The sequence below is a fragment of the Chionomys nivalis genome, chromosome 4 (genome assembly GCF_950005125.1).
Source record: "Chionomys nivalis chromosome 4, mChiNiv1.1, whole genome shotgun sequence".
In the NCBI taxonomy this organism is placed as follows: domain Eukaryota; kingdom Metazoa; phylum Chordata; class Mammalia; order Rodentia; family Cricetidae; genus Chionomys; species Chionomys nivalis.
Window position 1 is genome coordinate 8,580,991 of NC_080089.1, and position 72,089 is coordinate 8,653,079.

At 44.4% G+C, this 72,089-nt stretch overlaps 3 protein-coding genes across 3 annotated transcripts in view; 2 read left to right on the forward strand and 1 right to left on the reverse strand.

Moving 5' to 3' along the window:
• The first annotated feature begins 8,662 nt into the window (after positions 1 to 8,662).
• On the forward strand, positions 8,663 to 47,986 carry Mmp20 (matrix metallopeptidase 20). The gene is made up of 10 exons (XM_057768574.1): positions 8,663 to 8,785; positions 15,987 to 16,234; positions 20,023 to 20,171; positions 22,173 to 22,298; positions 23,473 to 23,634; positions 24,626 to 24,767; positions 31,078 to 31,214; positions 32,724 to 32,880; positions 46,466 to 46,569; positions 47,886 to 47,986. Exons 1-10 carry the CDS (start codon positions 8,663 to 8,665, stop codon positions 47,984 to 47,986), a joined length of 1,449 nt encoding a protein of 482 aa, XP_057624557.1.
• Positions 47,987 to 49,074: 1,088 nt separating this feature from the next.
• LOC130873615 (histone deacetylase complex subunit SAP18) lies at positions 49,075 to 49,665 on the reverse strand. The gene has a single exon (XM_057768464.1). The coding sequence runs from the start codon at positions 49,663 to 49,665 to the stop codon at positions 49,150 to 49,152; it is 516 nt and encodes a 171-aa protein (XP_057624447.1). The 3' UTR covers positions 49,075 to 49,149.
• Positions 49,666 to 65,915: 16,250 nt separating this feature from the next.
• Mmp7 (matrix metallopeptidase 7) overlaps positions 65,916 to 72,089 on the forward strand; it is a 12,056-nt gene continuing 5,882 nt past the window's right edge. Inside the window, exon 1 of the mRNA XM_057768299.1 lies at positions 65,916 to 66,055. Coding sequence (XP_057624282.1) covers positions 65,939 to 66,055 — 117 coding nt within the window. The 5' untranslated portion in view covers positions 65,916 to 65,938. The remainder of the gene's footprint in view (positions 66,056 to 72,089) is intronic.

Sequence of the window (72,089 nt, forward strand, 5' to 3'; positions counted from 1 at the left end):
AGAAAGGGAGCTGGGCAATGTGCTGACAGCTGATGACCACTTAGTCCAGTCCCTGGGGTCTCCTCTCTCTGAAGATTCTGCTTCTGCTGCTTCCCTTCCCTTCTGAGCTCTGGGCAATCACATGTGCAGCCTCATGTGTACTAGGCATGCGCATTACTCCTGAGCTGCCCCTGGTCCAGAGATGTCCTTCTGCTTGCTGGCCTGCCCTCTTCTTCCTCTTCCTATTCCTAGTGATGGTAAAGAAACTGCCTCCTAGACACCTTGCCAGGCTACCTCTGAGCTTCTCATCCTCACAGGACAGGTAAGGTCATTTGCTGACTTTCCATGTTGATTTTGATGTTGGTTGTGGGTCTTGAATACAGTTTAGAACTTTGATTTCTAATCTATCTAATTCTACAACATGTGTTTACCTAGAAATTCAGGTTCTTGGGTGATATTATTCTTCATTTTAAAGACAGGGTCTCATGTACCCTACACTGGCTTTGAACTCACTACTACACTGGCTTTGAGGATGACCTTGAACTTCAGATCTTCCTGCCCCCACCTCCAAAGTACTGGTGTGTGCCGCCATACCTGGTTTATTCCACTCTGATCAGAGCCAGCACTTCGTGTATGCTCGGCAAGCACTCTGTCATTCTAAGCCTCATGCCCAGCCCTGTTATTCTCTCTCTGTTTCTCTCTCTGTCTCTGTCTCTTCCCCTTCCTCTCCCCAGCGTGTGCGTGTGTGCAGGTGTATGGTATGCATGCGGATGTACATGGGGAATGTATACACCTGTGTTACATGTGGATGCCAGAGAAGGACATTGGGTGTCTCCCCATATCACTCTGCACCTCATTTTCCCACCTTCTCTGACAACAACTCTCTCACTGACCCTAAAGACACATTCCCATGTCTGTTAGGCTGGCCAGCTAGCGAGCCCCTGGAACTTTCTTGTCTCAGCTATTCTGTAGGTGCTGAGATTGAAACTTAGGTTTCTTAACAAGTGCTCTTACCCCTAACCCATCTTTTCTCTCCCTCCCCAGCCTTATTATTGTATGTTCTTAGCCAAAAATTTTAAACCTCCCTCTTTTTTCAGAATTTTACACTTATTTGCTTGTTTATTTATTTATTTATTGTGTGTGTGTGTGTGTTCATGCATGTGTGCATGCCAGTTTTCTCCTACTATGTGGTCTCCAGGAATGGAACACAGCTGATCAGGCTCCAGGTCACGAGCCCTTATCCTGTGAGCCACATCACTTGCCCTCTAAGCCTTTTTTGAGGCTGGTATTCAGTGTAGTGTTTATTTACCAAAGCATCTGGAAGAGGTTGTGAGGGCTGGCAGGCTGGAGAGAGCTGCTGATGCAAACAGAGTGTGCATAGCCCTGATGTCTGTATAGTTTATACCACAGCACTAAAACAAGGATGAAGAATGCTCAGCCCCACTGCCATGGAAGTATCAACATGACCTAGGACAGCCGGCGTTGGGTTTGGAAATAGTGGGCCTATTAAGTGTGGAGCAAGCAAAAGTCAAAGAGGGAATAACAAGTAGCTGAAGACATAAGAGGCAGAGCACAAAACATGAAACCACCGCGTCCAGCAGTGGTGACTAGCCCACGGGAGAGCCCATAGGGAAGAGCAGTCAGGAGTGGCTAGCTGAGCTGCCCCTGAGGATCAACTTCTGGCTTCTTCCCATTACAGTGTAAGCAAAAGCTTTCTCTTCTGGAATCAGGTTCTCAAGGATGCGGCATGTCTAACCCATCATCTCTTTGGTGTTCTTCTTTTCCCCGCTGTGGAGCCAAGCCGACGAACCAGCCCAACCCAGCACAGAGGGGAGGAAGAAGACTCCGGGCCTTTTTGCCCCCGAAGTCCACTTTCAGCAAGCTTAAACAGCACTTGAAAATTTACCAGTGTGATTTACATCAACTTGAACAATTAGTAATGTGCTATTTCCCCCACCGCTGTCATTTAATCAACAGTTGGGTCAATGGCCAGTGGCGTCTTGTAAGGAAACATCTTGTGCTCATTTTTGTCAATCCATCCCAATATTTCTCAGAAATGTTTTCAAATCATGACAAAAAGCAATTCTGAAATATAAACAATCACCAGCATTAGCATCCGTTGGTCATGTCAATACTCTCAGAATCCTTGTGTGCAAGGAGAACTTGGAGAAAGACAGACTGGGAAGGTCACGGAATATTTTGTAGGATTGGTGTTGTTGATTATGATTTGTTTTTCCTTGTGACGGACAGTCATTTGCTCTTTTAAAACCCTTAATGGGCAGACTCCATGGTAAGTGTCCTTCCTTCAAGGTAGAAGCCAAACTGTCCTCCTATCAGTCTCCTGAAGGCGCAAGTCATAAACAATCCCACACCAGTTTGGAACTGTGATTAATAGGGTGGTATTTATTTAAAGGGGAATAAACTTACAGATCACCGTCCCAGACAACAGCCCTCTGCGCACGCAGTTAGGAAGAAGTCTAGTCGCTGGAACCGGAGCAGGAAGTAAAGAGAGAGAGGAGGGAAGTGGCCGCTTTTTTTAAAGGGAAAGATACCACGCCCCAATGGGCTGGTATCTTGGCGGCTATTGGCTGGAGGAGCGGAAGGACCTCCCGCAACAGTCTCCGGCTCAGAGACACTGCGTTCAAACCAGGGCCAATCAACAACCATCACACATGGGACTTTAGATGTCAAGAGGATGAAATGGTGATAAACAAGACATCAGCTGCCACCTGTCTGTGGATCTTGAGCTGTCTACCATAGAAGACAAGGTTCCCACCAGATCACACTGTGTGTCTGGGACACTGTCCACCATAGAAGACGAGGGTCCCACCAGTTCACACTGTACTGGGACACTGTCTACCATAGAAGACAAGGGTTCTACAGTTCACACTTTAGTTCTGGTCTGTCATTGTTCTTGCTGGTTCTCCCAAATTGGGGCTCCAACTCTTTGGCAATTCTCTGATCCCCAAAGGCACAGTTTCTCTTACATGAGCCAAAGGTGGTTTACACAGCATGGTATTTCAGAATGCTCACTGATAGTAGATCTGGAAAGTGGTTGATAATTGCTGAGTTTCTAGGGTTATCTAAATAACAAACCCGTGCCTTTCACTTAAGGAAGACAACCATAACCCACGCCTTTCCATGAACCTAACACACACACATGGCAGGCGCATGCTCAGACACCTGAATGTTGATGGACACATGCATCATACACGAATCCCACATACCAAGAGGTAGAATAACAGATATCAGAACCTCCTAACAGTATCGAGATCACTTTATATACGTCACTTTTCTTCCATTTCCACATGCTAGTGATGAGAACGTTTGTTTCTCTCTCTTGTCCCCGGAAGTTCAGAGCCATCACCCCTCCATTGCAGTCTGGGTGTGCTGGTCAGCTTTTGTCATCCTGACACAGACTAGAGTCCCCTGGGATGATAGTGCTCCACCAGACTGGCCTGTGGGCATGACTATGGAGCATTTTCTTCTTGATGAATGATTGATGTGAGTTGGTCCACTGGGAATGACCCACCCTCAGCCTGTGGACCTGGGCTATAAGAGGGGGGACTGAGAAGCCATCAAGAGCCAGCCCCTTAGTGCGACCCTCTGTCGTCTGTTTCATCCCCTGCCTTGAGTCCCAGCTTTGAGCTCAAGCCTTAGCCCCGTGATGGGGCTATAAGCTCTAAGTCCAACAAAGCCTTTCCTCCCCTAAACTGGTCTGCGGTTCTCATGGCAGCAAACAGCAAACTAAGACACCTGCCTCTCTGTGTTCCTTCCTGTCGGGGCTGTCAAGAGGAAATAAGAGGAAGGACACATGAATAACAGTAAGGAGGTGTCAAAGACTGACTGGGTTTTCATTTCGGCAGCAGCGGTGAAGCAAAATCAGGAGGGCTGTGGAAGGCACAAGAGTTTACCAGTTTTTGAAATGATTGTTGCAATATCATTTACCTTCCTGAAAGCAAAAGGTGACAATTACTCTGCATGTTCATTCATTCATGAAACAAATGTAAGTGGTTTGCTTTTGCTATGAAACAGTCAAGAAACTTATAATTAAGTTAACTGAATGAGGCTAATCAATATGTTTCCTTTTTTCTGTTGAGATGTGTCTTATTCATCCCAAGACAATCGATACAATGTGAGTACCTAACAAACAGGTTGTTACCTAGATGTTGCAAACCTGGCATAGTCCCAATACTCTTGAGAGACCCAGGCCCTAAGGGATCCACAGCCCTAGCACTACCCTTGAGAAGCCTGGCTCTGAACACAGAACCAGAGATACACTGTATCCCTGAACCCAGAGCCAGAGATACACTGTATCCGTGGACACAGAGCCAGGGATACACTGTATCCATGGACACAGAACCAGAGATATACTGTATCCATGGACACAGAACCAGAGATACAATGTACCCGTGGACACAGAACCAGAGATACACTGTATCCCTGAACTCAGAGCCAGAGAAACACTGTATCCGTGGACACAGAACCAGAGATACACTGTATCCCTGAACGCAGAGCCAGAGAAAAACACTCTGACTTGAAGCCAGAGCCAAAGGAACAGAGTTTGCCCCTAGAGCCAGAGCCTATTAAAGAAATTCACCCTGACCCTAAAATCCAAGCCATCTCTGCCTCTGATGAGAAACCAACCAATCTTTGAACAGGAAAAACTGACTAGTTCTTGAGTAGGAAAATAGTAACCTCTAGTTTAGAGGCATGACCTTTCCTGACCTCGGCCTAGGGAGGTAGTCACCTCTACTCTAGGGAAATGACCTCTCTATGACCCCTGACATCAAGGGCTCCTTCCCCCTTAGTAGGGGGAGCTAATCAGAAGTGGGAAGCCCCCTCACCCCTAGGAGGCAGTCAGTTCCAAGCCAGTAGACTTGGAGTTCCCCAAGCCTTGCCCACTGTAAAAACCAGTGTCCTCACATGGCTCAGGGTGCCTCCTGCTCTGCTGCTGCTGCTGCTGCTGCTGCTGCTGCTGCTGCTGCTGCTGCTGCTGCTGCTGCTCAGGTCGGACAGGGAGGTCCAAGTTAACTCACAATAAATAAAGACTCTTTGTTTTTGTGTTGGATTCCACCTTGTGGTGATATTTCAGGGATCCAGACTTTGGGCGTAACACTCTCTCTTCCATTCAGGAAAGGACAGCAGAATGAACAAGGAGAGGAAGATCACTGTGAGTGGAATTTATCAAAACATGAAAATAAGACTTTTACATACTCTTGTGGTCTCAGGGGTAATTATTTGCAAAAAACTTCCCAGACAATTTTGAAATAAAAAGCAAGGCCCCAGAGGCAACGGCAGCACTGGAAACTTCTTGTGGCTGACATGTTCTTGATCATTTCTACACTGTATTATTATGTTTCCTCATAGCTCCTGGCTATAGCACTCAGCCAGTTCAGCGGGTCTCCAGTGTTCCCCTGCATCAGAACTGCTTGAAGAGCTCGTAAGGACTTACAGTGAAGTTGGCCAAGCTAAGCCTGATGACCCGAGTTGAACCCTGGAAGCCACATGTTGGGAAGAGAGAACAGTGATTCCTACATGTCGTTCTCTGGGCACCACACGTGCACATGACATATCTCTCTCTCACACATACACACACACATCATGTCCACAGGCACACAGGCAGCTCCTATTTCACTCAGTGCGTTATAAAACAAAAGAATGTAGAGGACCTGAAGTTGGGAGGAAAGTGTGGTGGGGAGCTGGGGGCGCTGAATTGGGAATGGGTGGATTTGATCTAAGTACACTATATTCATACGTGAAGTTAACACAAAAATATATATTAAAGTTTGATAGTTCTCGGTGATGGTGATGCTGTGGGTCCAGGAACCACACCTTGAGAACCAGAGGCCTAGGGTTCCAGGCATTCCCTTGCCAATGCACTTATTAAAAGCCAACCACATTCCAGGCAGCCAAAGGAAAAGCAGCAGAGCCGACCTCATATGTACTAACCTTTCCCTGTACTGTGCTACAATCTCTACAATGACAAGACTTGCCTTTGTCAGTTAGAATCATCCCCCTATTTTAGATGTGAAAATATCACAGCCAAAGGAGATGAATCAACCTCATAGATCATGTGCACACAAGTCAGAATTGTGAACTGAACTAGCAAAGCTTAAAAAATAAAAACATAAACAAAAAATAAAAATAGCTCTGGGTGAAAAGTATCTACAAATGAACAGAATTCATGCAGGGTTAAGGAAAGGGTTTCAGTTCAGGGTACATGCCAGGGCAAGCCACAAGATGATGCTGCACCCAAAGAGGGAGGGGCAAGAACATTTGTTAGGCAAAAAAGAGAAACATGCATGAGCTACTTGCCTGCAAAATGTATTGGTTTGAGAGACCAGAATCCAGAGCTGATGTTAGCCCTGAGGTGGAACGCTCTAGAAAAGCTGCTTTTCTGAATGGCTGACACCTTAAATCATGTTAAAATAAATAAATAAATCAGTGAAAAATGTGGAGGACTGCTGGGGAGGAGTCAGTGCAGGTAGACAATATGGAGGACATGCTAGGGAGGATTCAGGGCAGGTAGAGTGTGGAGGACATGCTGGAGAGGAGTCAGGGCAGGTAGAGTGTGGACGACATCCAGGGGAGAAGTCAGTGCAAGTAGACTGTGGAGGACATCCAGGGGAGGAGTCAGGGCAGATAGAGTGTGGAAGACATGCTGGGGAGGAGTCAGTGAAGGTAGAGTGTGGAGGACATTCTGGGGAGGAGTCAGTGAAGGTAGAGTGTGGAGGACATGCTGGGGAGGAGTCAGTACAGGTAGAGTGTGGAGGACATGCTGGGGAGGAGTCAGTGCAGGTAGAGTGTGAAGGACATGCTGGGGAGAAGTCAGTGCAGGTAGAGTGTGGAGGACATCCAGGGGAGGAGTCAGTGCAGGTAGACTGTGGAGGACATTCTGGGAAGGAGTCAGTGCAGGTAGAGTGTGGAGGAAATGCTGAGGAGGAGTCAGTGAAAGTGGAGTGTGGAGGACATGCTGGGGAGGAGTCAGTGAAAGTGGAGTGTGGAGGACATTCTGGGGACGAGTCAGTGCAGGTAGACAATATGGAGGACATGCTGACAGGGTTTATGTTCGACTCCTTTATGTTTGAGCTGTTCACTGTCCCATGTCAATTCTGATCACAAGTAAAATGTGATTTTCTCTCCCTCATATTTTCTGACTTTTAATTTTTTTCATCAAGATTGTTTCCATAACAGTGAAAAGCCTTGTTTAAAAAAAAAAGAAAAGGTTATCTTCTAGGCCCTGCACACATGGGCAACTGTAACTGCACACATGAATACACACACAAACATGACTCAAAACTAGCCATGATACACTGAAAATGGCAGGTTTTGTCTTATATTTTGGTTAACAGACATAACTCTGGTGTAGCTTTTTTCTTTCAGCTCTTTGGTACCTTGGGGGCCCACCACCCACCTCCCAAATAAATACATGGAGTCTTATTCTTTCTTATGAGTACCCAGCCTTGGCTTAGCTTATTTCTAGACAGCTTTTCTGAACTTCAATTATCTCATCTACCCTTTGACTCCAGGCTTTTATCTTTCTCTATCCTGTATACCTTTCTTTACTTCTTACTCCGTGGCTTGCTGTGTAGCTGGGTTGCTGGCCCCTGAAGTCCTCTCTTTTTCTTTTCTTGATCTTCCTTTCCCAGATTTCTCCTCCTATTTATTCCCTCTGCTGGCCAGCCCTGCCTATTTTCCTCTCATGCCTAGCTATTGGCCATTCAGTTCTCTATTAGACCAATCAGGTGTTTTAGGCAGGCAAACTAACACAGTTTCACAAAGTTAAACAAATGCAACATAAAAGAATGCAGCACACCTATGCATCATTAAACCAATGTTCCACAGCATAAACAAATGCAACACATCTTAAATTCGTATTCGACAACACTCTGGTGTTATCTGATTGCAAAGTCTTCTGTTAGTAATGGTACCATGGTATAATGTATATTTGCCTTGATGACTCGTGACCTTGTGTCTTAGAACCACCAGCAGCACCCTGAGAAACATTGTGGGAAATGCAGATACAGGATGCTGGAGGTTGGCTTCAGTGTGTAGACAACTCTATTGTATTATAATCCAACTACATTTTAACCATTTAACTTTTACATTTTCAAAATTGCATTTATTTATTTTATGTATGCATTCATGGGAGGGGGCATGCAGAAGGTGCCGTGACATGCATATAGAATTCAGAGGATCACTTGGAAGAACCAATTCTCTGCTTCTACCATGCGGGTCTCTGGGACCCAAGTCATTAGGCCTGCCAGCAGACACAAGCAAAGGCTCAGTAGAGAGCCACAGGCCCCTGTCTTTTCTGTAATCAGAATGGAAAGGGGATCCAAAAGCAGGGCTAACCAAATGGTTCCATTGGGTGGGATTCAGATCAATCAAGCTCACCCCAAATTGTGCACATAGCTAACAAGCTTCATTAAATGTGACCATTTCTCTCCTTTGTGACTGGGTCAGTCACAAAGAAGAAAGCTTTCCCTGGCCCCGTGCAGGGCTGTTACCCCATCATCAGAGAGAGACACCATCTGTGTAATTACCATTTGAGACATGAATCATCACTTGCAAGGCCCAGACCTGTGCGACTCTATAAAAGGAGCGCAGGTCCAGGGGCAGGGGTGCACTGTCTGCCACACCCCCTGGGCTGACATATTTACCGCGAGACCGAGAGGAAATGAAGGTGCTACCCGCCTCTGGCCTTGCTGTCCTTGTCACAGCTCTAAAGTTTGCCACCGCAGTCCCCACCCTATTTGCAGCCACCCCTAGGACCTTCAGGAGCAGCTACCACCTCGCACAGGTTTGTGACTCTCCGCCCCATCCCTCATCCTTCTCCTCACCCAGAACACCCAACAGGGCGTGTGAGAAAGTCAACAAAAATCTATTAATGTCCACAGAAGCCTGATGAACCACCCCATCTAAGATCCGTTCCTGGTGCTCTTAAGTGTGTGTGTTACGTGGATGAATTCATGGCTGAGTAGATGTATCTGTGTAGATGTATCACATTATACAGAATTTGAGTAGAGTTGTACAACATACAGAATTCAAAAACAAGGCTGTGAATTTACTGTTGAGTGCTTAGCATCCACATGGGAAAATTTTCTTAGGTTTGCATTTTGAAAAATGACTTTTGTGCTCCAGGTAACATTAGTCAGAATTTAAGACAGACCAAGCTTCCTTTTCACCAGAGGGTCTTTTCTCCCTCCTGTGTTTCTCCACAACCCTTACCTCAACTTCCCTTTCCCTCTTGTGGTCTCTTGCACCTGACTGAACTATGAAGGAACTGATTGTGGTGGAAAGGATCGGATATAAACAATTATATTAGAATTTTGTAAAGATTTCATGGCTGGAAATCATCCCAAATACAGAGAAGCCAGTTAATGGAGAAGAGTGATTCTTAACCTGTAGGACCAGATCTCTGATGACAGAATTGCTAGCTACAGTGAAAGGTGTTTGTTAATGTGTGTCTGGATCTCTCTGGGAGTCTGATGAAAGTATAGCATGCATGTGATTCCATCTCTGCCTGGGGGCTACTATCCGGTCCAGCTAAGGGCTAGGCATCTGTCACCTATGCACCCTTGACTGTCCCTACCAATTGTTTTGACACTCACCATTCTAGTTGATCAGTTTCTCTTACAACATGGGAGAATTCCGGGAACATTTGCAATAACAGTCCTGCGTATGAATAAGCGAGTTCAGCTCGACAGTAGACACCCCCTCCCCAGAAGATGGGAACCCCCTCCCCAGAAGATGGGAACCCCCTCCCCAGAAGATGGGAATATCAAGAATAGACGCCCACTTGAGCAGAACTTTCTTTCTCTAGAGCCTATGTGTGATGAGCTCAATTCAAAGTAGCTCCAGGCACTAAAATTTTAAATTGTGTTTTCCTGGTCCTTTTTCTCCAAATGTAATTCCCCCTCCAGAAACTACAAAGCTTTTGCGGTACCCACTTCCTGACACACAGAGCAGGTGGTGCTCTACCAGAATAGATCTGAGCCAATGGGGGTTCTGATGTTAGTCCTGGGCTTGGGTGAATGTCACTCTCCCAGCCAACCCTGGCCAGACCATTAGATTACAGGCTGTTGTCCTATAATGGTTGACTATGGTCTGCATTCTAAAAAGCAGCTCTTTACAGAGGAATTAAGGTGTTCCCACTTGAAATAGGACTAAGGTCAGAAAGTTTTGGTGAAGTCATCTTTGCTAGTCTGGTCATCTGTGGGGTGGGGATACATTTCAAAAGAACAGTGTGACTGAGGTGTTGAGGTCTGTTAGGAGACTCTTATTTCGTTCTCTAAGTAAGTCTCTGTTGTGCCTTCAGTACCTTGTCACCTGGCACACAGATGTTCCTGCTGCAGCGGGCCCAGGCACCCGCTCTGGAATGAGCATTTTCTTTGAGAGTCCACAAAGATAAGGGCAGATCTCTCATGCTAAGCCCAGACACTAGAAACAATTTATATACGATCTTGTAGCTTACAGAAATATCCACCAGCCTTGGGAGCTTAGAGAATCCCAAATGCAAACAAATAGGGTCTATTGTTACTGATGGCCTCTGGGCAGTATGAGCTGCAAAGCATGGCTGAGAAGACAAGTCTGTCTCTTCTCTCACAGTGCTGATGGGAGGATGGCGGGACCGGAGGGAGGCTGAGAAAACAACGTGTCTCTCAAGAGCACAAGCTTATTTCAGAAAGTAGGAAGAGACACCGGAAAGAGACTGGCTGACTGGGACTGTGGGCCATCTGGGGAACCTCTCAGACAGCCACATCTGGGATGAGCCTCAGCTGTAAAATGAGCTTGTCCTGGAAAATCCTGGAGACAGGGCAAGCTGGCAAAAGTATCCTTAAGTGCAGGAGTCCAGTGTAGAGGAGTATGGGTGTAATCACTGTGTGGCGGAGCTCAGAGACCATGAAAAACAGGGGTAACTAGAAGGCATCTTCCACTCTGCTCTTTTCCTCAGAAATCGCTAGCTACGAAATAACAGCCCAGACATCTGTGTCCCCAAACCCACAGACAAACATCTGCACTTGAGAACTTAAACAGTCCTTACTTCATTTATTTATAAATCCTTAAGTTCCGGTTTGTTGATCTGCATTAGGGCTTTGAAATGATAGGATGGGGCAGTAGATGTAATATGGGTGGGCAGAGCTAGGGATCCAGCTCAGTAGTCGAGCATTTGCCTACCGTGCCTGAGGTCCTTCTTCCACTCCCCAGCCATACACACGGTGGGGGAGGAAGTGTGGGAGCGTGACTACTTCATGGCTTGCTCTTTCAAACAGTGTAGATGTTTCTTGGTTTAGAGTGGTGCTGTGTTTTGATAACCTCACCGTAGGTCCCACAGCTTACCCAAAGCTCTTGTGTGGTGCACAGCACACTGCGGTTAGCCAGCGTTGGCCTTGCTACTGTGTGGCTGCGAGCTGTGGTCGTGGCTGAGGCTCAGGATCCAGAGAGAGAGCTGCACCCCGCACTTCCAGTCTAGGAACAGACCAAGAGGGAAACTTTGAAGTGCCGTTTGTATTGAGAGGGCATATCACCCTCGCACCTTCATAACGTCAAAACCCATTAGCCCAGCCTATCGGAACGTGGGAACTACCTGGTGCTGTTGACATGACATCTAAAGCTTCTGGAGGGTCTCTAAACACAATACTTACCACTTGCTATGAAAAATTAAACCATCCAAAAGAGGATCCTAGATTCTTGAGCCATGTGTACCACTTTCTTTTCTGTGATAAAGATTTTTCTAATTGCTATTATCTTTAAATTTTGGCTTCTACTTTTCTTGCTGAATATTATACCATAAAAACATTTTGGCTTTTAAACTATTTTCATAACTTTAAAGAGTTACAAACAGGGACTAAAGAGAGGGCGGAGCTCCGCTCTCGACATCCACACGGTAAAGAAACACATTGGTACCGTCTCAGTAGGTACGAGAGTTAGGAAGGCTGAAGCTGGCCAGAAAGCGAAAGTGGGAGAAATTCAAAGAATTGCCTGGCCTGTTCTGTACAGCCTGCATTCAGATAGCGTCAAAGTCCTTACAAACCTCTTTCGATGACTCTGAGAGATAGAAGAAGAAAGCACACTCTGGCTGCTCCTCAAACCAGTGACTTGAGTCCTAAGATGTTGGCAGGGAGCCAACAGATACAGACCCTCTTAGCCTCGGCTACTTTTATTTGTCAAACACTAGACAAGAAGCAAGCAGAGGACAGTTGGAGTGAAGGCTGAAACTTAGTGATTTGAACCGTGTGGGCGGTGCCGGTGAGAGGACACCAGGAAGTCTGGAAACCTGTGACCAAAGAACAGCATCAAAGTGGTGGACTGTAAAACGGGACAGTTCCAAGTGTGCCTCTAAGTGCCAAATGGAACATCTTGACTGCAGAAAGAATGCCAAAGCCTTGCCAACAGCTCTGGCACCAGCCTCACCCTAACTCAGAACGAACGAGAGTCCTCCATCCTCAGGAATCACTAAGTCACCATCCCCTTAATGTCATTGCAGTGACATGGCTTTGTTCTTTTATTAAGTAGGAATAACTTCTGAGTTTATTTCATTAAAACTGACTGCTCTGATCCCATCTATTAAGTTCAGCCTTAAACTTTTGAAGCTGTTGGTTTGACAACCTGCGGAAAATTTAAAGGAAAAGGAAAACATTACAAGCATTGTGTAGCCTCATAGGAGAAAACATAAAAACCACAATCTAAAAAAGAGATTCCCCGAGTTCCATCAGCAGCTTGTAGACACTGCTAATCCTTTAGTCTGTAGCTTTAAAATTAACTCACTGTTACTGAGGGTGAGGCTGTGGCCAAGGCAAGCATGGGCCTGCTTTTGGTTTTGAGGTTTCAGGGTTTTTAACTTTCTATTTATTCTTTGAGAATTTCATACATGCAAACAATATATTTCAACCACCTTCATCCCACCCTCCAAATCCTCCCAGATCCTGTCAACATTCCCCACCCCAACTTCATACCTTCTCTTTTTAAAAAAAAAAATGTCCCTCTGAATCACTGCTCATACCTGTTGAAGGGGGGTCACTTGTTTGTTCCTGACAGCTCAGCAGCTCAGACCCAAAATAATCACACAGAGACTGTATTAATTAAATCATTGCTTGGCCCATTTCTAGTAATCTGTGTATTGCCGCGTGACTGTGGCTTATCGGGTAAAGTCCCATCCGGCTCCAGCGGGGCTACATTGAATTTCTCTATTCTGTCTTCCTTCTCCCAGCATTCAGTTTAGTTTTCCCTGCCTAGCTAAATTCTGCTCTAACAACAGGCCAAGGCAGTTTCTTTATTCACCGATGGTATTCGCAGCATACAGAGGGGAATCCCACATCACATACCTTTCCAGGTATGGGGCTGTCCCAGGAGGCAACAGGCCAGGGACTGCACCTCTAAGAATGCTGGCTCCCCTCCTATGCTGGGGTGGGCAGGGCACCCTTTACCCCTCCCCCAGATGATCCTGCTAGCATGTAAAATTTTCAGGGTTTTTAAGAACTTTCTGGCATTGGTTTTAGGGGGTTGCCCAGTGTTTGTACAGATGCGTTATTTCTCTGTTGAGTCTTTAGTAACCTCTCCCTGGTCCCTGTGTCCTTGTTTGTGACAATGGCTCTTTAACAGCAGTAAATGCCGGTTTTGCCGAATTTACCATAAATACCCCCCTTCTAAGATCACATCTCATAAAGTAGACATCAGAAGGTCGAGTATAGCACATTCTCAAACAAGGGGGAGGAATCCTTGAAACTGAAACCATCGCAGAAATACTGAGCATCAGGAATTAGATGCAGTTCCCTGTTCTCCAAGGAGCGTAACTGAGACGTCACCTCAAGATGCCACAAACCAGAAGTCCTCAATGCAGCTTCAGCCTCAGAAAGAAAAAGAAAAAAAGAAAAACATAAAAGCCTTGAGCGCAGATGGAGCCGAATCAGAATCTCCCTGAGTGTCAGTGTTCCTCATCCGAGTTGAAAGCCTAAAATTTTAAAAAATGGTTCAGATCTATTTTTATTTGTGTGTGTTTGGATACATGTGTGCCACACACGTGTGCTCACAAAGGCCCAAAGAGAAAGTCAGATCTCCTGGAGCTGGCGGTACAGACAGTTGGGAACCACCCAAACTGGGTGCCGGGAACCAAACTGGGGTCCTCTGGAAGAGCAACAGCTGCACTCTTAGCTGCTGAACCGTCCTCCAGCTCCTTAGCCAAACTTCCCAGGGGTTTTTCCTCAACAAAGTCACCTCCTCTGGGGACAGAGTGAGGAAATGGAACATGAACTATAACAACAGCCGACGTCACCACAGAAAACGTGTGGGAGCACAAAAGGGAAAGGCGGAGTCGCCTGCAGATGCCCCGTGCACAGACGACGGCATTGGCGCTCAGGCCTCGCGGCCTCCCTTCGTTGCTTACCGTTTACACGTTCTTTACTTCCGAAACTGCCGGACTTTGACACAGATTTCTCTTCCCTTTTAGTCTGTGTGTTATTGTTCCATTGAGAACATTCTCTATGCCAGTAAATATTTTTAAAAATACGACCTTAGTACAGACTTTGTTTTGTGTCGCATGGATATATGATAATCTTTCTAACAAATCAACCGTTGTAGGTGGGATGTGGCCCAGCAGCCGGGCACTTACACATCACGCCAGTGTCTCCAGTTTCACACCCTAAAAATAAACGCATCCCGTTTGCTTGCAACATTTAAATACATTCTTTATATGTTAGTATACTGAGCACAATTTATAAATAATTAAATCTATGGTTAATGTAGAGATAAATGTTTTTATTTACTTATAGAATTTTTATAAATTTATAAAATATAAAAATTTGCATACAATAAATAATCAACTAAAGTAAATGTAGGATTCTAACTCTCTGGCCACAGTGGGCAGGGGAAATTCTTGAACCAAACATGGGCTTCCACTCTGCGTTTGTGCAGTCCTGTGCAGTTCAGGTTGCCCTGCTCCCAGCTGAACATCCACACAGCAGGGTGATTAAGGTATCCTAAGTCTGTGTGTGGGTGAAACTTGGTCATGGAGGGAGGGGCTAAGGTTTTCCTTTACTCTTTGAGGATTTCATACATGTGTGTGATGTATTTTGATCGTATTCATTACTGCTCCTCCCCAACTCCTGGATTCTTCCCAATCTCTCTGCCAATTTCATGCCCTGTTTTTTTTTTCTCTGTCTCCTTTTTGTTGCCCTCTGAGTCCAGCTGGTACTGCTCATATGCACAGAGGCGTGGGCCACGGCCGGAACACGTCAGCCTACAAGGAGGCTTGCCTCTAAGGAAAGTGACCACTTTCTCTCAGCAGCCATCACGGGACTTGTGTGCTCCTCCTGTGTCCCTGCTGCACTGTTGACTGGCTTGGATCTGTGTGGTCACAGCTGTTACAGGCAGGGGTCCCATCACGTCCAAAGGACCCTATTGCACCTTACTCCTCCTGGGACTCGGTCTCCTCCAGTCTTCCGAACCCCTGCTCCATAATGTTCCCCGAGCTTCATATGCAAGAAGCCTAATAATTTATGGCTCGTTTTCTTGCCTCAGAGGGTAGTGAACCTGTTTCAGGAAACCACCCTATAAAAAGAAAGGTCACCCACAACCCACCAAAACTAGTTAAGATCTCCAGTCCATACAGTGGCTTCTTTGTGTCTCTTGGGGGAAAAAACTACTTATTTCACATTACACATTATGTGTTCTACATTACATGATTAAGAATGACATACCAACATCAACCTGTGGTTTCCACATAAGCCCATAGAAGCAAGTATGCCCACACACACATGTGTATACCACACACATATGCAAAAACTGTACATGAGGATAACGGTCTACAAGCCTCAGTACTCAAAAGTAATCATTAATAAGTTTTGGCAAACATGTTTCATCTATGCAAATATGTCTAAGTTTTTAAAATAAGAATATATACCCTATTTATATGAGGAATATTGCGCCCTGCCGTAGCTGAGTAGGGGCATGTAGGGGCGCTGGCCAACCACACCACCGATGTGTCAGCCTGCTCTCCCTTTCAGGACTACCTTGACAAGTATTACACACACAAAGGAGGCCCCCAGGCCGGTGAGATGGTGGCAAGACAAGGCAACCCCATGGTCAGGAAGATTAAGGAGCTGCAATCTTTCTTTGGCCTCCAAGTCACTGGGAAGTTGGACCCGACTACGATGAATGTGATCAAGAGGCCTCGCTGTGGCGTTCCTGATGTGGCCAACTACCGCCTCTTCCCAGGTGAACCCAAATGGAAAAAAAATATTTTGACATACAGGTAATGAGATTGAGTCTTTCCCAATTCAAAGAGAAAGACGTGCCTCACCCTCTCCTTTCCCCCAAACTTTCTTGCTTTTGATCTGTGGGGAAGGCAGAACCCACAACAGTCTTAACAAAGAGTAGAAATTCTCCAGCTGTCTTCGAAAATTCTAATCTCAGGATAGCTGTCCATCTCTCCCATTACAGACCTGACCCGCTAAGATTAAAGTAGCCCTTGGGTAGGACTGATAACCTTTTAATCTGGCCGGCTGGGCCCGACTACTCAATCAAATGAGAGACTAGAAGTCCAATGAGGCACCACCTCAGAAAAACATGTCTCTTGAGAAACAGCACTGAAGTTTGACCTCCACCCTCACCCCACCCCTTCCCACACATACACTACCAAAGACTCATTAATAAAATTCATTCACTGATTCCACAAATCATTTGCTGATGAATTTGGCTACTATAGGCACTCAGTTTGTGGAAAATAAAGGTGCACGGCTCATCCTTCTCCTTTCTGGTCTTTAGGGGGAGACAGACATGAACAGGGAGAAAGAGTTTCCTCACAGGCCCTCAGTGGGCTCTGGGGCAGCAGAGGGGGAGCTACAGGGCTGGCCAGTCACACAGAAGTGACTCCTGACCCTGATTTGGAGCTAGTTGCACCTTCAAGTCCCGTTTACCCATGGTGCCTGCCTGGTACTGCCCCATCATCTGGTATCTTCCTGTTTAGAAGGAGGAGGCCCGCCCAACAGGAGCTTTGGTTCTTCCTCCCTGGGCTCTCCGTAGAGATAGCAAATTTCCTGCTCTAGCTTCCTTGATCCACTCCAGGGCTCATTTAGAGGATAGCCCACTTTAAAGTACATCACCCAGGGTGCCCACTCCTCAGCCTCAGTGACCCTGAAGGAGGTGGGTAATGCTGTCAGGCTTGGGCCTCACATAGGCCTAGTGGGTATAGCTTTGGGTGGTTCTATGCCAGATTTTTGTACCTACCAACCAAGCTGAGTGAGATGGACCGTCGTGTTGCCAGTCCCAGTGCCCAAGCACACTACTGAAGTGCAGGAGAGGGCACGGCAAGGGAGTGGTGGAACTGAGGCTGGGGAGGCAGCTACACAGTAAGCTAGCTTTGGGGAAGGCCCGGATCTGGATTCTGTGGGCTCCAGGATCTGGATCCCGTTACATAGCCAGGATCAGCACACTTGGATGAGACCTGGAGATGAGCAGAGTTGCGTTGCTGTGAACTTCAGCAGGTTGGAAGAGAATAGTTTCCTTGCTACCGCAGGAGCCAGCTGCAATGGCAGGGATTCTGGAGTTTATCGTTATGTTCCCAAGAGCTTCCTGGGCTTCTTGATACACAATGATGTAACTTTACAATTAGAGTGCATTTTAAAACAAAGCTAACTAGAACATATTACTTCCTACTTTTCCGTTGCCCCCCCCACACACACACACCTAGATTCACAAGCTTATCCATGTCTATTTTACCTGACTAATCTCCACACTCCACAGTGGCCTCTTGACTGTTGCCAATGTGGTATCCCTGACGGTCGGGCACTATTTACAATACAGAAACCAGAAAGCCGTGCTGGCCAGAGTCATATGTTCCCTGGTGAAGGAGATTGTTAAACCCTTCTGACAAACCTGGTGATCCCACACAAGAAAAGGAGAAGTTGGTGGGGCCTCTTGTTACCTGCTATTAGAGGCCCTGTCCACAAGGTGCCGCTCAGGACAAAGAAATCAAAGCAATGGGGTGGTCTGAGAAAAGTTGACCACAGTCTGAGAAACAACTACAGTTTAAGCTCTTAGAGGGAAAAAAAGATAAATTCATGACATCTTTTCATAATTCTTTCAACTGTCCTAGAATTTTAGGATGTTGCTATGCACAGTTAACAGCAGGGCCATGAATGTCGGAATAACATCTCGTAACTAACATAGCTGATGCACATGAGAGGCAGGAAGCACACAGAGTACTCCTTGGGCACAAGCCTGGAAAGCAGACAGAGCAGGACTGGGATCCCCCTAACCACAAAGTGCAGGCCTTGATCATCATCATTACCGACTGCCCTGGGCCTGAGAGGACGAGATAACACACCGCGTTAAAAAGTGCTGAGAGCCTTGTCTGGCACGGGACTCGTCTCCAAAGACGGCCTTCCTGCCATCAGCTCGTGGTTTTCAATCCCTAGACCCCAGGTCCGGATTTTCTCCACTTCCCTTTCTCTCGTGTTATTCTTTTCTCCATCCTTCTCTTGGCTGTCTCAGCTACATCATCAACTCAAAGATACAGTTGCTCTGACTGTATCGAGAGGGAATGACGAGGATTGTCTAGTCTGGGCCTAGATTGTAGGTCTGTATGACAAAGGGGTACGAGTATTTTTAAATCATTAAATGGTCCAGAACTGAGCAACTTTCCATCTTCTCTCTTGGTCTTGTGTGCTAGCTCAGATCGTATCACCTGCATGAGAACGATCTAAGAAACTTGCTAAAGCACAGATTTCAAAACTAAGCCAGTACATTCAACAAGCCTGCTAGACTGTTATCATGGACCCTGAAGTTTGAGAGTCCCAGGATATCCTAAACAGCTAGCCTTTGTTCTTCCATTTGCCAAGTACCTGCGTTCGGCAAACGTGTCTGTTTTAGACACGAGTCAAAGCTAGAGAAAAGGCTGTGGCCTCAGATCTACCTCCAAAGTCGGCTGCTGAACTTCTGCCTCCTCGTTTTGTAGCCATTATTCCAGCCCAGTCCAGAGTCCCAGGTGAAATTCTCTCCCCACTTTCACTGCTGGCAGAACCCCAATCTCCGGGCTTCAGCGCAAAGGGAACCCTGGGATCCAGTAACTTTGCACTTGTCTCCAGAAAAACCTCTATGCTCTCCTAGGTTGTCCCATGGACTCTCCCCAGAGAGCTCAGGCCTCTTCTCACCCCAGTGAGCATTCTGTTCTATGCTAACAAATCCTTTCAAAGAAAGCACACAAAGGGCTGGAGAGATGATTCAGCAGTTAAAAGCACCTGCAGAAGATCCAGGTCCAATTCTCAGTACCCACAAGATGACTCACAGCACTCTGTAACTCCAGTTCCCTCGGGATCGATGCCCTCTGCTGGCTATCATGAGCATTGCACACATTATGCACAGACAATACATGCAAGCAAAACACCAATACACATACAAGAAAAACAAACCTTTTTAAAAGCAAATTTTAAAAGAAACTGCTACTCTGTCTCTCCTGTGCCTGTCTGTCTGTCTCTCTCTCTATCTGTCTGTCTGTCTCTCTCTCTGTCTCTCTCTCTCTCTCTCTCTCTCTGTCTCTCTCTCTCTCTGTCTCTCTCTCTCTCACACACACACACACACACTTACAGGCCACTCCCCAACCCTGGGGAAATTCCATTGACCTTTGATAAAGAATTGAGGTAGCAAACCCTCAAATAAATAACAACGAGAACTAACCGTTCAAAAGTCCAGGGCTGGATGTCTCTGCCTTCTAGGTCTCTCTGAACAAGAGACAATCCTGGATGTTACAAAGCGGGGCAAGAACTACTGATTCAGGAAAAAGAAAACAAAAAACAAAATGTGCCATGGAGACGGAGACATGTGGTCTGTGAACAATCTATGCCATGGAGATCCAGGCCTGTGGTCTGTTCCATGGAGACCCGGATGTGTAGTCTGTGCCATGGAGACCCGGGCCTGTGCTCTGTGAACAGTCTATGCTATGGAGACCCGGGCCTGTGCTCTGTGAGCAGCCCGGGCATTCCCTCCGCCTGTCTATTTGGGAGCAGTCACTGAAGCACACACATCTGCTTTCCCTTTGTCCAGAGTCTCTAAGTACACACCTTCCATGAGTCCTGCTGAGGTGGACAAGGCTGTGGAGATGGCCCTGCGTGCCTGGAGCACCGCCGTCCCTCTGAACTTCGTTAGGATAAACTCTGGGGAAGCAGATATCATGATATCTTTTGAAACTGGAGGTACTGTACTGTTTCTTGGGTTCTTTGACCTGAACTTGCTCCTTTGACAAACTTACAGCTTGATCAGCGCAGGGCTTCATCCCATAGCACTGGGGCGGGTGAAGGCAGGGGCAAAGATGAGCATCGCTTCAGGACAGAAATCCTGCCTTGCAGGATAGAGCAGTCTCAGCCAGCACTGTCTGCATTTGTAGGCTGTGCTGAGGGACAGACCCTCTGAGCTACTCTTTCATTGTGGCTCCACCCCAGGAGAGGACAGTTCTATCGGGGGGGGGGGGGGGGGGGGGGCAGACGACTCCAGTGTTTCCGATAACAGTGTTTGTCACTATTACCTGGTTTCGTAGTACCCAATATTCTCCTAGCTGGAGTCCCCTCTAAGGAAGTCAATTCCCCCAGGGACCCTGTGGTAGCCACCTCCTGTGATAGTTACAGAGGTAGCATTCAGGGCCCACCCTGCCTAAACACTACTCTTGGGAAGTGCATGCGCATTTGCCTCTACCTGCCTGCTACTCCGTTTTCTCCTCTGCAGAGAAACCCTTGCAGGAAACAGAAGAAACAGGATGCCCCTAAAACACTCCCCTCCTCCACTTACAGCAGTGAAGACGAATGTCACTCCCTCTTCCCCTGCCCAGATAATGCTGCTAAGTGCCCAAGATAGTCTGAGCCCTGAGCTTATTCCAGTCTGGTGTTGATACAGGGAATGTGCTTAGGAGGGAGGGGAGGGGAGGCCAATGGAGCCATGAAATGGCCTTGAGTGGAATGTAGCCCTAGGCAGGTCCTGTTCCTGCCAGGCATCAAGGGCACTCGGTGAAATGGCAGGACATTGTGAGTCAGGGTAGGTTCAGGGTACATGGAATTGATTTGCGATTCTCTGTCTTTCAAGCTGGTCTTCTGTCCCCTAGCACAAAGGCTGCCTAGAAACCAGCCAATCTCCCATCCACTTCTCAGAACTGCATCAAATGAGACCTGAGAAACAGCATACTGAATCCAGGGGTGGGGCTTTAAAAATGATAAACAGGGCCGGTGAGGTGACTGGGCCAGCAAAGCCCTTGCTGTCAAGCCTGGTAGCTCAGGTGGATCCCAGAAACCTGCCTGGTGGGGGAGAGGGCCTGCTCCCTGTGTTGTCCTCTGATCTCCACATAACAGTGAGTACAGCCACTCTCTCTCACACACAAAGTAAACACATTTAAAACTAACAAATTAATAAAATGAAATACAAATACCAATTTTTAAGTAAACGAAAAATCGAGCACTGTCACCAAAATTCTGAGAATTCAAGAGCAGTAGCCTCTGTCCATTCATCAGATGGTTTCTGTCGAGTCATGATGCTGCTGACTACAGATGGCAGAACAAAACACCAAAGGCCCCGGGTGCCGGGATTTCCCAGACCACCTTTTCTTTCATAGACTTTACATGTGCAGCTATCAAAATTACAAAGACATTTTCTTTTGATTTTTTGCACTTATGTTATGCCATGCAAACAGAAAGCACACTTTCAGTTTACTAAACCCTCCCAGAGGAATTGGACTTTGCTGACAGGTTTATATTGTAATCAGTCAGTGGGCCTGGCTGCTATCAAATGTCCCTCAGTTCTTTCTCCTTCTGTAATCTGTGTTGTGTGACCATCTCCCATATGCTCTGTGTTGTGATGAAAACCATTACCACAAAGATTGCCTGTTTGCAATGTGTCTTTGAAGTACAAAATAATCTTTCTATTTTTCAATTCCATGACCCTTGACCTTTTCTATACTTAAGAATGAATATTAATGCCAGGGAAATGATGTGGCAGTTAAGAACACTTGTGCTGCAACTACACCCTCTTCTGGCCTCCTCGGGCACTGCACGCATGAGCACATACTCCCACAGGGAGTACACACATGATTTAAAAAGGTCTTTCAAAGATAAATATTGAAAAGCTCATTTAAGGGCCAACACTGTTGAGAATGTTGATCGCCTTCTGCCCAGAATTACTATGACTTGATCTGATTGATGTTTCCCACTTAGATCACGGGGATTCCTACCCATTTGATGGGCCTCGAGGGACTCTGGCCCATGCGTTTGCACCTGGAGAAGGCTTGGGAGGAGACACGCACTTCGACAATGCTGAGAAGTGGACTATGGGGATGAACGGTATATATGCACAATTCACCATAACCTGGAAACTATTGTACCTTCTTCTGGGCTCCATCATGAAACCTTGAGGTTCAACGTCCCAAGCTACCCTTTAACTAGGGGGCTGGGTAGGAAAAACAAGTAAGCCAAAAATCCAGAAGGGAACCTACAGGGGAAGACCCTCCCACTATGATGCTGTAGATTTGCCTGCTCTCTGTTTCCTGGCGTTTAATCCACAGAGCCAATCCCATCCCAGTGCACAGCTTACTTCTCATTCAGATGTATAAGACGCATGGTTTTTTACCTGTATGTGGAAATGAACTATATTTAAGAATGACCCCACAAAATGAATTAGTACTGTCCTGAGGAGTGTGATGGGGGAGGGGTTGTAAAGTTCCCAGCATGCCATGTGAGTCGTCTGAGTGTGAAACACGATGGAAGAAGCTGGTACACTCCACACACTTAGGTATCGTCATTAGAAATCCTGCTTTGATGCCAAGTAAATTAAAATCTCAATTCCTGGTTCCACCGATAGTTGACTGTAACCATGGTAAATTATTTTGACTCTGTGAATCTAGTTTCCTCAAGCACTGACTGAAATGTTAACTGTGTATACTATTGAGCTGTGTGAAAACAGACTCATTTTAGAGCCAGAAGCTAACCTTCCTATAACTGAACTCAGCTTGGTGTGGGAGCCCGATTTCCCTATAGCAGAAGATAATTTGATTGCATTGTACCACATTCCATTTCTATCCAGTGATTTTTTTCATATAACCAATTTATAGTATAAAAGGGGTTAGGTTGTAGCAGAAAGTGACTCTGGGACTTAGGATCCAAAGCTGTGAGGTACTGCAAATTTCATCACCGCTGCTAGCTACCAGACCCTTTGTTATCCACTATCACACATCGCTGGCAATGGGAGAATAGATTGTTTTACATTTCCCTCCGCCCCCCTTTCCCCCAAAGGGTGAAGGAACCAAAAGAGATTAAAGACAGGAAAGTCAAGTGCTAGACTCCCAACCTTTGAGTCCCGTTATGAAAGGAGAGCTAGCTGTGCTGTGGCACAAGTTCTCCTGGGAGACAAGCTGAGGAAACACAACTGTGTTGACGCTCTCTCTCTCTCTCTCTCTCTCTCTCTCTCTCTCTCTCTCTCTCTCTCTCTTTCTCCCTCTCTCTCTCCCTTGCTGTTTAGGGTTCAATTTATTCACCGTCGCCGCTCACGAATTTGGCCATGCTCTAGGCCTGGGCCACTCCACCGACCCATCAGCACTTATGTACCCAACTTACAAGTACCAGAACCCCTATAGGTTCCATCTGCCCAGGGACGATGTGAAAGGAATTCAAGCACTGTACGGTATGATTTCTTCACCGCCTCTCACCCCTGGTCAGAGAAAGTGCGATTTCCCAGGACTCAGCTGCTTCGACAGACCGTGTGCACCAGAGAAAGCACTGCTGTCTTGTCTTTCCTCCAGAGTATCCTGGCTCTAAAAAACCAAGGAAAATGGTCCATTTCCTATTTTCCAAAGCAAAAAATTATGCATTGGAAGATGGAAGGTGGTGATTATAGTTTATAGTTTATACAAACACACACACACACATTGACAGATAAGGGGTCTTAGCTCCCTAAAAATAGCAATAATGATGCTAATAACTCTATCACTCAACCATATAGCTAATCTGTTGAGTATTATTCCTGCTTACACTTGTCATTTATGTCCTTTTCATGGCAAGGTTGTATAAACTCTAATTTCATTGAAGGTTAAGGGTAGCAGGGATCTTAAGGCATCTTTAGCTACCATTTGGTTGTGCATAACAGTAAAAAATATCAACCTCTTCTTATGGACTATTTTCATTAATTCTCTGAGAATTTCTCATTAGTGTACAATGCTTTTTGATCCTACTCACTTCCCATACCGCCCCAACTCCTCCCATACACACACGGGCTTCCAAACCCTGCTACCAACTCCGTGCCATCTTTAGTTTTTATAATGCACTAAGTCCAAATTGTACCACTGTGTACCGGAACAAAGACACCAAAGTCCACACCCATAGCAAACTGGCTTTCCAGGAGTCATCAGATGCTGATATTTTCAGGTATTACTTAAGTTTTACACAATGTTCATAGGTAGGTTCTACTGGTAGCACTCCCAATTTACAACTGATGTAACCAAGGCTGTAGGAAGTTAAATTGTTTTATGTCAGACAACTAACAGGTAGAGATGCTGAGACTCAAACCCAGGTCTGCCTGCCACTGGCAGCCATTTCCTTATGGTATTCTAGAGTTCTCAAGAGCAGAAGTGGACATGCTCTGAGTTGCTGGCATCGTTTTACACTTTGAATCCTAGGACCCCGGAAGACATTCCCAGGAAAGCCCACCTTGCCCCATATCCCGCCTCACAAGCCTTCCCTCCCTGACCTCTGCGACTCCAGCTCATCCTTCGACGCCGTGACAATGCTGGGAAAGGAACTTCTGCTCTTCAAGGACAGGTGAGCCCAAGACGTCCCCGGCCTCAACCACGCCAACCAATGTCATTGTCTCACTGACTGAAGACAGCACAGACATGCTACATTGATGGGAAGTAGGACAGGCAGTGGGGTCTAGGGAGATGCACAGCAGCTGTGAATGGAGACTGACTGAGGTCTGGATGCTTTGCTGAGTGTGTTCCTAATAGCTGCCATCTTTGTTCTAACTGCTTTCATGATAAAGATTAGAATCCCCAATGTACAGGTGAAGAAAGTATTTGAAAGGCAGCAGCTTGTCTCCCAGGCATCAGTCCAGGTGTATTGGGCTACTGCTTGTTGGTATGTGTCTAGTGAGAGGAACAGTAAAAGGCTCCTTATCTGGTGAATGACAATTAGCTAGTTGGACAGATGAGCAGACTGGTAAATGCGTGCATGCCTTTACGGGAAGATGGTAGGTGGGTGGATGCATGCATGCATGGGTGATCAAGTGCTACACACACAGGTGGGTATTCCTAATGAAAAGCTCTTCCTAAACGCCCCATTCCCAAGGCCTCCGGGGTTCTCGGTGTCAGTCTTCATAGATGCCTTCTGTCCCTTTACTCTGACCACTGCCTCATGAGGTCTCCGTGACTCCATGAAGGAAAATAGAAACATAGCAACATTCACCCATATTCTTTCCTTTACTGAAGAGGAAATATAATAGTAACAGAATATAGAGAGGACCACAGGAACATGTATGTAACTTTGTCTTTATTGGGAACGGTGTCCAGTGAGTACTTGGGTATGAAGTACTATCATGCTGTCAAACATTGCAGAAGTAGGTCTTCCTTGGCACACCTCATGAGAAAAAACATCAAAAAGCATTACAAGGGCAGGGACATAGCTCAGGCTGTAGAGTGTTTTCATACCATACACAGGGCCCTGGATTTAATCCCTGGTACCTTGTAAACTAGGCAGGATGGTAAACACCTGTAACCCCAGCCCAGGAGGTAGAGACAGGATGATCAAAACTTCAAGGTTATCCTTGGCTATATATAATGGGTTTTGAGACCAACCTAGAATACTGGAAACTGTCCCAATTTTTTTTCCCATCATTGCAAGACAGTCAAAAGTCAGAGCCATGTGCAGGAGTGAGGACGTGCTCAGAAAGAGAGGCATGTTTAGGGGTGAGGACATGTTCAGGAGTGTTCAGGAGTGAGGATGTATACAGGAGGAGAGGCCTGTGCAGGGGTGAGGATGTGTACAGAAGAAGAGCCATGTGCAGGGGATAGGGCATGTGCGGGAGTGCACAGGAATGAGGATGTGTACAGGAGGAGAGCCGTGTGCAGAAGTGAGCGTGTGTGCAGGGATGAGGGCGTGTGCAGGAGTGGGGATGTGTACAGGAGGAGAGCCATGTGCAGAAGTGAAAGTGTGTGCAGGGGTGAGGGCGTGTTCAGGAGTGTGCAGGGGTGAGGATGTGTACAGGAGGAGAGCCATGTGCAGGAGTGGGGATGTGTACAGGAGGAGAGCCGTGTGCAGAAGTGAAAGTGTGTGCAGGGGTGAGGGCGTGTGCAGGAGTGTGCAGGGGTGAGGATGTGTACAGGAGGAGAGCCATGTGCAGGAGTGGGGATGTGTACAGGAGGAGAGCCGTGTGCAGAAGTGAAAGTGTGTGCAGGGGTGAGGGCGTGTGCAGGAGTGTGCAGGGGTGAGGATGTGTACAGGAGGAGAGCCATGTGCAGGAGTGGGGATGTGTACAGGAGGAGAGCCGTGTGCAGAAGTGAGGGTGTGTGCAGGGGTGAGGGCGTGTGCATGAGTGTGCAGGGGTGAGATGTGTACAGGAAGAGAGCCATGTACAGGGGTGAGGATGTGTACAGGAGGAGATTTGTGTGCAGTAATGGGGATGTGTACAGGAGGAAGGCTGTTTGCAGGAGTGAAGATGTGTACAGGAGGAAAGCCATGCACAGGGGTAAGGGTGTGTGCAGAGGTGAGGGTGTGTTCAGGAGTGTGCAGGACTGAGGATGTGTGCAGGAGGAGAGCCATGTGCAGGCATGAGGGTGTGTGCAGAAGTGTGCAGAGATGAGGATATGTACAGGAGGAGAGCTGTGTGCAGGGGTGAAGGTGTGTTCAGGAGTGTGCAGGACTGAGGATGTGTACAGGAGAGCTGTGGGCAGGGGTGAGGGATGGAGGAAAGCAGGTATTGGGGAGCTAGCTTAAACTAGTTTTGCTGTCTTAAGAATCCAGACAAAAAGACAGTTGGTGAGCCAAGACCACCGACTCTGTCACTGCCGAGCTCTCTCTCCTGACTGAGGATGGGCCCTGCCTTCTCTTCGTGAGTCATGGCTTATGAGGCTGCATGCTCCTCTCATGGGTGTAGACTGTTAGACCTCCGAAGCAAAATCCTGACTTCATAATCCACACCACTCCCACGCCTGCAGTTCTAAGTCCACTCACAGCTTCCATGAACTAAACAATGAATGCATGGTTGACTGGGAGGCCTCTGAAGCAAATGACTGAATGCCTTCTCGCCCACAGTGCTGGTATGTGACTCCAAGTTTTCAGGAACAAGTTTCAAAGGAAACTACTGGTAAACATTGTGCTGAAAACTTCCATAGTAATACCCCTCTCTTCAGACCGTGTAAACCTTTCCAATTTTGCATAGTGTCAATTAATAATTAAAACATTGTAGCATAAAACATGTCTTTAAAATTTTTATGTAAATAATCATAAGTGCCTTCAGGTTCATAGAGCACTTTCTTTTTTAAGACCTCCTTATTCTTTTAGGGGACATGTTTGCAATGTTTAAGAGGGGCTCATTGTAACAGGGGTGAAGCTATCACTTTTCTCTCCTAGACAGGGTGTCTAGCTTAGTGTCTAGACCTTCCGCCCATGCACTTTGCACATCAGGCTCAATCCCAGGACTGCTCTGGAGGTGAGCTGCTGTCTGCAAAACAATCATTATCAAAAGGTAACCTGACTTTGAAAATGCAGTAAAGGTCAATTAAGATGCAGTTGTTCCTTCAACGCCAGTCATTTCAGGAAGCAAAGGAGCACTAATAATACTGTGTGTACCAAGAAACCAATTAGACAGTAGGTAGGAAAAAAGCAGGGTGGGGCCAGCGGTAGAGAAGAGACTGAAGGAGAACTAGAAGGCAAGGTCTGGGAAGATGAGGCAGCCCTGGCTAGGGGTGGAAAGAAAAGGAAATGGGGTACAGAAATACAATGGGATACCCTAAAACCATCCCAGCTCTTGGGTTCCCCAGGTCTGATGGCAGATGCTGTTCATGCTTCTGGGCAGCCTTTCACAGGTCTGAGAATTCTGGTCCCATCCCTGGGTACTCCTTCCCACAATGGGCTGTGAGTACTGGTCACACCTCAGCTCTGACCAGACTGGATATCATTTGCTCTCGCTAAAACTGGCTTCCTGGTTGTCTAGAGGTATCCAGCAGGCCAGGGTTCTCATACACTCCAGTGGCACGTGCTCTGGATCCCAAGGATGTGTGCTTCCAGCAGTGGCTAGACCACCATTTTAAAATGGCATAATTCAACCACTCTTGTTGAATGCCGAGAAGAGTGTTTTCCTAGTGCCTCCCTTTCCTCTGCCGGTCCACAGCTTTTTTTCTCCCTTCTCCTTGGATTTTGCTCTTTCGAGTGTCTGTTACTGGAAGTACAGGGCAGATTTAGGCCATGGCTCCAGTCTAGCAAGGAGTAGGAATGAGCTCCCTAGAGCTCACCACGCCTCCAGGATGGAGTCTTCACTTATTCCCCTCCTGCTCAGCTAGGTCCCCTACTGCACTTTGTTATTGCGACTAGAGATTTTCAATCACCACCTACCTCCTCTGAGGTTACTTAGTTACCTAACTTTTCCTGATTTGTTCCCAAGGATGCTGGCAGGCCATGTCTGCATGTCTTCTGTATACTGCTCCTCTCTTTGTACCACACCGCCTGACCCCAAAAGAGCATCCAAAAGAGGGAAAAGGCACCTCTTCCTCCTCTTCCCAGATAAGGATACCAGAGAAGCAGATTCAGGAGGGTGTGGGGCTAATGTGGGTGAGAGACAAGAGATGGGTGCAGCTGTGCTGGGCTCCCATGACTTCTGAAAGGGAAGAACATGGGTCTGTCTAGGCAGGTTTGACAAAGATGGTCACAGTGTTCCAACTCCATGAGGGGGGCAACAGTACAGACTTCCTGAACAATGACCGAAAATTTAGAAAAAATGAAATGTATAATGAATCCCAGGTGTACCCAGCAGCCCTCATCCATATTACATTGTGTAATCACCCCAGCCTTGGTTCTGTACCCACAATATGCATAGTTTACACTGGGCGTGGTATCTCAGCACGCGAAGCCAATGGACACAGCACAGTACCTCACTCCGGTTTCAGACTGTTGAAATTATGTGTTATTGTGATACATACAACATTTTCTGCTCTTATAATAGTGTATGGAAAGCAATGATTTTTATCATATTCCTAAATTCATCCCTTCCATGGAAGGAAATATCGAGCCAATGTATGTTTGAGATGTTCTATGTTAGACAAGCAAGCATCTCAATTGGACGGCAAATCTATCTTAATCATTAATAAGTGATAAAACAAAAATGTATGTGTATGCCAAAAATTAAGATAAATTCTTTATGATTTATCATCAGTAAATGATTAATTTGTATAGCTATTTTATATGCCTATATACCTGGGTTGCTTATATCTTTCTCGGAAATAAAATAAGTCATACATGGCAGAAATTTTAAGAAAAAAACAATCAGCCTGGAAGGTAGTTCTGTGACTTAGCAAGATCCAGAATACAATTCCTGGGGAGAAAAAAAGGGTCAGCCAACAAGGATGAGATGCCCCAGGATAAAAATATGAGTGAGACGTGATCCTGCCTGCCCCAGTGTTCCACAACAGGCACAGAGAAAAGGCCAGGGAGGAGGCTAGCAGTACGTTAATACCATATTTAATGAATTAGAGTTCTAGTAACAGGAAATGTACATTTCATAAGCTCTAAAATTCATTGATCAATTGTATTCTGCTCAACCCTCTGGCATCAGATGACAAATGTTTATTGGATCTTGATTATGGCAACCACCAGGTACACAAAGATAAATAGTGCGGTAATAAATATCAGCTGGTTGGTGATATCACGTTCTGCTATTGTCCCTTCCTTATCAAAGATTAGATTACGGATGTTGGCATCTGTCTGCTGCATTACATAGTTCCTGTGTGTCCTAACCTGTCTTTTGCCAACAAGTCTCTAGATTGAAGGAAGTTCCATTTTAAATTCTTTATTCAATTTTAATTCATCTTTTGCTTTAATATGCTGAATCCATGTTCTATTGCTTTCTTATCTACCAAACATAAGTTTTCTTTACCCACTGGTTAATGAAGAGCTTTTGTGATAATTTACATTTAATAGATAGCACTATACAGACTATAGCACCGCGCGGAATGTGTACATTGTAAAGGAACTATTGAAACAGCATTTCCTGTCTTTGGAGCCACTGATACTGTGAGCCGTGCTGTCTCTTCCGCTAGCTACTCCAAATTCTGAGAGCACTCCCCAGCCTTGGCTGTGACAACCAACATTGTCACCAGATGTTCAAATCCTGTGTCACCAAGGGCACAGATATTAGAATCAGACTGGCTACTGTGCTCCAGGTTAATCCTCACAATATCTGCAGTAGCCAGTTCTGACACCCGGGAGAGCCCTAAGCCACACTTAGCTGCCTGCCCTTAGCACTGCCCTCCTATGCACGACAGTTGCCCATCTGAGTCCCATTGCTTCAGATGAAAAGTAGTCTTTAGGTTTTTCCCAGTCATTTGTTCATTTTCCAGCTTATTTTGGAGATTTTAGTTCTGGAAACACCAGAATAGAATACGAAATAGAAACTGGAGTGTAATGGTCTTTTGGGGGTAAAGGGTATGTGTTCCATGAATACCCATGCTCTACCATCTATGTTCTGAACACCCTCACATAAGTGAAGTGAAGTCTCAAAGGTCCTAATACAATCAGAAAGAAGAAGAAATTGTTTAAAAGGTTAAAAGATGAAAACCAGACACGACAGCAAACCCCAGGAACACAGCACACAGGGGGTGGAAACCCAAGCACGGGAAATGCAAAGTCATCCTTGCTGAGTTTGAGACCAGCCTGGGTGGGATTCATGAGACCCTGTTTCAAAAATAATAATAGTGATAGTAGCAGTAATAGAAATCATATAATGTGGTATACTCTAAATCACCGCAAAGAGCAGTGGGGATTTCACAATATTCTCTGCCAATGGCTTTAGTGCCATTTCAGTCTCCGCAATCTAAGATCTCAACCAATCCTTGATGTTGATTTCTTCTGGTCCACCCAATAGGATTTTCTGGAGAAGACAGGTGCACTTGGCAGCAGGAATTCGGCCCAACACCATCACCAGCTCCTTCCCCCAGCTCATGTCCAACGTGGATGCAGCTTATGAAGTGCCTGAGAGAGGCCTTGCTTTCTTCTTCAAAGGTATCTGCAGAGAAATGCCAAGGCCTTGGTGCCACACCTGTGTGACTCGGTGCTCTTGGGCAGGTTTCAGTTGCTCCTTCTCAGGCTGGGCACTAAATGTCACTCACACTGTTGTAGCCATGGCAGGAATGGCAGTGACTATCAGCAGACCCCAGTGTGGGAAGTCCTTCTATCTATGTGTTGCTTTTATTGGTTAATCAATAAAGAAACTGCCTTGACCTATAGCATGGGAGGAGGAAGGTGGAGTTAGAGAGGAGCCATGGAGGAGCTGGAGACAGACTGCCACGACCTTGCAGTGATGCACAGATTAATAGCAATGGGTTAAATTAATATGTAAGAGTTAGCCAATAAGATATTAGAGCTAATGGGACAAGCTGTGATTTAATTAATATGGTTTCTGTGTGATTATTTCGGGTTACGCCAATCTGTTGCAGCAGGCCGCTTGTTTGTCCCAGTTGCCCAGAACAGAAATGACCGCTCAGAAAACCATATTATTTGCAATACTGTTTGCCCAATAGCTTAAGTGTGTTTTTGGCTAAACTCGTATCCTAAACTAACCCATCTGTATTAATCTGTGCATCCCTACGAGGTCATGGCCTACCAGCAGAGTTTTAACGCTTCTGTCTCCGGTGGCAGTGGCTCCATCCGTGACATCTAGCTCTCTCTGCCTTCCTTCTCCCAGCATTCAGTTGTTTTCCCTGCCTACCAAGTTCTGCGCTATCAACAGGCCAAGACAGTTTCTTTATTCATTAACCAAAAAACCCACATAGACAGAAGGACCTCCCACACCACCGCAGCACCAGTCCTTGGGCTTAGTCGGCACCATACTACATGATCAGAACTAGGGGCTTACAACCCGGCCCTGGCCTCCTGGTTTGGAACAACACGGCACGCTCTAGTGAGATCCTTTAACATTCTTTGAAATCCTCGCTACAAAGTCATGCATAGAGCAGCTGGTGGGACACGAGCTCCTGTGACTTAGGGAGACAAACCCACAGGGATCCAATCTCTGGCTTCAACTCCTCGTTATTTGAATAACATTGAGACATTATCCAGCTTCCATGAGATTTTATTTCTCATCTGCAAAGTGATGGGAATAAGACCAATCTTGAAAGTATGTGTCAGCAGTAGATGGTAAAGCAAAGTCACCTGGAACACACTGACTGTGGCTTTGCTGACACAGAAGACTGTTGTCGACTTAAGTGAGAAACTTCATTGGATGTCACTTCTCTCCTCTTCTTCGTGGGTACATGAAGGTGAGGGAAGTTTATTTTTTAAAAAAATGTACTGAAAACACAAAGGTGCTAAGTGTAAGAAGACACAGATTTCTCAAGGTATAAGTGTAGCCTTGCCTCGGGGAAGTCTGAAGTCTATTACTATTCGAATTGAGTAAGGAGATATCTATATCCACATGTACCCGCCCCACTTATGATCCAGAACAGTGTCTTCACGGGTGAAACGGCTTGATGAGTGTGGCAGAATCTCTGCAGACTCCACCTGTGCTTCCAGGTCCGCACTATTGGATCACACGAGGATTCCAGATGCAAGGTCCTCCCCGGACAATTTATGACTTCGGGCTGCCAAGGCGTGTGCAGCGAATAGATGCTGCAGTCTACCTCAGGAAGCCCCAGAAGACCCTCTTCTTTGTAGGAGACGAATACTACAGGTATGGTTTTACCCCTTCATTTCTTCACATGTAACTGATGGGAAGGAAAAAAAATCTTTTGCAGAAACTCGGACAGGTAACTTGACAGCATGCTGTTTGACTTCTCGGCCGAGGGCGGTCTTTAAGATACAGAGGAATAGGCAACCGTCTGATTGTCTTTAGGACCAGCATTGTAATATTTCAGTGAATTCATTAACTTGGCCCCAGTGAGCTGAAAGAATGGAACTGGTATCTCCAGGTTCATCACTACCATGTAGAAATGCCTGATTCCACCATTACATAAGATCATAGAAATCTTTATGATTTGAAGCATAAATGGAGGTGGTCACAACAGAGGTGGTCACAATGTGGTGCTCTTTGGAAGAGAGCTCTTCTTAAAGGAAAGGCTTCAGAGAAATCTTCTACCCAAATTAGAACATAAAGACTTCTCATATGAGGGAAGCCGTGTACAATCTTCATGGCTGTCCTTCAAAGGTCACAGAGAGCAGATCTGCCTAAGGTCAGACCCAGCATCCAGTCAATACACATGGGGCCACACCACAGCTACGGGCTAAGGTTCTGGGAACTGATTAAGGCTCTCTGCCAAGCACCCACAAAGACCACCTCAACACCCCCACTACCATCCCTGCTTCCATTCCTATCTTGTTGTTGCTCATTTCCATGAACATCAAACAAGAAGTGAAAACAGATTCTAAGCAGGTAGCTGTGACAAACACCATGTGTCCATGGTGGGTCTCTAAAGGAAATCAGGAAAGGAGAGACCCAGCTTGGTAGAGAGAACTTTTGTCTCATTCTATGTTCTTTATCTATTATCTATCCATATCCATCCATCCATCCATTCATCTATCATCTATCCATATCCATCCATCCATCCATTCATCTATCATCCATCCATCCATCTCTATCTATCTATCTATCTATCTATCTATCTATCTATCTATCTACCTATCATTTTAGTTTGCTTTCTTTCTCGAGACAGGGTTTCTGTGTGCAGCCCTGGCTGTCCTGGAACTCACTCTATAAACCAAGCTGGCCTCCAGTTCAGTGATCCTCCGGCCCCTGACTCCCAAGTGCTGGGATTAAAGGTGTATGCCTCTGTGCCTGGCATGATTTTATGTTATCTCACTTAAACAACCATTTTCAAAAGAAATTGACAGAAAGTAACTTCTTTCTTATCTTTTCCCACCTGACTGACACTTTTCTTCTTAATCTGGATAAAAGAAAGTAGCGCAATTAGTGGACACATATTTCAGGAGAATTTTATTATTATTATTTTATGAAAACCCAAACAGTAGAGGACTCTAGTCAACAGGGAGCCCTGGAAGTGTTGCTCAAATCACTGTGCACTTCCTGAGAGAACTGTGGCTGCAGGTCCAGCATACACCACTATGCCAGCTCCTGTTTTCTTAGAACCTCCCATCTGAAACATACTCCTGAAATCCATCAAAGGACATATCAGTGTCTTCATGTTAGAGTGTGTTCCACAGGCTTTCTCTACCACCTGTTCTGTGCCGACAAGGCCGGCGAGTAACTTATGTCTAGATGCCTGTATGGCGGAGATGGGGAGTACACGTGAAGACTGTTCAGTCTGGTCCTCAGTGCTCTGGGCCTGATCTCGCTGAAGGGCTCACCTGCACTAACGCAATCTGTCTTCATGTCTGCCTGTGGCCCACCACAATACTCGGTGAAGGATGCTGAATGGAGAGTGGAGAGGGCTGAAGTCTCAGACTCTCTGAGGTAGGGATTGGGGAGGGAGAACATCTCTGGTTTCATGATCTCCAATGCCATCAGCGGAAACAGCAGCGCATCTTCGAGCTGGATTTCCATGACTGTCTATGAAGGAAGTGTCTTCATGTATTATTATTTATTTATGTTTCTCAGGAGGTGCACATGCCATGGCACTGTGCAGAGATCAGAGGACAGCTCTCCAGTTCACATCTCCCCTTCCACCATGGGAGTCCCAGGGATTTAAGGATAGTATCAGGCGTGGCAGCGGGTGCTTCTATCTGCTGAGCTGTCTAGCAAGCCAAGAGTGTTCGGTAATCTAGATTAGGAGAACCCCTTACCAAGTTGATCTGGAACACAAACTTAAATGTTAATGAGCTCATTTTGCCTCTTAGGGAAGGAAGGCACCTTCCACGGAGTTAGGTGGCATGACGCTGCCATGTGTTCAGACACTGGGACAGGATCTGGAGAGCAGGAAGTGAAAATCTTAGCGATGGTAACCCCCCATCATAACTTATAGGCAGTCACTTTTACACCTGTGGTCATTAACAAATGATTAATTTAACCTTGGTATCCCTCTGAGCAGCAAGGAAGTCAACAAAGAGATCAAAGGAAGTTCCTGATAAACTGTGGCAGGCCTGATGTTAGATTGTAATTACTGCCGTTGCCAAAGCAACGACACACGTATGCACGGCAGGAATCCGCTGATTTATGCTCTGCTGTGTGCACTCAAGTCCAGAATAAAAAAGCTCCTGGCAGCCCTGTTGGTAAAGCCTTGCAAAGCCTCATGCCCACAGCACAGTTGTCACGCTAGCCCTCCCATTGCTTAGAAAGTGAGGTCAGCTGCAGGTGACAGGGATGCCCCCCACCCCAAAATCACTGGGATTCTGATACCTAAGGCTTTTTTAATATACACCAAACAGCTTGAGCAGAACCCCAGCTGGAACTCTGTGCTCACCAGGACCCAAGCATCTTCAGATATTCTGTCCCCACATGTTTCATCTTGTTACATTTTTATTTATTTTCTACAGGGGGTAGGGCACATGCCATGGTGCACATGTGGAGGTCAGTTCTTTCCTTCCGCCATGGGGTCCTGGGGACTGGGCTCAGGTTACCAGGCTCAGCAGGAAGTGACTTCACACACTGAGCTATCCATATTCTAAACACGTGGCTTCCATTCCTGTGGTTGCCTCAGGATTTGAGACGGCTTGTAGGTAGGAGCATATTCAGTACTTCTTATAAGAAGGAAAATTTGAAAAAGAAGGCAAAAGAAACAAATGAAGTTTCAGGCCAAGCATGGGGCCACACTGAAATACCCAGAAGGCCACGTGCTTTGAGGTATAGAACAAGATCTCATGAAAACCCACAGACCATGGGTTAGAGCTTACTTGCCTTAATTACTTGCCAGGCTCTGTCTCAGTCTCCATGTTAAAGCAGGCTGTAATACAAACAAAATTAAAATTAAATTAAGCCTCTTACTGAGGAAAAGACTCCATGAGCTCTCAGGATTTGGGTTTGATTTAGAGAACGAAGTGTACAAGAAAATGGTTGAAGAATTTCCACCATAGGGGACTGAGGGTTAGCTGGGGCTGCTCAGTTCAGGCCTTGGCTTATCACACAGCAGTAACTTACAAGAAGTGGCACACAGAGAAATCAGGGGAAATCTCAAAGATCACTTGACTAAGTTGGCACCCTGACATCACCAGATCACATCTCAAGAATGTGTGTGCCAATAATAGAACATATTAAATTAATAACTTAGTAAGCTTGGCTTCACACGCCGTGCTACCTTCACTCCTTCCTTTCCACTGTCTAACAGCCCCTGCAGGCCAGCCAGATGTTTCTCTTTCTTCCATTGTCGACGGCTGACTTCTCCCTTCAGTCCTTCTCCTTTATCCACCGATGGCAACAGGATGGCGGTGTCTAGGGTCCTCATGGGGTGCATGTGCCCTTGTCTATGTAATTCCTTGTTATGATCAATGATTTCTCAGTTTACGTAGGGTGATTTGTACATCCACAGGTCCCGCCCCCTTTCTCTTCACACTGGGAGTGCAGACCCAGGCTGGCAATGTGGTAGGCTGGTACCGCGCTGCCGTAAAGGATACATTCCCCACATCTCCTTTCTGGATGCCCCTCTAATCCTGGAAGATATTTTCATTTAAAGATTGTATGTTTAGTTACCATAGAGAAATAAATAGTAAGTGGGAAAAGTGAGAGCAGTTAAGTAAAATTAGTCACTTATGAATGTCTTAAAACAACTCATCACGACCGCACTTCACTAAGCCTAGCTAGGAGGTATGAGTACGTCCTAGACTCACTACTGGAATCTTGATACTCCAAAGAAGGCACAGTTTCCAGCTACGCGTGTGCAACAGGACTGAGGACAGAACTCAGCAGTGATGCACTACTGAGCCAACTTTGAGCCTTGAGTTCTAGCAGTGCCTGCACTCCCCTAGCAAGTGTGAGGCCCTAATCTCAATCCGCAACACTCTCCCAGCAACGCTGAGGTCCTGAGTTTAACCCGCAGGGTAGCAAACCCGAGGTGTGAGCAGGAACACGGGAGCCCTGACCAGCAATGATCAGGCTAGCTCTCCATCTCTTTGTTTACAGAACAGAGCCAGGAACTGTACTCACTTCAGAGTTACTGAATTGAAAAGTAAAAAAAGAAAAAGTGTGATGCCTGTCACCTGATACATGCTCATAAATCATCCCACAGATCTATAGATAAATAATTAACAGAAGTTCAAGTGCAAAAGCACTCTCATGGGAGACGCCGTGGCTTTCAGAGAGCCAGATCAAAGAGGAAGCAGGCGGTCTAGCAAAGGTATGAGGAAAGAGTCCCTGGAGGAAGTGATGGCTGCACCCTTGTGAGAGCTGCTGTGGGAGTTTCCCAGGCAGGAGTGGGGGGAGCCGGTGGCTTCCAGGCAGAGAGCAGCTGATGTAAGGCACTGAGACAAAAACAGGCTGCGAGGGGGAACCACGGGTGACTCATTCCACATGGTAGGAGGGACACCGTCCAGGACAGGTGGGGAGAACAGCTGGGGAGGAGCCATGACTTTCCACAATGATCCATGTCAACTCTGTAGAAGGGTGGGGCATAGTCAAATACCTTAAATAAGAGGTTATCTGGACGTGTCAACTCTGGTGGGGGCATTGTCAAATACCTTAAATAAGAGGTTATCTGGATGCGTTTTGTGACATAGAAATATATCACTCTATCAGCACTGTGAATGCCTGGAAGTCAAGGAGCGAGACCACAAACCACAGAAAGCCTATTCAAAGTGTTCAAAGAAATAACTCATGCCTCAAAGCTATCATTTAAACACAAAGAAAGGCTGGGCTAGCTGGCGCTGGCCTTTAGTCCCAGTGTGAGGAGGCAAAAGCAGAAGGATCTCTGTGAGTTCAAGGTCAGCCAGAGCTGCTTAGTGAAAGCCTCTTTAAAAGAGATTTGGTATGGAAAATAGATCCATACAAAGGAAACAAAGTAAGTCTGAGAGAATTTGTGACTTGCTGACTTGCCTTACAAGAAATAATTGAAGTTATTTATGCTGAAGGCAAGCAATCCTAAATAATACACACACACTCACACAAGTACACATTCACATAGTACAGAAAATGCAATTATGAATCAACAGAATAATATAAATGTGCTTCCTCTTCTGTCTTCTCTTAACTGACTTGGAAATCAATTTAATTAACATATATACATGCTAGCACACATAGAATTATCACTACTTGTGTGGAAGAAAACTGTTTTGAGCAATGGAGCTGACACCGAGTGATAACACGCACTCACAGAGAGTGTCGATGAGACAGGAAGGTTAGTGTAACAAAAAAGGTAGATAAATATTTGTATTCTTATCCCTGAGCAACATTGTAAAATATGCAATTATACAAAATTGTGGTTATAAAAATTAGTTACAACCTGCAATATGTGTTGTGAAATCACAGGAAGAAAATAGAGCGATTTAGGGTAAATCTCTGTCTTAATAGAGTTAAGATACTTTGAGCCTTGAGTGCATATGTATACATGTGTGTGTGTTTGCTCCAGCACAGGTACACGGTGTGCATGTGGACACCGGAGGACAGCCTGGGGTCTTGTTCACACTAGCTACCTTTTTATTTTCTTAAGTCTTACTGGCCTGGGACTTGCTAAGTAGGCCAGGTTTGCTGGCCAGTGAGCCCAGGGACGCTCTGTCTCTACCTCCCCAGCACTGGGATAATTACCTCGTGCCGCCATGCCCAGCTTTTTGAACGAGTGCAGTGAACTTGAATGCCCAGGCTTGCAGGCCAAACATTTTGCCAAGTGAGCCACCTCCACAGCCCCAGAAGTTGAGCTTTTGACATGAACACACATATGGAACCAGGTATCACGCAGTGTGCCTGCAATCCCAGCTCTTGGGAAGTGGAGGCAAGAGGACCAGTGTGTAAGGTCACCCACAGCTGTGTAATAAATTTGAGGCCAGCTTGGCCCACATGAAACTCTGTCAAAAAAAAAAAAACCAAAACTCAGAAACTCAATGGCAAAAAGATATACATGGCAAACCCAGGAAATAACTTAAGAAAATAATAAGTTAAAATGCTACTTTAGAAAATTTTCGCTAACACAAAGGAGGGATGTGTGATGTATAGAAAATGGAAGATGAGCGAGCAGGCGTAAATCTAACTTCTTCAATATCATCAATAATACATAGCATAGCAGTGATTATCAGATTAGATTGAAAAATAAATAAGATCTACTTACATGGTGTCTACCAGAGGCAGATTTGTTTGTTTTTTATCTATTTAATTGTTGGCGGGAAGGCTTGCATGTCATTGCATGCTTGTTCAAATCAGAGGACAGCTTGCAGGAGCAGTTTTCTCCTTCTCACATATGGGTCCTACCCATGGAGCTCAGCGTGCCTTTGGGGGGCAAGTGCCTTTCGCTGCTGAGTCGGACACTGCAGGTGTTGGCCGCCATTCCCAGCCACTTCCTTCTTTTTCTCTTTTTAAGATTTATTTATTTATACTTTTTATATATGGTTGTTTTGCCTGCTTGTATGTCTGTGTACCACATGCACACAGTATCTGTGAAAGCCAGAAGAGGATCTCCTCAGACTGGAGTTACAGGTGGTTGTGGGCCACTATGTGGGTACTGGGAATGGAACCCAGGTCCTCTAGATGGGAAGCCAGAGCTCTTAACCACTGAGCCATCTCCCTAGCCCCTGGTTCCTTTGTAATAACTAAAGACTACCACAATATCTTTCAACTGTTAGTCTAACTAAAAAGTTATATAAACTTTTGTTTCATTTTTAGTTTTGACTTCTAATGTGTTATTCAACTCAGAGACAGCTAGCTTTCTGTTGAGTTCAGGCTGTTGGAAATAGGTCCTACCAGATGCCAGTATTATGTCCCGTGGATTATCAAAGGAAATTTGCTTCATTTATTAAGAAAATTTAATTTTGATGGTTATTTGAAAGTTACTTGAGCATATCTCTAAATATAGAGAATTTTGTCTGATCTTATCTAAGAGGAGACTTTGTAACTTTTCAATCATTGAATATTGATTCAAACTTGCCTTGTGACTCAAGCATAGCAAATAATTTCCCATATGAAATGGCATTTTGAGCTGGGGTGTAGCTCAGTGGGAGACCATTTGCCTATCATGTGAGTTCAACCCTCACACTTTAAGGGAAACACCAGAGAGGACATTCTATGATTGGAGTTATCAGTCAGACAGTCCCCATTTGGGTGTGCTGTCCTCTGGAGTTAGACATCAGACAGTCCCCATTCGGATGTGCTGTTTTCGGGAGACATCAGACAGTCCCCCATTCGGGTGTACTGTTTTCGGGAGACATCAGACAGGCCCCATTCGGATGTGCTGTTTTCGGGAGACATCAGACAGTCCCCATTCGGGTGTGCTGTCCTCGGGAGACATCAGACAGTCCCCATTCAGGTGTGCTGGCCTCTGCTTTTTCCCCCCTCCCTACTGAATACAGAAAAGTTACAATCCATTCTCTCTTTTCATGCTATCAACCATTGCTTTTTACTACAGAGGCAGTGTTATGATTGCAGACACAAACACTCGTGGAGTGAATCTTGAACCCTATATAATTGGTTCCTCCTTTGGGGGTAAATGGCTTTTGTCCTTACAGTTGTTCTGTTAATACACAGATATAATTTTTATACTTATTGATTTCGATGTTTTTGTAGCTTTAGTTTCTGATAAGTGGTTCGTGGACATGGTATCTTGTTTTTCTGTTTATAGGAGGTCGTGTTTTTTAGACAGTATCTCTCTATGAAGATCACATTAGTCTCAAACACTCAGCAGTCCTTCTGCCTCAGCCTCCTGACTGCTAGGACTACAAGCATGTGCCGCCACGCCCAACTAGTATGTTATTAAGTAAGAAAGCGTTTAGTTGAAAGCAACTATAGCAAAACTGTCCATATTTTTGAATTACTGATAGTTTTGAATCTCCTGTTCTGCTCGCCACCTACACCCTCTTCATTTTGCTCTCATTTGCCTCAGTATGTTAAGAGGTCACTAGCCAGGCCTGGTGCTTGCTGTCACAGAACAGTTACATATATCGTGTGAATGTGGACATACTGCCACATGCGTGTGCTTGACCAAGAGTCTTTAACTTTATAAAAATAGCTGACAGTTTTTGTGCTGATCAACTGTTCCTTAAAAATGCTCTTTGGCACCTATAATGCACACATCTGCATGCACACACATGCATACACACACATGCATGCAAACTCATACATATGCACACACAATGCTTGATTAAAATTAAATAAATTTTAAAATAGTTACAAATTCTTATTAAAAAAAATTTACCCTAGATATTTAAAATTGAAATAATACTGACAATAATTTTCTAACATTAGAAATTCTCTGGAATGGTTTATTCGCCAGTGATTTTCTTCAAAATATTTAAAGAAAAATTAATACCAAATTTTCACAAGTTTCCAAAATATAGAAGAAAGCACCACACCAGTTGGCTATATAAGCCATCAAGTCTTGATACAGAAACTTGGCAAAGGTGTCATGACGAAATAAAGAAATAATTTTATTTGCATATATGAATCCAAAGGTGCTCCAAAAATACTGCCTAGAAACCCAGACACACAAATAATTACACACAAAGATGAAGAAGGGATTTTAATAGGAATGTAAGAATATGTTAATATCCAAAAATCAAATAGCATCATGTTTTATGCGGCTTAGTACACGAAAAAGCATGTGATTGTCTCACTAGATGCAGAAAGGGTGCTTGGTGAAATCAAGCATCATTTTATGATGAAAAGGAAGCATGACAGGAATAGAAACAGAAGAGAGAAAAACTTCCTCACAGTTAGAATGAGACTCAGCAATGATGACTGATAGCTGTCCCCACTAAGATCAGGGGCAAAATGAAATCCCCACTTTCCCGCTCCTTCAGTGTTTTCAGGAAGTGCCAAGCAGGGCAATGAGGCAAGAGCAAGTGAAATGAAAGCCAAAGGAGAAAGTCGAACTATTTCTCTCTGTGCAGGATACTATCTTTTAATAGAAAAACATAATTAAGACTCAGAACAAAACCACTAGAACTAACAAATGCATTCAAAAAGTTTGCAAGTATGAAAAGGATATAAAATAACTACATAATATAGCATCGAAGACACAAAATATTTTTTAAAAATAAACTAAGGAGATACTGAAAATCACGCAGTCTGAATGCTGAGCTATCCGTGAAAGCAATGACACACAAGCTCCGGAAGGAAAAGTGTTCCTGTCCGCGAGCCACAAGCCCTCGCCATCTTCAGCTTGAGCACAGTATCAGAGTGTCGCTTGCTTCTTTGTAGAAAGTGACAAGCTGAACTTCACGGGGAATTCCACAGGCCCCCCAAATAGCTAAGCCATTGGAGGAAGAAGAGGAATGAGAAGAATTTGCATACAGCCCATTCTTTCTGATTTCAAAACCCACCACAAAGAAGCCTCAGTCAGAGAAGTGTGAGTCATAAGGACAGACGTATACATCGTCGGGATAAAATTTGGAGCCTAGAATTTGACCATATGGCTATGGTAAGTCGGCTCATAAGCTGCTAAGGATGTTCAGTTGGGTGGCAATACTTCTCAACGAATTCTTTGGTCCAAGTAAAGAGCCACACGCAGAAGCATGGAATGGACTCTTCGCAGCATGAATAAAATCAAGTCAAAAGTGGCTAAATACCTTATACATAAATGCTAAAATGAGAAAAACTTTTAGAGAAAAATAGGAGTTCCATTACTTTGGATTTGACGTTGGCTGCTTAGATACAAACACACACAAAGTGAAATCAGACAAACTGGACCTCATTAAATTAAGTTTTCTGCTCAAAGGACACTAAAAGAAAGTCATAGGGAGTGTAAATGTGAGTCACAGTTCTGGTAAGTGACTTGTGTCGTCTAGTTCAGTTACTAGAAAGGTGCACAGTCCAGTTAAAATAAGACAAGGGAGCCTAACTAGACATTTCTCAAAAAACTATGTTCAAATGTCCAAATAACACATGGACAGATGGCTGGCACCCATCATTGGATAAAGGTGAACCAAACCACAAAACGTCACTTCATACATACTAGAAACTCTAATCTAAAAGCCAAATCCTACCAAGTATTGTGGGAACGCAGTAAGACAGGACCTTCATACAGCTGCTGATAGGACGGCGAGTTAGTGGGGCCGCAATGGAAGACTGTCTGCCGTACCAGAGGAACGTCAATAGAACTACCAGACCCAATGCATACTCACAGACATGTTCCTAAAAGAAATAGAATCTATAACAAGTAGTCATGGCAGCATCTCGTAATAATCAAGTGAGAAAAACAAAGCAAATTACCATCAAGTGCTAAACTGGTAGATAAAATATGATAAATTCATTCAACTGAATATTATTTGGTACATGTGGCTCTTGGGAGAGTATATTAAAGTTTAAAGAAACTGGCTGTAGACATACCAGAAATAGTGGAATGTCGTGACACAGGCCTCAGTACTGGGGAGGTGGAGGCAGGGAGAGACCAGTTCCAGGTGAGCCTGGGGAGTCCTGTCTCAGAAGAACAAAGCCACCAGCAGAAGCGCTCCACAGGCCTATGTTGTAAGGACAGTGTTATGTCCTGGCTCTTGGCCAACATTAGTCTTCAGTTACAAATGTGGAGATGAAGGTCCATCTGAGAATACACATTTGATATCTCTGCACTGTGATATCACTAAGTCATTGGCAACGATTCATGGCTATGCCGTTTGATCCACATAAAGAGATGGGGCAAATGTTCATGATTAAAATAATCATACTTGCAGAGAATTATTTATAATTTGGTATCCAGGTTTCATAGACAAGACTTTAGACATGAGAAAATAGAGCTGTAATTTTAACATATCATAGCACATAGCAGATTATCGATAAAATAGTTTACTATAGGCCGGACGGTGGTGGCGCACGCCTTTAATCCCAGCACTTGGGAGGCAGGCGGATCTCTGGGAGTTCGAGACCAGCCTGGTCTACAAGAGCTAGTTCCAGGACAGACTCCAAAACCACAGAGAAACCCTGTCTTGAAAAAACCAAAAAAAAAAAAAAAAAAAAAAAAAAAAGTTTACTATAAATATTCAAATTTAGCTAATAGTCATTTTGTTGGCTTATCGTGTGGCAGGAACTGTAGAGTATCTCAGGTTTTCCTCCTTCTATCTCTCCCATGTGCTTTCTCAACAGTCTTGAGAAGAACGTGCTATTGCCTTTGTTTACAGTTTAAAAACTTGCATCTCTGTTAGAGTTTAAATGAGAGTTTCAAACTATCACAACTAGTGGTCAGCAAAATGGCAGAGCAGTTAAGGCATGTGCCTGACGACCCGCATTCACTCCCAGAGACCTACATGGTAGATGGAGAAAACCGAGCCCCTCAAGGTGGCCTCTACACACATTCACGCACATACACACCCATGCACACACACACCACACACGCACATGTGCATGCACACACACTAAAAATAAATAAAATGTAAAGGTAAATGTTAAGCTAACACAGCTAGGAAGCAGTGTGTCAAAAGCTATATCACATATCTTTTGAGTCCAGATACACTCTTCAGTTTATCTCACCATAATTTACTGAGTCAGAAAGCCCGTGCGTCTTGTGCTGCACCTAAGTTCTTCTTCTGTAATCTTATCGGCAAAGTCCCTGACCTGGCTCTCAGGAGCAACTCCACCACCTCCCACCCTCTGTCCACCCCGCTTGACCCTTGCCTAGTACAAAATGTGATCTGCTGACATAGGTTTAAAGATTGAAAACTAAACATGAAACAAAAAAAAAGACAAAAGAATGAGAAATTAAGACTTAAATTCGTTGAAGGCGTAGGATCCCAGATCAAATTACAGAGTCTGCTAGACCTCGTGGAAGAAGTCAGAGTCAATAGTTCTTGGGATCAAAATAAACCACAGTGACTGCAGCTAGAGCTTGTGGCTCCCATCTGAGGAAGGGAGAGTGGCAGAGGGGACTGAGTTCATGCATGTGAACTGTCTTATCTTCATGGTGACTCTTTTACAGCCAAAGGCTTACAGCTCAAAGCATAGTCTCGTATTCCCTCAGTTAGGGTCAAAAATCCAAACCCAAAGCCATCTACTTATAGGCACGATGCTCACTGCTCTGTCACTGGAATCCCCAAACATCTGTCCACAAAGGGCAAGACCATCACCACATTTTCACAGCAAAGTAAGAACATCACCATGTGCTGTCATCACTGGGAAGGCAGTTGGCCATGTGCTGGCATCACTGGGAAGGCAGTTGGCCAGAGGCATGTTCTATTCCCACCTTATACTCTTTACGCCTTTCTAAGTGATGGCTTCCTTCTTTGTGAACGATGATGGAAATCAAGAGCAACCAGTCACTTGATGGTAATGTTCTTCATTACTCTGTGTCAATGATGCAGAACCTTGCCCTATGTCTACATCAACGGTCTCGGCCGCATACTAGTACATCATAGTCTGTTGATACGCTGGAAGTGTTAGCCTCTCCCCCTGCCCTAGCACTCTAGAGAGCACAGCTCAGTTTCACCACACTGAACACTTCCTTGTGAAGGATTAGCTTCTCCTCAGATCTTGGCAGTTGTTCTCCCCTGTCCCATGGAGGCAGAGGTACATTTCAGGGGATGGTGGGCATAATAGGAAACTACCCAGTAGCCCAAGGAAAAAGTTTATCTGGTGAGGTATGTACGTGGGAATGCCCCAGCTCGGGCTCTGGCTCATAAGGAAGAGACTTTCTCCTACTTGAAATGGAGTCTCACCGAGCAGCCATCCTCACCTGTGCTGAGCTCATACAGTGCAGCTGACTCACAGCCGTGGCCTTTACAGCTTAGGTCTCAATGAGTCCTGCTAACCGTTTCAAAGCTAGAATCCTACTCTCTTTCCAGGAAAGAGCAGTGAGATTCAAATGACCTGATGCAAAAGAGAAGAGAGTCACATGTGTGGCAATCGTGTGGAACTGTCTTAGAGCTGATGGGCTCTTCAGTGGGTATACAACTAAATACAATGTCTGCCTGGCCCTCAGAATCAGTGGCCACTGGTTCTGCAGGGTGGGGTAACGTGGAAGCATGGGAAGTGGTGAGCGAAGTGCAGACTTTAGGATCCAGATGGAAAGTGTACATATTTGAAATTCTCAAAGAACAAACTCAACAGAAGCCATCTTCTTAAGACTTGAGGGCTCAGTTTTTACGTATTTCCTTGGTTCTGATCATTCACACATTAATTTGTTCATCCAAAAGAGACAGAGAGAGATCTCTAACACATTCAGAATCAGAGCTGGCTGATAATGTTTCTGGCAACCTTAATGTCACCTGTAACCAACAGTAACTTATTTATGAAATAATATCTCCTCCAGCTATGATGAAAGAAAAAAGAAAATGGAGAAAGACTATCCAAAGAACACCGAAGAGGAGTTTTCAGGAGTGAGCGGCCACGTAGATGCAGCTGTGGAGTTAAACGGTAAGTGTCCCCATATCAGTGGTCCCTGGGAAACTGCAACGAGCAGTCGGTAAGTGTCCCCATATCAGTGGTCCCTGGGAAACCGCAACGAGCAATCTGGGCTCTGCTTTAACTTATAGCAAATAGATTCCAATGAGAGTCACTGGTTCTTATTCAGGTCCTAAGTCATTTCATGAATTTAAATAAACAAATTACCATGAGGGGGATTTTTTTAAAGTCCTCTATTAAAAAATAATTAAACAAAAATAAAATGATGGTTCTCCCTTTACTAGTAGATATGTTTAAAAGTGTAGTGTTAAGTTGGGAAATGTAGCTGACCCTGCCCCTGACCCTGTGCACAGCCCTGGGTTCAATTTCCAGCTGACATAAACTAGGCATTTGACTTGTAATCCCAGCACTTGAGAAAGGGAAGTTCCACGTCTTCAGCTACATAGCAAGTCCAAGGACAGCCTGGGATGTGTGAGACCCTTTCTCATATGAAGACACAAGAAGTGCAGCCTTGACCTGTAATCCCAGCATTCGGGAGGCTGAAGCAGGTAGATGAAGAGATTGAGGTCAGCCTGAGCTGTGTAGTGAGACCCTTTCTCCAAAGCCAACAGCACCACAGTGTAGCTTCAGTCTCTGCCTTCCTGATAGTTTACCTTTCCACTACCCAACTCCTGAAATCTCACACATAGCTAAGGAAGTCAGATGAACTATTTTATACAAATCAAATCAATCTAGTTACTTCCTTTCCATCATGTTCTTCCTGAGTATGTAGCACAGAAACAGACAATGCTCAAAAATTGTAAGGAGACTGCAAATGTGGTCTTTATTCTCATGGAATGTTGAGCCTCCTTGGGAAATGCCTATCCATGTAACGCAGATGTAATTACTGGGAGACAAGACAGTCTGTGCTGTAGTATTGACTGGTGTTACTAGACTTCACAATGACGTTCAGAAGTGACCTAAGACAACGGGGACAAATGTGGCAGTTGGCTATATCATGATGAGCCATTTGCTGGTCCTGAAGGCCAGTTAGATGTTTTGACAGGCTACACAAAGGCAAAATGACTAAGCAAAATCATAAAACATGATGAGGGTGATTTATCTCATGCCCTAAGTGAAGACCTTACCCTGCTGGAGCACAAGACAGAATGAGGAATGGCCTGAGAGTTTGGGGTGTCAGGTTGCTGGAGCTGTACAGGAGACAAGCTCTGCTGTGTGACGGAGCCCAGCTCCCCACTGGTACCCCCTCAGAGCTGCAGTTGTAATCCTCCCCCCAGAGACCCACAAGCCATCTCCAGTAACCATGATTTCAACCTTATCTCTTCTAGGCTACATTTACTTCTTTTCAGGACCCAAAACGTTCAAGTATGACACGGAGAAGGAAGACGTGGTTAGTGTGGTAAAATCCAGCTCCTGGATTGGTTGCTAAATCCGCAGGGTTAGTCTCCTCACAGGGACGGAGATCACTGTGAGCAACTGATGAACGGACATTATGGACTAAACAGAGAGCCCAGACACTCTTGCCCGGTCTTCAGCCCTAAGGGTGATTTTAAGTTCCTTGAAAACAATAACAATTCTATTGCTTTTCCTAATTATTTATTTCCAATTTAAATCCAAATGAGAAATTACCTTTACTCAGAATCAAATAATACACCCTTTGGTTAAACATTCTTTTTTTTTAAACCTACTGTGTTAAAGCAAATTGATCAGTTTGGTTTCTATTTATAGGAAAAAGACTGCATACACACACACTCACACAATTCTTTCATTAAGAAAGGTCATTACCACACAAATTATAATTATTCTTTAAAAGGGGCCATTGTCCACTATGATGAGTATAAATGTGTCTATTTACATGTTGAAGATGTCACTAACAAAATGCAGCACCAGGTCTGTTTCTTGGTTTGGGTTTCCTCTGGGTCCCCTCACTGGTCTCTGGAGTGGGGTTGGTACACAAACATTCAAATTAATTTTCATGCTTACCAACAGCTGGACACTCGGCAACAGGGAACCTTTTTAACAAAACCCAATAAAATATATTGTATTAGAACAGTTCCTCATTTCTCTTTTCTGTTAACATTTACTTGCCCTTATCATGCTTTATTTGGCAACAAAGTCTGTGTACCTGTAGAAAATGTAAATAACAGTATCATAAGCACACAGAGCCAGGAAAACAGCGAAATCTGACCAATTTCCTTCTTCCTGGTAGCGCCTCTGCCTCCAGGGGGAGACATCTTTGATCCACCTGTTTCTTCTGAATAGTTTTCTACTAGGGAAGTTTCTGTCCTTCTAGTTAGTGGGTTTGTTTATTTTATTTTGTTTTTATTATCTTTTTTTTTGTTAATTGCACACGTGTATTTCACAATAGTTTTACACAGAATGCTAAGAGCACTTTTCTTCATATTTTACAGAGGGTTTAAAACATACATTTTCTTTAATATACCAAAGTACATCCAACTCTAATTCTTAAATAAATGTGTTACAATTTGCTTAAAATTTAAAGGCTTAATGGCAAGGTTCAAGGGAGGAAAAGATTAAGTAAGTTTATTTTACAAACTGGCTGAAAAATAACTTCAAGAAAGTCAATAGAATTTAGTATGGTCTCATCCGTCCTGAAGGAGGGGCCCGATTTGGAGGAGTGATGGCTATGTCCAGATAATCCCCTATTTGGAACTTCTGTGACTGCAGGGTCATGGAGTCATCGGTGCCCTTCCTGCCAGACATGGTGCTGCCAATCTCCTTAACTCTATATCCAGGTCTTTTAAGATCCATAAAAACAATTGCAAAATTGAAGTGTGTGCCCTTCTTTCTGGCTTCTGGGTAGACTTCCTTTACTAAACTAGTCAGTTCTTTCAAGGTTGCATCCATCCAGGTGTAGATCTGCAGCTCGCTCGAGGGCACGTTCCCGCGGGAGAACTCGTCCATGCGGTGGTGGCGGCCGTTGTTGGTGGTGAAGACCCGTAGCAGGAGCGGGCAGGTCTTCTCGCGGTCGATCGGCTTCTCGGGCTCCTTCTTAATCTCCTCCTGGGTAACGCGCGATTCCACCGCCATCTTCCTCCTTCGGCCCGGGAGACGCTCGCCCTGACCTCCGACCCCTGCAGCGAGCATGAGCTACTCCTTTTATTATCTTTTTTATCCAAACTAAACCTTTTCTTCTCAACTCTACCCAGTTTACAACACAGACATAATTATGATTATCAGTTTTATAGTTTTTAAAACTTTAGCCTCTAGAATTCTAGAACTGGTCTAGAGAAAATCTACATTTTAGGAGTTCTGAAACTGAGTGATATTTTATTTTATAGGTTGCTTAGAAGACCTACAGTTATAACAGCTATAAGCTGTTGTTAGCATCATTTATTAAACTTGCTTCATGTATCCATTAAGATCTAATGACAGTTACGGCAAGCATTCCATTAGGTTTCTATTACTGAAAGTCATAGCGCATAGCCGGCCAGATGCTGACTATCGAGGACAACATCTGGTATCTTTGCTAAGTCCAAGGTGCTCCTATTAAGAAGCAGAACTGTTTCATTTTTATTGCAAACATCTTACTATCAATAAGCAAAAAACTGGAGGCCAGAGGGATGGCTCAGAGGTTGAGAATGCTTGCTGTTCTTGCAGAGGACCTGAGTTCAGCCTCCAGAACCCATCTGGACAACTTACTACCATCTGTTAGCTCTAGCTTAGGCCTCTGATCCTCTCTGTGGCCTCCTTGGGTACATGAACATATGTGTGCATATTGACACACATACATATAAATAAAAATAAAATAAATTGTTTAAAAAACAAGCAAACAGCAAAGTAGTGTATCAGGTCCTCACAGTGTTAAACAGAAGCCCAGCAATTACACAACTGTGTATGAGAAATTAAAACACAAAATCTTGAACACAGATGTTCATGGCAGCATTATTCACAACAGTCTAAAGTGGAAATATGTCCATCACATGATGCAGGTATGAATAAAGTGTGGTAGATTCGGACAATGGAAAGTTTAGAAAGCCATAAAAGGAATGAAGTGCTGAAACACGCTGTAATATGTATGAATTTGAAAACATCATGCTAAGTAAAAAAGTAGACACAAAATATCACATATTGCATGATTATATTTATGTGAAATGTTGATGATAGAAAAATCCATAGAGACAGAAAATATGTGAGTGCTTGTCAGGCAGCAGGACGCCAAGCAGCAGGGGACAGGTGTCTCTGGGAATGTTCTAGAACTGATGGTGGTGATAGTTGTACAACTCTGTGATGATGCAAAAGCTGCCGAATTGTACATTTTGAATGAGTGAATTACGTGTTTATAAATTCTGTCTTGATAAAGTTGATATATTATAAAAACACAAATAAGCAAGGGGATCAAAGTGATGCCGTGATCCATGAAATTCCTGCAACTTGGGAGCTGTGGCGAGAAGCACAGAGCAATGAGACGTGGCACTGAAGAGAGCTGGTGCTGAGCAGCAGACGGACACTTCCCTTCTGCACAGCAGTACCCGGGAGAGGAAGCCTGCAGATGCTGCCCTGTGTACAGGGATGCTCCTAGAAGCAAGGACGCATGTGCTCTGGGGACAGGCTGGCTGCACTCAAAAATCAAGGACTTGTTTTCTGCTGTGTGATGTTGTTCAAGTTCTTTGGTGTCTTCTTGATTTCCTCCCTTGCAAGATAAGTAAGAATAGCTCTTGACTGCCTGGGGACATTTAGAGACTTAAAATATGACTCAGATTATACAAAGTTCTGAGAGCAGTTCCTCATATTCTGAAAGGTTTACTAGTTGTCATTCATAAGATAATTAGCTAATGTTGTTCTGAGATACTGTGGAGAATTTGGATTTCCCTTGAGATCTCACAAGATCTGGTGACATGTAACAGCAGTACATGAATTGATAATTGGTAACATGGAATTTTTCTTCTTTAAATTTCAGATAAAATCAAAAACTAGAAAATATACTGACTGTGGCCAGCCCCTAAAAATTTCTATCAAATTGTCACCGTTCCTTTGTTGGATCTGAGGCGTCCTGGCTCTCAGCTGTAACTCTAAAGACTGAGAGCCTTTGTGTCATTACTTATGGCCCTTACCCTATTAGAGGCAAGAAGTAACTTAGAACACATACAGTGATATCGCCATATCTGAGGGCTTCTTACCCACAGACTTGCCAAACAGGGATAAAATACAGTGAGAAACAGTTGCCTCTATATTGAGTAGACGTGTCTTTATCCTCTAAAATTATACCATTCTGCTACCTACACATCATCTTCATCGTATTCTATATTTTAAGTACATACAGATGACTACACTGTATGTGAACATCCATACAGCTTGCCTTTTCAAGGAGGAACCTGTACCTTCCTAGATGGTATCCATGGAATCAGGATCCAAGCTCTGGAAACCCAGGGAAACTAAGTGGAAAACTGCCATCCAGTAACAAACATCCTGTCTCTGGTGACCTCCGTGAAGACTGGCAAAGCCCTCAAAGTGCCAGAAAGGAAAGATGCCTAGATTCTCCTCGGGGTGCTTCCCTAGTGGCTCCCTTGAAATGTTCTGTGGTTGGCACAGGTGAGCTTCCACTTAACCTTATCCAAAATGGCAGTCCCGCGTTAGCTGGGGAAGCATCAAGGACAGTGTAGCCTTCTGTGTCACGAAGTGGATGCTAAACCAAATATTCAGAGTTTTATTTAGAATCCTAAGTACATGTTTATGAGCTCTTAGGTGGTCTCCAGGGTTTTCCATCTAGACACGTCCATGTTTTGTGCTTATTCCTGTTTCCATCATTTCTGTGATGGTAACAAAGGGTCTGCATGAATATTCAAGCTGAAATACCCAGTGAAGTTATTATTGGAGAGAAACTTACAGTACTGCCCAGTGAGGCATAGTTTCTAAGTACCAGTCCAAGAACGAGGAGAGTCTAAGGGAAAGGATACTCTGCATTTCCTCCAACAGGCCTGAACAAAGGAAGATTCAGCACCCTCAGGCTGTTTCACGCCTGCCAAGTGCATTTTTAGCATGACTGAACATTCAATGTGACTTGATACTGTGGTCCCGATCAAAGGATCTTTTTGTCCCCCAAATTGTAAATCCCAGCTCTGTTTTTATTACCTAGACTCTCAGAATTGAAACGGGAGCAGAACTGGAAACCTTGCGGTAAATAAATTCTAGTTTGAAACTAGCAAATGACTTTTAGGGACAAATTAGCCTGCTTTTTGTCATCTAACGTGTTTGAGGATAAATTAAACTTCTCTTGTACAATGCCATTGTTTTGGCAAGAGTTGAAGGAGAAATCAAAAGACAGAAAGAAGAACAGGAGTCAATGAGAAATTCTCAAGAGAACACAGACCATGGAAATCCCTCTCACTTTGTTCATAGTCAGGAACATCATATGTTCATATGAAATAGCAACTTGCCTATTCTTGGAATATCTCAAGGCACTAATGCAGTAATAAATAACATTAGCCTGAGCTTAGCTTTTGGACACATTTCTGTGTATGAGTTTGCTGTCTATTCACTTATGCATCTGAAAGCATATTTATCTGGAGCATACCTACGAATGGAATTCTTGGGTCATAATCTACGTATGGGTTGAGTTTTATTAAATTATCCTTTTTATAGAGCACTCATTGTGTGGCAGACACTGTTGAGCAGGCTGTGAGATGAGTGTTACTCTTTCTCCATTTTCAAGCTAAGTAAACTTAAGCTATCAGAGCTAAAAAGAGACAGGTGGCAGTGGGACCTAGGTCCAACACTCCAGGAACCCCTGAGATCATGTGAGTTCCTTTATGCTCAGAACAGACGCATGCGGCAGATGCCTTCCCAGGACACTAAAGGAAGAGCAGTGTTTTGCTCTGCGCACTCCTTGGCTCTCGGCTCTGCACTGAAACCTGCTGCTACTGGTGAACAGAAAGAGAGCTCCTAGATGGACGCAGTATGGGAAGAAGCATGGGAGGCGTGGGGTTCGGCGACGAGCAAGGCAAAGCTAAGCAGTGAGGAACGCACAGTGGGGCCAAGAGCCTGCTCCCGCTCTGCCCTCAGCGTTGGCACCGTACACAGGTAACGTCTTTGCCCGTGAGTCATCTGGTTCTTCTAGAGCTGTCTGAGAAGCATGCGGCCATACCGCAGTACCTGATACCCTAACCTTTCCCTGGGCACTGCTCCTCAGTTATTTACCCTGACACTCCAGCCTTTATTCTTTGGTGCTGATTTTCTGCCTCTCTTCCTCCTTCCGCTCATGCTGAGGTCACCACACTGCTGGGAATGCCTCTTAAAATGCCCAGTCTCTTTAATGAGCCTTGCCTGAAACCTCAAGGTATACCTTGGCTGAGCGCCCTGAGTGTCCGAGGCAACTTCCCAGCTTCCCACAAAGCACATTAGAATGTGCCAGGGCGCGGGTTATTCACATTTTCCCTCTGCGTGGACTCTGACCCCCTTGAGAGAGGAACGGGAGACACAGTCACGTGCTTTTTACTGCTGTTTTAGATCAAGGCATACCCCAGCCTTGCACGTTAGATGGACACTTCTCTAGCTACGGTTGTTAAGACCCTGTCTCACCGCCTCTGCTTCCTGACTTATGGTGCCAGCGGTTTTCTCTCCTGTGCATTCCTACCATGCTGGGACAGCTTAACTGCAGGCCCACACCAAGTGCTACCAAGCAAATGAACTAATTACACCACAGTATAAATCCCCTATATTTTGAAAATTACATTTATGAATTGAGGAACAGAAATTTAGAGCTTGGACAAATGGGATGGACATCTAATTTCCTGTCCACTGCGTCTATGACCATCTTGTAATTCATAGAAAGCCATAAGACAAAGGCTGGAATGTGTAAATTTAACTTTAAGACAACTAAGTGCTGCTTTCTTTGGTTGGGGAGAGCAGCCTGGATCCAGGAGCCTGAGATGGAGAAGTCCAAGCCCTTCCGTGTTAACCTGTTTCTAGTGGCCCAAAGCAGTTCCCAGGCTGAACCCTGGATCGTGGCTACAGTCCTTCAGACAGCGTGAATCTTGGCAGAGCTGGGTTAACAGCACAAACGAGGGTTAGACCTGGGCACTCCCTCAAGGGACTTGGGTCTGTCTTCTCCCGAGCTGCCACCAAACTCCAGCCCTAAAGAAAAGTCCTGTGCCTACACAATTAGCCTTGCTAGTGTACAGATCTATGACGTCACTTCAGGCCAGTGTGGACAAGGGGGGAACATGGATGTGGGGAAGTCCAGGCAGCAACGTACTTCTCGGGAAAGAAGAAGCAGGGCAGTTTCACAGTCGCCAGAGGGAACCCCTCTGTGCAAAGCCCCATGGAAAATCCTCTGACCAGAATGACTGGAACGAGACAGTTCTGTGACTCCCCTAACAGAGTGTGATAAAAAGGGGATTGTTCTTGCCCTACCACCAAATGTGGCTTCTTCAAATCAAAGAAAAAAACATAAAGAAGCCAGGTATGGTGGTACAAGCCTGTAACACCCGCAGTTAGGAGGCTGGAGGAGGGGGGGTCAGCACACATGGATGGCACAGCCAAACCCTGTCAGAGGGAGACCACGGAGGGGCAGGAGGAAGAGGAAGAAGAAAGAGGAGGGGGAAGAGGAGCAGAAAAGGGGAAGAGAAAATTCTAGTAGTCAAAGGATTCCGTCTGTTATTTAACAGACACACACGTGCAACCATGAAGGGGCACTAACTAACGTAGCCATGATTTATACCAGGAAAGGGGAAAACCAAGAGCATGGAGCTGGAGAGGTAGTGCTGATTGCCCTTCAAGATCACATCGGGTGGCTCACAACCCCTACCTGTAACCCCAGTTCCGTCTGGCCTCCCTGGACACTGATACTCAGGTGGTATATCCACACAGAAACATACACACATACATAGAAAATTTTAAAGGCCAAAAGTAACCTGTAAATGGAGACTATGCATTTATTCCTGGCTGCCCAGACCTGAATAATCACACAGAAACTATATTACTTACAACAGTGCTTGGTATATTAGCTTCGACTTCTTATTAAACAACTCTTACAACTTAAATTAAGCCATTTCTATTAACCTGTATATTGCCATGAGGCTGTGGCTTACCAGTAAGGTTCCAGTGTCTTTCTCCTGTGGCAGTTACATGATATCTCCTTGATTCCTCCTACTCTCTCTATCTATATCTGTTCAGATTTCCTGCCTGACTTTATTCTGCCCTGCCACAGGCCAAAGAGTTTCTTTATTAACCAATTGTAATAAAATATATTCACGGCATACAGAGGGGAATCCCACATCATCTCCTTTTTTCTGTCTAAATTAAAAAGAATGTTTTAACTTTAACAGAGTAAAATTACATATAACAGCTATCAAGCAAGAATTAAAGTTACAATATTTAGTCCATTGGTATTGGGAAAAATTAAGGAAAATATTCTACATCTATCTTATCTTTTTGAGTCTAAAGTTTCATGTCTAATTTATCTTTTATTATAACTAAGAAAAACTGTAGCTATAACTATCTGTCTTCAACTCCCTCAAAGACCCCAAAAGGATGTAATATTACCTAAGTAAACAGGAAGTACATTATAAGCAACTTCCAAAACTCTAGAATTAAAAGAGACATCTCACTGCCTGGACAGTCACATAAAATTCTTTTATAACATTGGAGCATCCATCTTCAGCTTACAGGCTCATAATATCTGGCAGATTTTTCCACGAAGCAAGAAATTTGAAAGACTGTTTTAGATATATTGGCAGTTTGTCAGTCACTTTCTTCTTTGTCCTGTAGAATGCCTAGAAGACTCTTTCATGAAGCAGGAACCCTAAAGGACCATCCTATCTTTTGGAAAGCTCAGCAGTCATTTTTATATGGATCCTGCATGTTCAAGTTTATACAGTGTATCAAGTAGTCCAGGCAAGAGCAATTTCTTACCCAAATGGCTAGCCTTGTCACATTGAAGGCAAAATCCAAAATGAATTTCTTTAATGCCCACCAACATCTCTGACTCACTGTAGAGAAAAGTCTAAGTTCTTGAAGCCTTTTAAATGCCATATTCTGTAGGTCTTTAAAAGGTTTGAAGAATACCTATCCATCTGAAATATTTCTCTGTACATCTGAAAAGCTTAACTAATGTAACTACATCTCTGTATTTCTTTTTTAAACATTAGATTTTTAAATGAGCTACACAAATACAATACCATGGACAAGAGCAGAGATACATATACACAGTGTAACAAATCAACCTTAAATTAGTATCAATAGATCAAGATCCATACCAATACAAATTATTCATTTTTATACCATATCTCCCCCAGCCTTTTTAAGAAAGAGATAAACTGTGACCATTTAACAACTTATAATGAATCCTTTTTAAATAAAAACAAATATTTATAAACAATAATTTTGGGAATTTGGGCGTAGTTTTCTCCAAACTGCTTCCTGTTGTTTGTTGGGCGAAGTATTTTTAGGTTCACAGAGACCTTTCGGGTGTCTTGTTCCATCAAACCACATCAGCCTGGAAGGAATGCACAGGTTCTCATCTTCTGTGGAAACAAAAGTAGAACCTCTTTTCCAAAGTAACATAACCTTATACTCAAATTTTAAAGTCAAGATACCTTTAAAAATATATGTCTGTTTATCATTACAATGAAATGCCTCTCTGCACTTAGCTCATTACAGTTAAAAAAATTCAAAGAAAACACAGTAATATGCATAATTCAGATTCTTTGTGTATTTTTATTTTTACCTAGATTTTTTTTACTCTATTACTTTTAGTATTTATTATCTTTGCTTCTTTAATCTATGACTGTCTGTACTCTTTCTTCTCTCTCTCTCTCTCAAGCCCATGTACATTTATTCAACACTGTAACCCATTTAGAGGTCTTTTTATCTGAATCTGTCTTTATTGCATATTTGTAATCATTTTTGGACCAGGAGCCACCTTTTTTTTTTAGTGCTAAGCGAACATGGCTAGGACCAAAACTGTAGCTTTGCTGGTTGGCTCTGCTCATTCCAACATGGCAGAGATGTGTTTACGGCCTCTGTGAGCCATGCTTACCACCCCAGTTCGAGGAATGCAGTGGCTGTATGTTACCATTAAGCAACTTGTAGCACTCTGCTAACAAACTCCATTTAAGTGCTCCATTGCTGGACCCCCACAAAGAGCCAGAGCCATTCATGTCACCAGTATGAACCAGGAAGCTGCCTCTTAAAGGAGCCACACCTCCGCTTGCAACCAGCAAACAGAGCCTATCTGGAATAAAAATGTGGCTACCAAGAAGCTGCACTTGACTCCCATTTTGTGGATCTAGAAGGCCTCTTTTTTTCTTAAGTCTTTTTTTAGACCTTATGTGAATCCTTGCCCCAAAAGGCGGGCACCATTTTGTAGGTGGAGACTGCAAGTACATTCCAGTCACCCAGACCTGAATAATCACACAGAAACTATATAATTACAACACTGTTTGGAATCTTAGCTCAGGCTTCTTATTAAAAAAAAACTCTTACAATTTAAATTAACCCATTTATATTAGCCTGTGTATCATCATGAGGCTATGGTCTATCAGTAAGGTTCTGGTGTCTTTCTCCTGTGGCAGTTATGTGGCTTCTCCTTGACTCTGCCTACTCTCTCTATATATCTCTGTTCAGATTTCCTGCCTGGCTTTATTCTGCCCTGCCATAGGCCAAAGTAGCTTCTTTATTAACCAATGGTAATAAAAATATATCCACAGCATACAGAGGGGAATTCCCACATCAGTAATCCATTGGAAATAACTAAAACCCACCAGCTATTACATTCAAGGGTAGCAGGGGACTTCTTGCACACCTAGCTCTACTCTCTCAAAGCCTTCTTCTCTAAAAGGGATTTAATACTTATAAGTGAATTTAACTGAACCAAACAATTTGACACAAGAGTAAATCTGAAGATTTTTATGTGTTAAAAAGCCAAACTCTAAACTTTTTTTTAAATTAGCTTGGCCAAGGGATGTAGCTCATTGGTAGAACACTTTTTGAGCATGAGCCCCTGAGTCAAATAAATAAGCATATATACACATATATACTGTGTGTGTGTGTGTGTGTGTGTGTGTGTGTGTGTGTGTGTGTGTAAAATAAGCCAAATAGAAATCTGCCTCCTGAGTGCTGGAATTTAAAGGCATGCGCAAACAGAAATAGGAAAATCAAGGCAAAAGGCAGGACACAAATCTAATCATTGAAATGTTCATTTACCTAGAACCTAGCATTGATCATGAATTTTTAAATTGGTTCCCATATGGGGCCATCACTTATGTTCCACTGCTCATTATTTTCCAATAAAATCCATCCTGTCCCACAGGGCTACTACTTCTGAGTCCATGTGGAAGGGGCCAGACATACCAAGTTGTGTCCCACTTCAGAGTTTGGGCTGGGACAAGGGAAGTCCCCTTCTTCTTGGAGGACAACCTGCAAACCCAGAACTGACAGGAAAAGGGTTATGGCCACTCCAAGGTGTTCTGCCCCGGCCCCCTGGAGTGGAGCTGTGCTTGGTTATGAAAGGTCCGAATCCTTGGCAGGTTAAGGTCGGGAGGGAAAGAGAAGTAGAATGGTCAGCAGCCTTGTTCCGCCTTCTTCCTCTGGAGAAAACGCCACAGCAGAGGAACTCTGAGCTGGGGCTGTGGTCATGCAAACCATCCTTTCCCTCAGCTTCCCTCCACTTCCCCTTCCTGTTCCTTTCTCCTGCAGTTTCCCATTCTGGAATTCACTGTCTGCGTGAGCCTCGAGCAGGGCTGGCTACCCTGAGAGGTGAGAGTAGAACAGCTCACACCTCTTTCTCCAGGAGCTGCTGCGTAGCCACTTATCCCGGTGTCTCTCACCCGAACACAATGGAAGAGTCACTGACTCCAGAGGAATCCTTCTGCCTTTCTGTCCTTTCTCGAGCCTTCTGATGTGGGACTTTTCTAGGCATTTAGAACTTGGCTTGTGTCACTTGTCCTAACATCTGACTTACCTGGTTTCAGTCTTCTTGATTTCCTCTGTGTTCGGTTGTCCATGCTGTGCACCCAGACAGTTTCCTGATAAGGATTGTGCTCTCCTTGCTTGCAGAGTGAATAGCCAAGAGACTCCTGTACTGGCATTTCATTTGTATTGTAATAAATAAAGCTTGCCTGAAGATCAGAAAAGTAAAACAGCCACACTGACCAGCCTTACAGACCAGGCAGCAATGGCACACACCTTTAATCCCAGTAGGCACACTAGATTGCCATAGAAATCAGGTGGTAGTGGTGCACACCCTTAATCCCAGCACTACGGAGAAATATAAAACAGGAGGAGACAGCTCTCAGGCTCAGTCTCATTCTGAGGTTTCCTGGAGGCAGGATCACCATTTTCCAACTGAGGTCAAGGTAAGAGCCAGTGGCTGGCTGCTTCTCTTTTCTGGTCTTCAGGTTGAACCCAATATCTGTCTCTGAGTTTTTATGAATCGTGCTTCAGACCCCTCTGCTAACTCTTATTACACATCACACTGTAGTATTTAAAGCAGTTACTTCCTGATGTCACGGGACATTAGCATTAACAGTTTCCGTAAAGATTATTGGGACACGGCCATTTCAACCTCTAATTTTTCTTCTATATTTGTCATATTTCCACACTAGATTCTAAGCTGTGAAAAAAACAGAACACTACAACACATAACTCCCAGAATAGGGGAGATGGCTCACAGTAAAGAGTACTGGCTATCCTTCCAAAAGGCCTGGGTTTGATTCCTGGCACCCACATAGTAACTGAGCTGTAACTCCAGTCCCAGGGACCCAGCACCCTTTGTTCTTGAGGTACTACATGTATGTGGCGTATATGCTGGGAAACACACACACACACACACACACACACACACTGGAGCTCCCAGTCTGAAGAAGCAGGTCCTTGGAGCTCACTAGCCAGTGGAAGAGCCAAAGTTACCTTTTTAAGTTTTAATTACTATGCCTTAGAGATTCATAAAACAAAACAACAACAACAACAACAACAAAATGCCTCTAACCTGCAAGCCCCTTCCCCAGGGGCAAATAGTCCTGGAATGCTAGAGGCTGTTGCTATGAGACAACAAGCCTGCGTGTTTTCACTCCCCTAGACAAGTTTGTTTGCCCCATCTGCACCAGGATGGGCTTGATCACAGGTGGCCACGAGGTTCACGGGCAGGAAATACGTCAGGATGCACGCTTGCCCCTGATTGGACCTGATAGGAAATACAGTGAATTGTGGATTTTGCCTTTTTAAGCCCCTGCAAACTCTGGGCCATTTCCTGGCAAACCAAGTATGGACCTGGCCAGAGCCCATCCACCTGGCCAGTATTTAATTATAGCTTGCTTTAAATTTGGCTTTAAGCTGTTGTAGTGGTCTTACTTTCTACTGGTGGGATTAACACCAGTCAGCCTAGCCCAGCCTGTGAATTCCAGTCTTTGTAAGAGACCCTGTCTAGGAGAAAGAAAATAGAAAACAGTGACTTTTTTTGTAAACAAGAGTTTGGCAGTTCCTCAAAAACAAATCGAATGTACACTTACTGTTAAGACCCATAAAAGTCATTCTTGATTGCATACACAAAGTAATTGGAACCAGAGGTTTTTATTTTTTAATTCATTTTACATTCCAACCAAGGTTCTTCCTCCCCTCCCACCCCCCCATTTCCCCATCCACTCCTCCCATGTAAGGTAAGGCTCCTATGGAGAGTCAACACAGTTTGGCATATTATTTGGGGCAGGACCAAGCAACCCCCCTCTGCATGAAGTCTGAGTATGGCATCCCCTCATAGGGAGTGGGCTCTAACCAGTTAGCTCCTGCACCAGGGGTAGATCCTGGTCCTACTGCCAAGGCCCCTCAGAGAACCCAAGTTTTTCAACTGACTCCTGCGTATGGAAGGCCTAGTTCAGACCCGTGGAGACTCCTCAACTGTCCATCCAGAGCTCATGAGTTCCCACAAGCTTCGTTCAGCTGTCTCTGTAGATTTCTCCTTCATGATCTTGATCTCCCTTGTTAGTGTTTTCCCTCCTCCTTCTCTTTGACTGCATTCCCAGAGCTTGGCCTGGTGCTTGGTTGGGATACACCAGTGATCATTATACAAGTTGCCCAAATGTCTGCTTGGGAATTAATGGATAAACAAAATTTGTTATATCCAAATGCTAGAGTATTACTTATCTATTGACAAGAGAGTGGTGGGCTAATACAGGCTACAACAGTAAATCAGTAAATATTGAAAGTGTCAGGGAAGGGACGTAAGCAAACACACTAAAGGGTAGTTGTTAAAGTGGCGGGATTCAGATGGAGTTCCTGGAATGTCAGAATCGTAGAGACAGGAAGCAGAATGAAGATTACTAAGAGAATAGGAGAGAAGACAGCAATCTGAGGTGATGGAAAGTTTTAGAAGCAAATCCCCTGACAGCTGGAGAACATGGTAATGTGTTAGTGCCGTTGAACTGGACGTTCAGAAATGGTAAACACAGGCAGGCGAGATGGCTCAGTGGGTAAGGATGCTTACTGCCAACCTGACCACCTGAATTCAGTCCCCAGGGCCTACCTACATGGGAGAAACAACTACTACATAAAAAAAAATGTCATTTTTTAAAGGTGAAAATTGAGCTAGAGAGATGGCTCAGTGTTTAAGAGCACTGGCGCTCTTGCAGTGGATCAAAGTTCAGGTCACTGCTCCACACAATGACTCACAACCATCTGTAACTCCAGTTCCAGGAGATCTAGCACCTATTTCTGGCCTCACACACACTGTTCAGACACACAAGCAGGCAAATCATTCATACATATAAAAAAAATAATACTTTAAAAATTTATGGTTGAAATGGTAAAATTTACGTAATATCTATTCTATACACTCCAACACACACACACACGTGCATGCACACACACACACACACACAGGTGTCTAGTTTTCTCCTTTAACAGTGAGTCACTTACAGCCTGTGACTGCACACGGCATCACTCTCATGAGTTCTAGACATGTTTTCCCAGCTGAACCCTCAAGTTCAATATCCAATATTGATCCCAGTGGCTTAGCCACAGTGGACTCTCTCTTTCCCTGGCAATGGCCGTCCCTTGTCTTAACAGTGGCATCCTTCACTAAGCTCAGACCTCCTCCGATTCTTTCATCTTCAGTCCTGCACTGACCAGCTCCCAGGCTGTCGTTCTGTTTGCTTTGTTCTAAGTTCTGGTTTATTTATTTACTTATTTTTTCTTTCTTTTTAAACAACAGTTCTTTATTCCATGGTTTGAAACACATAGCAGAATAACCATGCTCCCTGAATATTAGCAGTGGTATTCAGTGCAAATCCACACTGCAGTTCTAATGGGTTGTCAGGAGCCATGTCCCCCCAAATTATTATAGGAAGCACCGCCGTGAGGAATTTTGCAGAGAGCCCCACTTCTCAATTGTATTGAGAATAGTTTTATTGACAAAGCCTATCCCACACCCAAATTAACTGTTAATAGAGAGCTATCTGTTAACGGAACCCGCCTCACATTCCAAACTAGCTAGAGAACTAGGTGTGTCAACTTGTGACTTCCTAACCAAGGAATCGTGACCTGACCGATCGTAACCTTTTGGCCTACATGACGGGCATGGACCACATGGCAAGATCCCGTGCCCCAGCCCCCCAAGCTCCTCATCCAGGGGCTATATAAGCTGTAACCATGACTCTAATAAATGGAGGCTTCGACAAATATGCTTGGCCTTCTTCCTCTTATCGGCCTATGTCTTTCAGGTGGTACCTCTCCGTGACCCTGGAATAACTGACCAGCCAGGCGGGTTCCAGACCCTAGACAGAGTAACCCGTCGAGGCGGTCGACAATGGGTCTCCATAGGTCCCACTTCAGAAAGCCTTGCTCAAAGAGTTCTAAGCACTAGGAGACGTTACCAGCAGTGGTTTGATGTCTTCATTGTCAGAGTCAAATATGCAGGTTCTTCTCACTATGTGCCCGTCCTAGAAAGTGGGAGCTACAGAGTTTATAAGTATAACTTACCAATGCAACGTTGAAGCCATTAAAAAGAACTTAATAACTACTGCCGGGAGGCAACTCAATCTGAAGGATGAGATTTGAACACACAGACACATATCACAGTATATGTCTACCCCAGAAGAGGTGCAAGTAGAACTTCTCAAGCACTACAGGAGTCCCTAAGCTGCAGCAAGCCTGCTTTCTTCCTGGTGTTAGCTTTAGTACTGCAGAGTACCGTGGGCAGTCACTCTGTGCATTGGCACAGGACACACCTGAGCCATGACGTGGAATTCAGACTAGTGGACAGTTCTGAGGTACAGACTCTGCCCACTGGCACTCAGTTCCTCTGTCTCCGAATATATTCTGTTAAAACCTTGCTCCTTGGCAATCTCACTAAGCAGTTCAATGTAATCTGTGTTCAGGAGACAGAGAAGCACATTTGTTAGAGAAATGTGCTTCTCTGGAGAAATATCACTAAATTTGGCATGAAATTTTTCAGCAGCAAATCACAATCCCAGAAAACCTAGACAACAATGAGGACACTAAGAGAGACATACATGGATCTAATCTACATGAGAAGTAGACAAAGATGAGATCTCTTGAGTAAATTGGGAGCATGGGGACCATAGGAAAGGGTTGAAGTGGAGGGGAGAAGCAGGGAGGGGAGCAGAGAAAAATGTAGAACTCAATAAAAATTAAATGAAAAAAACCCTCTGAGCTCAATCTTTCCCCTCCCCATCCCTGTAAGCATTGATCTGCCTGCTGCCTCCTTATATTGAATGGCATCTGTTGGAATCAGACTGAACCATTTTCTGTTGGCTTCCTTCACTTAGTAGAATCCATTTAAGGCTCTGTCATGTCTTTTCATCACTGGTAGATCTTTTATTTTTGGTGCTGAATAATATCCCTTTGTGTGGCTTACCACAGTCTATCCAGCTGTTTCTCCACTGAAAAAAGACATCTTGAGTGTTCCCAAGTTGAACAGTATGGATAAAAGTGCTGTAAGCATGTATTTGCCGTTTTATAAGGGCATAGATTTTCATTTCCTCTTTGACTAGGAAAGAGTACACTTGCTGGATCATGTGATAAGAGGTGGTTTAGTTTTGGATGTGCCAAACTGTATTCCTAAGTGGCTGGATCCTTTGTATTCCCAGCATGTCTTGCCTTAGTGTTTCTTGTGTTCTGGATTTCAATCATTTTAATGGGTTTTAATTGGCTTGTTTTTATTTTAACTCACATTTCCCTGGTAGCTACAATGGGGAGCATCTTTTCATATTTATTTAGCATCTGTGATTCTCTTTTGGTGAATTATGTGTTTGGGTCCTTGGTACACTTTTAACAATCAGTTGTGTTCTTGCTGTTAGGTTTTAATAGCTCTTTATATAATTCATATATTAGCCTTTTGTTGGATCTTCTTTTTGCAGTCTTATTCTTTGAGATAAGAAAAGATCCATGATTTTACTCCAAAACAAGGGTCAATGACCATCTCATAGCATTATGGTTACTGGTACTGGTCACACCTCTAAATACTCATGCATTATACACACAGAAGTTATACATGGCTCTCCCTGGAGATTTCAAGGGGGTGCTCAGCTGAAGGAAATTAGAAATAGCATTAAGAAAAGAGGCCACTGATTAAAGGAGCACTTACAGGGGCTTCTCGCGGAGTGACTGAGATGCCTGACTGTTAGAGAAAAGGCATCTAGCACCACGGCAGCCATTGACACAGAACCTGCCTCCCTCCTTCACAAAGAATTATGGGATACCAGCAAAGCCCACTTCCCCTTCCATCCTCCCTTATTTCCCTCTTTCCTTCTTTCCTTCCCTCCTTCCATTCTTCCTTCCAACCCTTCCTTCCCCTCCTTCCTTCCTTCTGCTTTTTTCTTCTTTCTGTCTTAGTTTAATCATTGTCTCACTATGTAGACAATGGTCTCGCTATATAACCACTATGTGGCCTCAAACCTGCAATCCTCCTGTTGAAGCAGCCTCCTGAATTCTGGACAGGCATGTTTCATTGTCCTTGGTTCTTTCTTGACATGGATTTTATCACAGTACGTGTTCAGTGAAGTTATGTGTAATTTACATGCTGCTCCGCACATTACAAATTTTTAGAAGAATCCTTGTAAGATGCAGAATACAATGATGAACCCAGAACTACTTTGTCGATGAGAAGACTTGGGAAAGTAGTCATTTGATTCCAACAAATAAAACAGGGTTTGGGGGGACTCAGTACATGGCGGCAGGGCTGGGAGGTCCTCTAAGAGAAAAATGCCATGTGTTTCTCCTGCCAATATAAGGACGTAATCCTTCACCATTGCTGCTAGTGAAAATGACGCATTCATTCTAAAAAGAAAGAAAGTATGCAAATGAGTCACCTATTTAAACACTCAGGGTTAAGAAGTCATATAAATTTCTCCGGCCCCTGTCAGAAAACATCAAAGCGACTGGGAGATCGGAGAACAATTACCTTTTGATGCCAGTTATGCAGCTCGCCCTGTTCTGGACTGCGTGTCTGCTGCCAGGCCACCTGGCCCTGCCACTGTCCTGGGAGGCTGGAGATGTGAGCACACTGCAATGGGAACAGGCCCAGGTATCTGTCCTCTCTCCCCGGGTTCTCTGGCCTCGCCGCAGCATGCAAGCATGTTTCTGAATGATCTGTCCTTTGGTGTTAGTGTGACCATGGATGCTCCTGTGTACTGTGTGACGCTCCTGGTAGGTGTTAGTGTGACCGTGGATACTCATGTTTAGTGTATAAGGCTCCTGGTAGGTGTTAGTGTGACCATGGATATTCATGTGTACTGTGACGCTCCTGGTTGGTGCTAGTGTGACCGTGGATATTCCTGTGTAGCGTTCCTAGCTAGAAAGCAGAGTACGCTTTCTGTGAGGAGCCATGCAAGCTGGCTTCCAGGGCTTCGCAGAACTCTGATTGAGTGCCAGCTCCTTAATCTGCAGTCTAGGTGGAGTATAACAACGCTGTCCGCAAGTGGCGCTGCATAAACTTCTTAATACAGCACTTGAAATATAATTCATGCTCGGCAAATGGACGTATTAGTGTTATTATTTATTGCGACTTGAAATTATTTTCATAAACTGTACTGGCCTCACAGTGAAGAGACCGACAGTCAGAAAGCACCAGTAGAAGGCGTGGCTTTCTTGCATGTGCAATAGACGTTATAACACCATCTGTGTTGTGCCCACAGGATTAGTCTACCAGACAAATGACGTGACCATAGGAACTCCCATGTGTGTAGTGGGACAGACCATAAGGAACTCTGGATCCAGCACGTAATTTGATCTCCAGCACTATACTGAGAACTCAGTCACCTGATGCACATTCTGCCAATTGTGACAGGCACCAGGATAAGCTTTGCTAGCTCAGAAATTGTGTTTCTTCAAATATATTGCTAATAAGTACAGTAATTAGTAAGAATGAAATGTCATTTGGTAAAATCAGATAATGATTGGTAAGCTTTAAATGTAAGAAAATAGAACTATATTTCTCATTCAGTTTGACCTAATTGATATACTAGACGCAACCACATAAAATCACCAGTATTTAACTGGCTTTTCCCTTACTGTTATGCCCAAATCCGTGGGTCCCCACAAAAGCCAACAAAGGAGACCAAGTCCCATATGTAAAAGCAAAGAGCCTTTATTTTAATCAAGTTTGCAAACTCAGTCTCTCCACAAGTCAAATGTATTAGAATATCCAGAGAGCCCCGAGATCGATTAGAATTGGGTTTTTATAGGAGTAAAGGTGGGGGTGAGGGGTCTCTGAGGTTCAGGACCCCTGATTGACATTTATCTAGGGGTGTCCTGGTGAAGTACTGGCAGGTGTTTCTATTTGCAGTGCTTGGAATGCCAGGAATTTCCTTTGAATGGTCTCTTGGGTGGGAGTCGGTAATCTCAGCCTGCCAGGCATTGTCTCAGGGTAAACTATTGAGACTCCATTTAAATTTATGGATGGCCAGAGTACCAGGTGATAAAGGTTGGAGGAAGTAAAGAACTTCCTTTCTGCCCGGACTTAGATTATTATGGCTGACCCTCACATTACCAAATAGCATTTTAGGGGTTTTGATCCAGTTTTTTCCAGGATGCCCTTACAAGCGTGTTTAGGTCCGTTGCTTAGCACACAGATTGTCCAATAGAAGGGAGATCGTTTGCATTTGAGGTCAGCCTGAGCTACACAGTGAGTTCCACGATAGCCTGTACTACAGAACAAGATTCTATCTCAAATCAATAACCAAAGTAGAAAAAAGAATGCAGACCTGTCCTCCAGAGAGTGTTGTCATGAAGTCCACAGCTCTGGAAGGGACTCGTGTCTGTTATTTGTCTTAAAGAAAGAACATGTTCATGCTCATTGTAAGTGCACAATAAGAATGTGTTGTATTGAATGAGACACTGTTACTGGCAGCAGGTAGGAGGGCACAATGTTGACCAGTTTACTTCAGTAAAATGATAGTTGTGGGAGGTTTCTAAACAGATATCCACTGCTCGGATAATAACAGCAAGTCACTGGCAGGCACCCTCCCTGATCCTCCTGCTGCACCCTCCCTGAACCTTCTGCCTCCCGCTGCACCCTCCCTGAGCCTTCCACTGCACCCTCCCTGAGCCTCCCGCTGCACCCTCCCTGAACCTTCTGCCTCCCGCTGCACCCTCCCTGAACCTTCTGCCTCCCGCTGCACCCTCCCTGAACCCCCTGCTGCACCCTCCCTGAGCCTCCTGCCTCCAGCTGCACCCTCCCTGAACCTTCTGCTTCCCACTGCACCCTCCCTGAGCCTCCTGCCTCCCGCTGCACCCTCCCTGAGCCTGTAGCTTTTCCTAAAGAAGTTTCTCTGGAAGTGGATGGCATGATGGAGGTGGGTCATCTTTCTATCTGTTGTTTCATTGGTTAAGTAATAAAGAAACTGTCTTGGCCCCTTTAATAGGACAGAAAATTAGGTAGGCGGAGTAGACAGAACAGAATGCTGGGAGAAAGAAACCGAGTCAGGAGTCGCCATGATTCTCCCACTCCAGACAGACGCAGGTTAAGATCCTCCCTGGTAAGCCAGCTCATGGGGCTACACAGAATATTAGAAATGGGTTAGATCAATATGTAAGAGCTAGCCAATAAGAGGCTGGAACTAATGGGCCAGGCAGTGATTAAAGGAATACAGTTTCCGTGTAATTATTTCGGGGCATAAGCTAGCCATGTGGGCGGCCGGGTGCCGGAGACGCAGCCCCGCCGCTCTTGTTACAACAGAGTGGCACCCAATGTGCTAATGAACTCCACGTAAAACCTGAGAGGGCTTAAAAAGGACACAGAGAGAATTTAAGACAGCTTTTTGCTGTTTGTGGGTTGCGTGCGGCAAAGAAATTGTCCTGACTCAGCAACAGGAAAAAACTGGCTGTGCCGCCATTGCGATCTCTGTCTGGCTCCTGCGGGAGACAGAGCTTTTGAATGGAGCATTTGGAATAAAGTGCTATGGCTTGCTTGATGGCAATGTGGACTGCTGTGTGCCTGGAACTGTGTGTGGCTCAGGGGCACCAAATGGCTCTGAGGCAGGAGCGGCTCAACTCCGCCATGCTGAACTGTGCTGGTCTCAGGCAGGAACTACCGTAATTACCATAATAACAGTGCAGTTAAGGTTTAGACTGAGCTGGACACAGGTGGTACCGTATTACCCCTACATGGTGCAACTTAAGTTTTTAAGAACTGCTTAACATTTTAAGAAATGCTCCTGGAAAAAAAAATTAATTCACAATAAAACAGATTCAGACATAAAAGACCTCTATGGGTCACAGTGTTGAATGAATGTACGTAGGCTTGAGAGAGAGAAAAAATATATATAGAGAGAGAATAAAGTTAATGCCCTTAAAAAAGGGGGATAAAGTCCTTAAAGAGACAGAGTACAGATAGTTATAGATTAAAAGAAATAAAGAAAAATAAGCCGCGTAAAAATGGAAAATTCACAGAGAGTCTGGATTCTTTGTATTATTGTGTTTTCTTTAAAATTTTTGACTGTGAAGGAGCTAAATACAGAGAGACATTTCATTGTGTGGTCTGCCAAACTACATGTATGTTCTAAAGGTATCATGATTTCAGAATATGGGTCTAAGGATATGATGCTTTGGAGAGGGTCTTCTTTTGTTTTCACAGAGGATGAGACTCTGTGGATTGCGTCGATACCAATATGGTATGATAGACCACGCCCTCCTGAAAGGTTGCTGTGAACACCTTCAAAAAATTACTTCACTCAACTGCCAACTGAGATGACCCTGGCACACAGGTTATACCATGAAAGACCTAATTAACGACGCCCCCATTCAGCAGGAAGCAGTTTGGAGAGAAAAAACTGCGCCCATATTCCCAAATATTGTTTATAAATGTTCTTTTACATTTAAAGGGGGATATGATATAGGTATGAATAATTTGCATTGGTATGGATTTTAAGGTCAATTTTGTTATATGTATATGTGTTTCTGCTCTTTATTAAGGTATTGTGATTGTAAAGTTCATTTTAAAAATGTAATGTATAATTAGAAAATATAGGTTGTTAATGGATAATCATCAATAATAGTAAAGCTTATAGTCATGTTAGTTAGATTTTCTAGATATATAGAGATATATTTCAGTTAGACATTCTTCATATCTTTCAAAGACTGCAAAATATGGCATTTAATGTTTTAATAACTTAGGGATTTTCATGACAATGAGACACTCTGCTCCTGGCAGCACCAGCTACTTCAAGAGGAAGATGGTCATCGAAGAGGATCCTTATGGAGTTTGATAGCTATTTGGGTAAGAAACTGCTCTTGCCTGGACTGTTGCATAAACTGGACACAGAGAACCCTCAGAGAGAGGACTGCTGAACTTGCCTAAAGGTGAGATGGATTTTCGGGGTTCCTGACTCATAAAAGAGTCTGCGAGACATTCTGCAGGACACAGCAAAAAGTGACTGAACTGTCTTTGGAATTTCCTGCTTGATGAAAATGTCTGCTGGATACTATGGGCCTGAAGGCTGAAGATGAATGCCCCAACGGTACAGAGGAACTTTGGGTGACTGTCCAGGCAGCGAGATGTCTCTGTCATTTCTAGAGTTTTGGATCTCTTGTTTGCTTAGGTAATATTATATCCTTCTGGAGTCTTTGATGGAGTTGAAGAATAAATAGATAGTTATAGTTTTCCTTAGTTATGATAAAAGATAAAGTAGATATAAATATTGTAACTGTAATTCTTGCTTGATAACTGTTTTGTTATATGTAATTTTACTATGTTAAAGTTAAAGTCTTTTTTGTTTAAACAGAAAAAGGGGAAATGATGGAGGTGGGTCATCTTTCTATCTGTTGTTTCATTGGTTAAGTAATAAAGAAACTGTCTTGGCCCCTTTAATAGGACAGAAAATTAGGTAGGCGGAGTAGACAGAACAGAATGCTGGGAGAAAGAAACCGAGTCAGGAGTCGCCATGATTCTCCCACTCCAGACAGACGCAGGTTAAGATCCTCCCTGGTAAGCCAGCTCATGGGGCTACACAGAATATTAGAAATGGGTTAGATCAATATGTAAGAGCTAGCCAATAAGAGGCTGGAACTAATGGGCCAGGCAGTGATTAAAAGAATACAGTTTCCGTGTAATTATTTCGGGGCATAAGCTAGCCATGTGGGCGGCCGGGTGCCGGAGACGCAGCCCCGCCGCTCTTGTTACAACAATGGCAAACACCTGGACGGTCACTGCCAGCTGTTTCTCCTCTCTAAGCGTGTGTCTTTATATAAATCAGAGGTGAACGTTCCAACTCTGCTTTACAGGGTGGTTATAAGGTTTTGGTGAAATAAATGTGGAGCAAGTGTGCACCTGCCCCTAGGAAGGGTCTTCAGTGCCTTTGTGAGCTGCTGTCAGCTCTCGCCTCTGCACGTTCATTCCATGCATCGCAGGAGACTTTAGGAAGGTATGGGAGGGGGTCTGGTTTATCCCACCACCTCCCAGTGGGTGTGCTAACCTAGTGGGTGTGCTAACAGCAAAAGAGTCCCAAGGGAGGAAGAGGAAAGGGGAAAGGGGACTGCAGATAAGGAGATTCTAAACAGATCTGCCACCGACTCAGCTTGTGGACCTGAACAAAGATTTGGATGCTGTTAACTGTGCTTTCTTTCCGAATGACTAACTCAGACTAGTTAAACAATAATCACGTGATTTCTTCTCCCTACTGAAATGTAAACAGCCAAGTGGCAGCAGCCCTTACTAGGCTAAGGAAACTTAGATCTCCCCATAGGGTCTATGATACCTAATAGTCTTACTTTGTGCTCCAGTGCTCGCTCGTTCTCTGTATGCATGTGTGTATGTGTGTATGTGTGTGCATATTTGTGTGTATGTATATGTGTGTGTATGCATGTGTGTGAGATAGTGCAAGAGTGTATGTGTGTATATCTGTGTGTATATATATGTGTGTATGTGTATATATTTGTGTGTATGTATATGTGTGTGTATGCATGTGTGTGAGATAGTGCAAGAGTGTATGTGTGTATATCTGTGTGTATATATATGTGTGTATGTGTATATATTTGTGTGTATGTATATGTGTGTGTATGCATGTGTGTGAGATAGTGCAAGAGTGTATGTGTGTATATTTGTGTGTATATATATGTGTGTA

What these genes read in the sequence shown, in the direction of transcription:
- Mmp20 (XM_057768574.1), top strand. Translation starts at nt 8,663, where the DNA reads ATGAAGGTGCTACCCGCCTCTGGCCTTGCTGTCCTTGTCACAGCTCTA. An exon ending in GATATCTTTTGAAACTGGAG is followed by an intron (nt 20,172 to 22,172) that starts GTACTGTACTGT and finishes TTTCCCACTTAG; the next exon opens with ATCACGGGGATTCCTACCCA. An exon ending in TGCAGCTGTGGAGTTAAACG is followed by an intron (nt 46,570 to 47,885) that starts GTAAGTGTCCCC and finishes TATCTCTTCTAG; the next exon opens with GCTACATTTACTTCTTTTCA.
- LOC130873615 (XM_057768464.1), bottom strand. Translation starts at nt 49,665, where the DNA reads ATGCTCGCTGCAGGGGTCGGAGGTCAGGGCGAGCGTCTCCCGGGCCGA.